The following is a 50,938-nucleotide window of genomic DNA, read 5'->3' as shown; positions in this document are numbered from 1 at the left end:
TTTTCACTAGTAAACAGATTTCCATTTTGCTTGCCAAAACACCTGCATATTTTATAAAGTTCACTTAAATGCATGACTGCAACATTTTTAGTACTAAGAATGGAATATTGGCTAAATAAGGGAAGACATCTGCAAGTTTATTAGAATCCTAGCTGTAGTTGAGTAAAGGACTCTTAAGACCCCAGTGCCTTCTTATGATTAAATTTCATGAAAAAGTGGCTAACAGTGGATCCCTGCTAAGAAACTTATATTCAGCATACTTAAGACTAGTTTTATTTATTGGCATTTCTCTAAACGAATGTCGGAGAGATCACAAAAGAAGTATAAATGTGGATTATGAGTCTAATGTGTGCCCTTTGTTTCTAGATTCATATTTGGTTGTAACAGTATTATAAACCTTACCTTCCCAAAATATTTAAATTTGCCTTATCTCTCTTCAGGTGTACTCATCTTTTGCTACAGGCCCCAGACAATACGATGGAACATTCTATGAATTTCGTACTTATTGCCTTAAGCCCTCAAAGATGAATGAGTTTCTGGAAAATGCTAAGAAATACATGCATCTTCGGACTGCATACTCTGAATTGGTTGGATTCTGGAGTGTAGAGTTTGGAGGTCAAATGAATAAAGTGTTTCATATTTGGAAATATGGTATGATTTTTCCAGCTTCAGGATTCAGTATAGATTTTCATTGTTAAATGTTATCTGGTGCTTAGCTCTCGGATCTAGATTAGTATAAATACCCACAGGTTAAAATAAACTTTTAAAAAGGGAAACAACAAAAAATGAATTCAGTGATTCCTCCTCCCAGTGGTATACCTTTAACAACCCTTTGCCCAAATCCTTATGTTACCATAAATGGGAAAGTATGGCATCTCGTATTCCAAATCATAAAATTGTGAACTAGACTTTATACAATGGTTTGTCATAAAGATGATTTATGAAAAAAATTAAAGCAAGATTGCAAGAGCCCAAGTAGGTTAAGATCATAAGGGAAGGGAGAGTTGTTTTTTCTTATTCTTGAAGCTATGCCTGGATATCAGGATTTTAGTAGAAACAATTCAGGTATGTAGGGACTTTAGAGTAGTAGAGGTTGCTGGGGATGATAGTTAACTTCTAGGCTTCACCCAACTCTGAGATTTAATAATTTGTTATGTTGAGAAAGTAATTTTTGTGTCATTTGTGCATTCCAGGGTTTCAGGAAATTCATTGTCATTGTGCTGTTCTAGGGAAGTAAAGGCAATCAAAGTTCTCCCCATATTAAAGTTGATTGACAGGTTGCACAAATCCCTAGGATGTTTGCTACTCCAGTGTCTAATCCTTGTGAAGTCTACATCAGGACTTGATGAAATCCAGAGAATTTCAATACCTTCATTTAGTGTTTGATCATTAGTGTCAAAGTTAATAGTCATGAAGTACTTTAATATGAAAAGTGTTCATTCCATTTTTAACATGGCCCTAGTTTAGGGGTTTCCCCTATTGCATAGAATAAACTCCATTAAAACACAATTTATGCTTTAATGTGCCACCAGCTGACTCAGATCCCATTAAAAAAATCACTAGTAAAGTCCTGGTATAACTCACTTAAGCTCTAAGTTCCCCAGTATAAACCATAGAAAGCTCCTTTACCATTAGTCTTAATGAGATCCTAGTAGTAAATATAGTACTAGGCCTAAATGTTTAGTAAAGTTTTAAATAACAAACAAGAGAAATAAATACTGGGTAAAAAGAATGGTGATAATAAGAAAGAGAAATAGCCCTCTTTCTTTGGATGCTGTTCAAAGAAGAGGCTTTAAAAGTGCATCTTCCTATCATGTACGTCACATTTAATTCGGAGTGTACTTTGACCTGAACACTCACCACCACCAAAGAAAAAGTCTTTCTCTAAACAGGCACTATAATTTAAATGCCTCAAATAATAAGAATAATTAATATATATTGAGTGCTATCTAGGGGCCAAACACTGCTCAAAACCCCTCTCATGTACTAATTCATTTAATCTTCACAACAACCCTACAGGGAGATACTATATCATTATCCCCATTTCACAGAGTAAGAAATGGGCACAGAAAGATTCAGTAACTTAACCGAAGCCACACAACTACCTACTAAATGAGTCGATAAACCCCACTACATGACATCAGCATTAGCTGTTTACATTTCTACTCCCCTTTTAGACCATAAGAAACTCGAGGACAGATGTCACATCTATTTATGTTGATGGCTCCAGTGATAGAACAGTGTCCTTATTGTGGACTCGAACATTTGCTGAATTGAATGAAATCCAAAAAAAGGTATAGGTGATTTTAATTGTTTTTATTTTTCTTACTCCTTTTTGTCCCCTAGATAATTTTGCTCATCAGACTGAAGTTCGGAAAGCTGTGGCCAAAGATAAGGAATGGCAACAAATCATCGTTCCAAATCTGGCTCTCATAGATGAACAAGAGAATGAGATTACTTACCTCGTGCCATGGTGCAAGTTAGAAAAGCCTGCAAGAGAAGGTAAGTCCTTCCCTCTTAGTTACTTTGAACTTTGATGGAGAAAATGCTAAAGATTTCAAGCTATAAAAACTTAACTTCCAGGGGTGCCTGGGTGGCTTAGTCAGTTGAGTATCCGACTCCCGATCTCAGCTCAGGTCTTGATCCCAGGGTTGTGAATTTGGCCCCCCCCCATTATACAGATGAATGAATTTTAGATCTTTGCATATTAAAACAATGAGCATTGTATGATGAAGGGTTTTTTTTCCAATTTGGAAAAGCTCTTAAAATTGAGGCATAAATATAAAAAGATGACATGGGGAGTAAAGGTTGAAATTAAAAATACCAAACTATGACATCACTGGCTCCATCGTTTGTTCCTATTAGAAATGGAATCCTGTAGGGGGAAATTATATAAACAAGAAGTATTTCCTCTCAAAATTGGAAAGAAGAAGAAATACAGGAGATCAGAAAATGCTTTTTTTTTTTTTAAAGATTTTATTTATTTATTTGACAGAGAGGGACTTCCAGCAAGAGAGGGAACACAAGCAGGGGGAGTGGGAGAGGAAGAAGCAGGCTCCCAGCAGAGGAGCCTGATGTGGGGCTCGATCCCAGGACTCCGGGATCACGCCCTGAGCCGAAGGTAGACGCCCAACGACTGAGCCACCCAGGCGCCCCGGAAAATGCTTTTCTTATTCATCTTACCTGAGAGTGCAGATTCAAGTAGCTCAAAAATCCTAGTCCTACTATAAATGCTCAATATTTGTTTTATTGACAAAATTTGTAGATTAAAAATATTTCACGGGCACCTGGGTGGCTCAGGTGGTTAAACGTCTGCCTTCAGCTCAGGTCATGATGTTCAAGTCCTGGGATTGAGCCCCACGTCAGCCTCCCAGCTCAGCGGAGAGTCTGCTTTTCCTGACCCTCTGCCTCTCCCCCTGCTTGTGTGCTCTCTCTCTTGAATAAATAAAATCTTTAAAAAAAAGTATTTCAGATAATAGCTTGATATATCTTCCCTTTTTTGTTGTTCTGTATAAGCTTCACAACTGATCCTTAACCTTGGACAAGGACTTTCTAAACATAAAAGCAAGGAAAACTAGTGCCGTAATTCATAAATATGTCTACATAAACATGTACGTGTCCACACCTGAGTATGTAGATCAGCCTTCCAGTGGTACCAGACTAACCTGATTAGAAATTTCTTGAATATCTTTTGTAAAATAATTATTTTTCTCCCTACTCTAGGAGTCTATGAACTGGCTATTTTTCAGATGAAGCCAGGTGGGCCAGCTCTGTGGGGTGATGCATTTAAAAGGGCAATTAATGCCCACGTGGATCTAGGCTACTCAAAACTAGTTGGAGTTTTCCACACAGAATATGGAGCACTCAACAGAGGTACAGTGGTCTATTTCCTCTATGCAACTGCAAAGTATACTGGTTAGCTATTAAGTTTCTTGGGCCCGTTTGTCTCTTTTTTCCATTATGGCATATAGTTAAATTTTTATTGCCAAATTTTTAGGGTTTTTTGTAATTATAAGGGTTGAAAAAAACCCGATTTATATCTTACTTGTTTGGAACGTTAACACCTCATGAAGCTTTTTTCAAATGTTAAAATGCCATGCTTTCCATGACACATCAAAGTGATAAAAAACTGCAAAGAGCCTCAAGAAAATATCTGTTCTTTCATCTTTTTTTCCTCTAAATATACTTTTATGACTTTTTAAAATAACATTACTTGGAGTAGAGAGATTGTCTTGAATGAAAAAGTAGTACATATTTTTACACATATTAAAGAGATGGACATGCCTTAAGAGGGGAAAATATTTGCCCCTACTTAGAGATAATACTGTTAACGTTTTGGTCTTTATATGTCATATATAGATATAGATATAGATATAGATATGTCATATGTCATTCATATATATGTGTATGAGTATAAATATATATAAATATATATTTGTGTGCACACATTCATATATATGAGTGACATAGGAATAAGAAAATCAAAATGTCATTTAATATCTATACATGTTAGAAATAATGCATTTGCATGATTAATAATGACCTCTTAACACTTCAGTGTGGGTAAACACAGCATACAGGTAAATATACATGCCTGAATTTATTTATTTACTTTTAAAGTTTATTTATTTAAGTAATCTCTGCACCCAACTTGGGGCTCGAATTCACAACCCTGAGATCAAGAGTCATATGCTCCACCGACTGAGCTAGGCATGTGCCCCCTGAATTTATTTATTTTATTTTTTTAAAGATTTTATTTATTTATTTGACAGAGAGAGAGAGACAGGCAGCAAGAGAGGGAACACAAGCAGGGGGAGTGGGAGAGGAAGAAGCAGGCCCACAGCGGGGAGCCTGATGTGGGGCTCGATCCCAGAACGCCGGGATCACGCCCTGAGCCGAAGGCAGACACTTAACAACTGAGCCACCCAGGCGCCCCATGAATTTATTTTTAAAACATCTATTTGGGGCATTTAACTTTTAAAATTGAAAGTTACTGCAGTTGGAATTTCAGAGAGTGTTTTATAGCAAACTCTTAAAAATGTATGTAAAGTTCATCTGGAAGGATAAATGACTAAGAATAGCTAATAAAATATTTGAAAGACTCATCATATTGATTTCCCTCCTTAACTTCCTATTTAATGTCCAGTAGACATCTCAAACTTGACACACTCAAAGCCGAGCTCCTGATCTCTACCCAGAAATTTAACTTCTAGCAATATATCCTAAGAAAATAATCAGAATATAACAGGAAAATGTATTTTTAAGTTGGGAAATATATCAAGAGGAGAAAAACTATGAAAATTAGATGTCTATCGCACACCATATACTAAACTGGAATCCAAATGGATTATAGATTTTAGTGTAGACAAAAAGAAGTCATAGAATTACTAAAATAAAAATAAATGTACAAAATAAAATATAAAAGTTTAATAATATGGATGAGAACTATATTTCTAAGCTAGAGAACAAATGAAGAAACAATGAAGGAAAAAAAAAATCACTTGATGATCTTGTTTTTAAAAGTCTCTATCTTTCTGCATGCCCCAAAACACCATAAATGAATTTCAAAAGCCATAAGAAAAATGAAGATTTCTGCAAAGGTAGGTATACACATGACTACTAAATATATATAAATTAAAGAAGATACAGATTAAGACAATAATGAGATATCATTTTTACCTAATGAAGACATACTTATATAGATACAGTATTTGATAGGTTGGAAAAAATAAGTACTCATATGATGTATAGGGTTCATACTGTGTTAATCTTTTCCCTACCCACAATTTGGCAATATAAATAAAAAGCTTTAATTTTTAAATTATTTTTGCCATTATACTAGGAAATATGCATAAGCGTATAATGTGTTGGGTTATATAGGAAAGAAGTTTGAAAGGATGTAAATGATATTAATGATGATATTAATGTTTAAGTCTTTTTTAAAATGGACATGTATAACTTTTATACGAAAAAAAACTACTGAAAACGTGTACACTTTTTAATCTTAAATTCATTCTCAGCATAGGAGAATAGTAACATGCTGAGTATAAACAGGACATAATTTCTGGAGGACAGTGTATATATAATCTGTACACTGTACATATGGAAGTATATACAAAATACTCTTTGGTTCTCTCAGTTTAAATTTCGGGAGTTCATATTGCGGAAATAATCAGATACAAACTGCCTGGCTTTACATCCCAGCTCCATCACTTACTATCTTTGTGACGTCACATGAGTGAACTTCACCTTAAGGTGCCTTATCTTGCTCATCGATAACATAATGATAATAATACCCTAAGATTATTGTGAAAATTAAATGAGTTAATACATGCACAACTCTTAGAACCAGGCCTGGCATATAGTAAGCACCCAAAAAATGTTAGTAGTAGTTGTCTTTGACATTGTTATTATTATAACTACACGTGCAGCTGCTGCTGCTCTAAGGAAGTTTATGTCAACATTGTTTACAATAAGGAAATGTTGGAAACAATGTGGTTATGACCCTATGTAATGTGTATATAATCTACTTGTAACACACAGATGTACATCATATAGGTCCTGTACCTTATTCAGCATATACACTGTGTGTATATAAATATGTAAACATACAAAAACACGTATGTACATACATATGGAGATACACTAAAACAGAAAAGTGGTTATTTTAGGGTGGTAGGATTAGAAATGATTCCTGCTTTCTGTTTATCTGCATTTTCCAAAATCTCTACAGCTAATGTATATTACCTTGAATTATTAAAAAAATCTCAGTATTTGTAGAACCCTGAAATATTTTGTATAATGTAAATAATCAACAATAAGGGGTTGGGATAAAAAAGTTGTCACAAGAAGGAATTCATACAGTCATTAAAAATTAAGATTACTGTCATGGAAAATACGCATTATTGATTTTTAAAAACCCTACTAAGCATAATATACAGTAAGACCCTAATCTGACTTTACTCATTTTTTAAAGGAAATACACTAAATATTTGAGGTTTTCTCTGGGTTGTTAAAAATTATGCTTTTGATTTTTTTCTTTGTATCATCAAAATTTTCAGTAGTAAACACTTTTTTTTATAATCTTGCTTTTTTAAAAAATAAAGTAAAACATAGTAGGAAGTCCTAAAACTTGGGTCTAGCCTTGATTGTGTCTTTAGTGGTGTTACTTACTTTTTCTTTCCAGCCTTCCTTTTCTTCATTTATAATGATGAATTAATTTATAATCCCAAATCTCTGACCCCCTCGGAAATCTTACTACTAGCTAATCTTACTACTACTAACATACTTAATTTTACCTTTTGGATATTCACCATTTTGATTTAAAGAACAAGACTTAATGTTTCTGATTAATTTTTCTGTATTTCTTACTTGTAGTAACGCATAGTCTTTAGAAGCTATTTTTGGTTTATTTCTGCAGTTCATGTTCTTTGGTGGAATGAGAGTGCAGACAGTCGTGCAGCTGGGAGACATCAGTCTCACGAGGATCCCAGGGTTGTGGCGGCTGGTAAGCTATTTCACTAGGCATGAAGTATTTATACAACAAATTTGATTCAGCCAATAACTTTATATGTCTTTTTATGAAATTTTTTTTTTCCAGTTCGGGAGAGTGTCAATTACCTCGTGTCTCAGCAGAATATGTTTCTGATTCCAACACCATTTTCACCTTTGAAATAGTTTTCCACTGAAATACAAAGCATTGCATTAACTGCTATAAGATGTGCCTTCTAATGGTGCTTAAATTCTCCTGAGAGATTCTCACTTGTCTTTAAAGAAGGTGGTAAGTTAATTTTCTGTGTCTCTGCACTTCTAAAGCCACCTCTATCCTTCCTTCCTCTGTTTCCTCTCCACCTCAGGAAACAGTTCTGTTCATTTTCCCCATGGCATTTCAGTGTCTGTTACACATTAGAAATAGTTGCTACTACTTGATGATCTTGATTTTTCATTGGTTTCAGAATATCTCTTGTATTCTGTTTTGACAACCCTCTGCTTTTATAGCATTTTCTTCTATTCAAATGATTTTACAATTTGTACCTGATATTTTAAAATTATATATAATGTCTATCTTTTCATGGCTCTTTTTTCTGAGATTTAAATTTTTCTTTCATTCAGTAAAGTTTTGTGATCAAATGGGATTCTAAGACCAAATGTATTTCTTTACCTCGGCAAAGTACAGTGTCACCTGTGTCATCTGTATTAATTATGGTTTTCATATTAATTATGAGTCAAACTTAGAAGATAATGTAATTAGGTCTCTGCTAAAAACTTCAGAAGACTTGTTTTATGTGCTGAAATGTGTTCATTTATAGTTAATTTTTGTTCGTTTTGGCTCACTAACAAAGATACTTGGGACAGCTATTTGTTTTAAAGAGATTTTTATGGTTACAAGAACTGTTTCCTGAATAAAAGCCTACATACCCATTCTGCAGGTTTTTTTATTTGTGGTTTTTTTTATACTGTCTTCTCTAGAGCCGTTACTGTGTTGCTATAGGGTAGTGACACAGTAATAATTTAACAACTTTATTGTAAATGTTAAGTTACATCAAGAAGATAACGTAATAATAATCCCAGAAAGTTTTCAGTACCACCACAGATCCTAGGGCTTTTCTTGAAACACCTGTAATTTCCATTTTAGTTGAGTGCATCTGCCTTCTAAAACTAGGTTTGGATGGGGCGCCTGGGTGGCACAGCGGTTAAGCGTCTGCCTTCGGCTCAGGGCGTGATCCTGGTGTTATGGGATCGAGCCCCACGTCAGTCTCCTCCGCTGTGAGTCTGCTTCTTCCTCTCCCACTCCCCCTGCCTGTGTTCCCTCTCTCGCTGGCTGTCTCTGTCAAATAAATAAATAAAATCTTTAAAAAATAAATAAATAAATAAATAAATAAATAAATAAAAAAAACTAGGTTTGGTACTTCTGAGCTCTCTTGATAGTCTATATTTAGAGCTGTATTATTTTGTGTTCTTAAACATATTGTGAGTATAAAAATAGTAAATCAAGAATTAGCTGTCTTAAGGGAAACTTGGAAAACAAAGTACAGTGTGAGAGTCCGGATAGAAGAAATATCTAAAGGATTAAAAAAAAAAACCACCCAAAAATTGAAAGGTGAGATAGGTGCAGCCTATGCTATAACAGACAAAAATCCAAACGAAGCCTTTGTGATCCAGCTATTGTCATGTTTTCTGCTCCACCGGAAAGCAGAGCTCTCGGGAGAGTTACGTATATTCCCCATCTTTACCTCTTACTCCTCCCTCAACCTGATACTTGTCAGTCTACTGAAATGACTCTTTTCAAGGTCACCAAGGACCTCTGTCTTACCAAATTCAATCGTTTTCTCTGCCTTTACCTTGCTTATCTTCTCAGCAGTGCTGGACACAACTGACCACGTCTGCCTTCCTAAAACCCCTGATTCTGAGCTCCAATATATGGCATCATACTCAAATTTTCCTCCTCCACTGGCCAGTCCCTCTCTTCCCTTTGCTGGCTTCTCCTCTAAATGTGGGTAGGATCTCAGGGCTCAGGAATGTTCTCTATCTTCATTCTCTCTAGGTTAGCCCATTTAGCCCGAAGGCTTAAATACCATCTATGTACTGATGACTCACACGTTTTTATCTTCTTTCGCATCATTGTTGCTGAGCACCAGACTGAAGTATCAATGGCCTTTTAACACAACCATTGATGTAGTTTGGGTCACTAACTAGAAGTCACCTTGATAGCTCTTTCCCTCAACCCCTACATGGAGCTTGTCGGCAGTTCCTGTTGGCTCTGTCTCTAAAATAGATCCTGAACATTATTATTCCTCTCTATGTCTGTTGCTACACCCTTGCCCAATCCACCAACATCTCTTACTCTCTCTACTGTCCCTTCTCCCCATACAGCCGGCATTCTTTCTGAAACAGTGATTACATCATCAAACCACTACCTTGTTTAAAACTCTCCAGTGGCTCCTCATGGCACTAACAATGAAATCCAGATACCTTACCATGGCCTGCGAAGCCCTACAGGTTCTGGTTTCTGCCCCTTACACCACTCCAGAGACACTGGAATTCTCTCCCTCCTTCCCCAACCTACCAAGCTGTTTCCCACTTGGGGCTTTTGCACCAGATGTTCTTTCTTCCAGGAACGTTCTCTCTGCCCACCTTCAAATATTGGCTCCTGCTTATTTGATCAGATCTGAGCTCAAATGTCACTCCTCAGATGGCCGACTCTGACTCGTCTCCATCATTATCTCATTACCACGGTTCATTTTCTTCTTAGCACTTACTGCGGTCTCAGTTTATTATGTGTTTGTCTGCACATCCATTGTGAATGCGAGTATGATTTCGCCACTGAAATTTAAGTTCATTAGAGCAGGACTTCGGTCTTCAACACTGCATCCCCAGAACCTAGAAAAGTATATGGCACACAACAGAGTTCAATAAATATTTAAATTATCGTACGAGGATGCCAGACAGATTGTACAAGGGCATTTGTAACTGATACTCAACTGCACCCGAAAGAACCCTCTGCCACTCTAGTAGCAGCTTAACTTTTAACAAGTTCTTCATCCGCTGGGCCACAGTTTACTCCCACCTCAAATGGTACTGCTAACCTCTCAGGGGAGATAGTTAATTGGGGATTAAATGAAATGCCTGACCCCACAGTAGAACACTTGAAAAAGGTAGCTAATTTTCCCTTCTACTTTTTCATATTTCATATATGCATTAACATTTCAAAGGTTCCAAGGTTTTTTTGAGCCTACAAATGTTTATATAGGCTCTTATCTAGATAGAAGAAGGTTTTCCTCCAGACTCATGGGTGACTTACATGATTATCTAAATTACTTGCCTTTTCATCTTTCAGTAGCTTTCTTCTCTCGATTGTCATTTTCACAAAGAAACAGTTTTCCATCATTTCATTGAAGTCGCTGTAATGTGAACTTTAAGAGGGAAAAACACAGCTGCGATGCTGACCCCTAGTGGTCAAGGAGGCTCACTCACAAACGGAGATCCTTCCTCCTCACACAGTGGGATGCGCGCCTTAGCAGAAGACCACTCGTACCTGTTGTCAGGGCCGTTAGAGGAGGCCCCACACAGGAGCCGCGACTCTGCTGTGCTGCGTACGAGGGGCTGTTTGATGGAGGTTCTTCGAGATAAGCAGACAGCCTTCCCGAGACGAGACTTTGCTAGTGAGCTATGAAACTCACGTCCACACGTCTCAGCACAGCCCCACATAACCCTGGCTTTGGACTGCACGGCACTTTTTACAGGAGAAAGGGAAGGCACCTCCGATGTTCCTCTACTTCTTCCATTTTTCCTGCATGCTCACCGAGGCCACCACGCCCAGCACACCTTGCCGATACACTTGCCACACTCTGTCCTTGTATTTTCAGTTGAACAAACAAAAGACATCTGAAGGCGGCCTTTGTAGCTTCAATACCAAATAAAACTGAGGTTTTTATCAACAGACTTAGCTAGAGTATTTTCAGAGATCTCTACAGCTTCAAAATCATAAGCTGAATACATTTTACCTAAAAACCTCTTTAACTTAATATTATTTACTGTCTTAACTGAATTATGAAAGTGTAAACACCCTTTATCTCCAAGTATTGCCCTCAGTTCTTTTTTGTAACAGGACACTTAGCCTTCTCTAAAATTTCTACTCTTGAGTCAAAGGGCTTCCCACTACAAGTGGATGCTTCTTACTTTCCTAATGGCTTTACAAGCTTTAACAGTAGGTGGTGCTATGAATGCACAGAAATAAATTTGCATAGAATGGCAGAACTGTCACAGCTTTATTTTGTGACCCATTACAACATAGAAATATGCCTTTTTTAATACTTCATATAAAGTTATTGACATACAAAATTTTTTTTCTTTTTTTTCCTTTTAATGAAAATGATTTAACTTAGAAATCTATTGTGAAACTTTTGTCTAGTTTTGCAATTCTCAGATATTCCAGTGCAAAAATAGATCCCATTAGAGACAGCATAAAGTGCTTGGAATGAAGAGCCAATGATAAAGAAAAAGCACAAAAACATAGCTTCATCTTAGGGTATAAGAAGAGAGAATACTTAACCCTTATGGAAATAGAAACATTCTACAAAAGGGATGCAACAATTTTGAAGAGAATTAGAGCTATATTACTATAGTACTCTATTATTACTAGTAAATAGTAACAAGGGTACAAATTAATTTCTCAGTATCAAAGTGGTTCTGTATTATATATGACACATGGCTCTTTGGGAAAAAAAATTTACCTGATATATACAACCACGAGAAGAAAACAGACAAATCCCTTTAGTCAATGATTACAGTGGATGAAAGATGTGCAACATTTAATTGCCACAATGCACACGCTTTCAGTACAGATATTAAAATACAGTAGTTTGAGGTTTGGCTGTTTTTTTAACAATGAGCTGTGCTGGATGTTTATGTATAAAGGGCTTTGTGATTGTTTTCTTTTGTATTTTTCATATTCACAGTTGTTAATTAAGTTTCCAAGGTGTTCAACAGAAGCAAAAGCAGCAACCTTTGAACACTTTTTTTTTTTGAAAATATTTGAAACTCACATACTTACATTTCCACAGGGAATATACAGAAATTTCACTTGAGAGTAGGTAAAAATTTCTACTATAATTAGGTTTACACAGAAAAATGTAAAAGATTACTATCTGGATAGTCTAAAAAGTAACAATGAAGTCAGTGTGTAGCTATAGATTGTTTCTAGCTTCAGAAGAGATCCTTGTAAATCTATATTGAAATTTTTTTCTTTTTCAAAACAGTTCACAGTGTCTTTTGATCTTTTTAAATATGGCCTTGAAGTCAGAGTAATTAAAGCCAGGAGCTGCTCACTGATTTAATAAAATAGAGAATTAGAACATGATTCTAAGTGAAATGGGAAAACTAACAAAAGTTGGATTTTGAAAAATATTAAATAAGCAGAAACTAAATTACTCTGTGAATTTTATATCATTAAAGATACCACAAAATCTAATGACCTCATCATGCCAACAGTTACTGGAAATGGGCCTTCATTACTCGTTTATTATTTTAGAAAATATTGGCATTAATTTCTAAGTCATTTTCTTTTTCCAAACAAGTTATGTGATAACATTCTGTAAATTTTTAAAAATATAGATTTGAAATAGATCTGAAATCTTACACCTTTAGAGTTACTATTTAAATTCTAGAAAAAGATATTAGTAATGACATTGAGAGATGGCTTGAATTTCAGCTAATAGTACTTCCCTCGTATTTTTGTTATCTCAAGACAGATCACATTAAGCATTAGTGAAATAATATTTTTGTAAGTGTTTATTGACTAAAAAAATAAGACTGGGTTAGAAGAGTCAAATATATTTCATGTGGGGGCATTGGCTCTTTTTATTTTTTTCATGAGAATTTCAGGACTGAAGATATGAAAAATTTGAGATTGTCAGAATGGGCTAAGATCTTCAAAGCCAAGTATTTGACAGTACCAAATATACCATAAGCACAAGTTGTGTTATTCAAAAAGTTTTGAAGTTAGTGATCTTTTTTGTGAAAGTATTCATCGTTTAATATTGTGACCCTTATGACAAACTTTTTTGGCTTTTGCACTGTTGCTATTTAAAAAAAAAAAAAAAAAAAAAAAAAAAAAAGGCTTCCCAGCATTCTTTCACTGGGATCCCACAACCACAACAACAAAACAACCTATATTTGTAAACCTGTTAGCTGAATAACATGGCACAGGATATCTACTGAGACTTAATTTCTCCCCACCCACATCCATACATATTCAATTCAGCTAAAATATACACTCAAAAAATACTTGATTAACCAACTGAGATTAAGAGTATTTTAAGTGATCTTAAACTCAAATAAAATGTTGTTATGAGATCTCGACCACCACATTGTTTTCCGGTCACCAGGCACTAGTCAGAGGATCCATCTGCAAGCTTCCGTGAGAAATAAAGCTGGTGAAGCAGTGCGGCCTTACTCCTCCACACCATGGGCTTCTACAAAGAGGCCATTCCAAGGATTCACAAGTCACTGACAGAACTTAAGATTTCAAACAACATTAAAAGTACAAAGATTTTTGTCAAAATACAACTCCATCCTTTCAATATTCTAGATTACTTTTAAAAAGCCAGAAATAACACTACACTCATGTCAAACAGGAAGATCTTGAGATGCAATGTACCGTGTTAGCAGACAACCAGGACACAGGCCTCCCTAGGTTTGATTAAGCCCTCTCTTGAATCCCATGACCTGGCCTCAGCAGCTGGCAGCCTCAACAGTTTGGCGGCTCTTTGTGCTTACCAGGATCCAAGTATATTTAAAGAGTCCCAGAAAAAAATGGCCCTGGAGACCCATGGCTCCAAGCAAGGGACAACCTAAAAATGGAACCAAGTCCACCTGTCTTGAGCCACCCACACTTTCACATTAGGGCCCCACCAGAGCAGCTCATCAAAGAGGGAAACAATGCAGGGCTTTCCCCGTCCAGGGCACCATTTTGTCAACTGATAACGATGCTGACGGACTCTGAAGCAGAACAGCTATTGCAAAAGTGTGCATGACACACCACGGTCCTTCAGGCTTTCTGAGCGACTTGGCACTAGTAATTCTAGCACACTCATTGCCAGCAATGGATGTGTCGCCGGGAAACCAGTCTCCTGGCATGGCACGGCTTAATGAATGAAGATGTACAAGCTTTTTGATTTTGATAAATAATCACTGGCCATGATTACTTGATTAATTATTGTTGCAACCCCAGTGAGAATACAAAGGAACAACAACAAAAAAAAAGCGTGATTTCAAACCCATTTGTCCACTGGGTTTCATACTAGAGTTTCACATAGGTCTAAGGTAATAAACTAAATTCAAGTCTTTTTCACTTGAGAGCCATACGAGACATAGGCTACAAAGGCACTGCCCCTGTAATGGAATTTTGTTTTCATTGCATTGAATTGCATTGCATTGAATAGTAGCAGTACAGTATCCAGTTTACTTCTTCCCACAAAAACGTCCAGCTCTTGCTTTTGGAACACTTCACATGGTGCAAAGGAAGGGCTCGTTCTCCTTTCTTTTAGTCACCTGTATGAACAGTCTTCTTCATACATAACTTTCTTTCACTTTCTCATCCTGGAGAAAAGATGTGAGAACTGCAACATCGACTACTGTCTGGTTTTTGTGTAATGACAAGTCCTTTAAGTGGTCATCATCACTTTGGTCCTTGGCGAAGTTTACAAATACCTGTCAGAAGAAAGATGGACCTTTATTAATACCTCTCTACTTGCTCTTTCTTTATTCTGGTTGCATTTTTCACCATGTGGAGATTAAGTCAAGGAGGAGAATACGAGCTTGCCTAAGTAGATCAAGAAACTGTTGTGTGAGGGAGAGGGGATACTTGGAAAAGCATCTGCCATTTAAAAACTGAGCTTCTCTACTGCCCCTCAAATTACCAACTGCTCAGTCATCTAGTTTGATTCATACAGGCCTGATTAAAAGGGAAGAGAGACAAAACTAACATTTACTGAATAACTACCAAGTGCCAGAATCCGGTTGGTACCTGATGTTATCCAATTTAAATGGGACAAGACACCTGGGGAAATGTCTGGCATGTGGTAGGTACTCAGAAAATGATAGTTACTGTGCTTATTATTATACCCTATTCTCACAATAACCCTCTAAAGTAGATAGACTCATTTCCCTTTACATGTCCACAGTGGTTTAGTAAAAAGCATAGCTTGTGGTAAATCAGAAATTCAAGCTCAGTCAGTCAAAAGTGCTCTAGCCTCAACAGTTTGGCGGCTCATAATGCGACCCATAATGGGAGTGGGGGAGAGGGATCAGGAATCTTCACCCTGAAAAGTCAATCTGGTTTTGACATTCAATGCTTACTTGGTCAAGTGTTGTCTGAGAAACAGAGTAGTCTTCTATGTGGAGTCTCTTCTTGCTCTGGGAAAGGATGCTGAATATCCTGGCCAGAGAGGACAGTGAGGATGGAAGCTGGTACTGTAGCATGTTCCGGTGCTTCTCCTTGAGGACACTGCCTGGAAAGGCAAGTCCAAAGAACTCCTGCACAGGCTTCAGGTCAGGGTTGGACCCTGCTATTCGTACCACGATTGTATAACCATCCCCAAATCTGAAAGCAGAAAAAACAAAAAACCAATGAAAGATCCCCAGGAAACTTTTCAAAATAATATGTAGCCCTACCCCACTGGTGCTGTGAAAAAGGAAGCTCCCCAACAGACCCAGACATGAGGGTCTGAGGGAAGGAACCGGTTACCATTTACTGAGCATCTGTTCTAGGTGACGGGCCATGCTGTGTGCCTCAGACGCATGATTCCACTGAATCCTCCCCTGGCCACATGAAGTCTGACAGATGTTACAGAGAAACTGAAGCCCAGGGAGTTAGCCACTTGCCCAAGATACAGAGCTCTTAAGTGGCAGGGCCACAATGTAGACTCATTTGTGTTTGACTCCAAAGCCTATACGCTCTAACCACACTGACGTGTGTCAAATTCCCCATTCCATTTGTTTAGCAAAGCCAGAGTGCAGATACTCCAGGATACAGACTCTCAGAAAAGTTAAGTTATTTGTCCAAGGGCACACACCAGGAAAAGGTAAAGAGAGAATTCAAATGAAGCTCTGTTCGACTTCAAAGCCCTCATTTTTTCCACTATACCATTTTGTTCAGTTTGTTTGCCTGTAATTTGGAGCCACCATTTATATGCTCACAAAAAGAATAAACACAAGTGTTCTCAGTAGATGTTATCCCAAAGAAATTATCTTGGTTACCTATTTTTCAGATGTTGGACACTGCCAAGACACCTGAACCTCCCATTGACCATAATTGCCATCCTAGTGCAAAGAGCTTCACATTCTTCCATACTGTGGGAAAACAGAGATTTTTGTTTTAGAAAGATGTTCCTCGAACCATCCGAACATCATATGACATCTGGAATTTCAAGGAAATAGGTTCCCAGCTTCCTAGGGCATAATTGCCTCCTATTAAAAAAACACGAAGTTGTAGGGATAACGCTGTTACTGCCGTGCTGTTTACACTTGTAAAAAAAAAAAAAAAGTTGGAAACAGTCCAGATATCTACAAAAAAGAGGAACAGTTAAATAAATTAGGGTATTTCCTATTGGAATACTGTGTACTCAGAGCTATAAGAAATGATGACACATCGAAATGTACTGACTTGAAATAATGTTCACAAAATATTAAGTGATGTAATGTTCCATGATTCATTACATCAATAACTAAGGATATACTGTATGGTGACTAACATAATAAAAATGATTATAAAAAATACTAAGTGAAAAAGAACAGTATATGTACAAAACTTGCATTTTTGCTTGTAAAAATAGATTTGCACAGAAAAACTGCAAAGATATACAGCCCAATGACAGCAATGGTTGTCTGCTAGCATTTCAGGTTGATTATCACTTTTTATCTTTGCCTTTCTATATTTTTTAATTTTTATACAATGATCACATTACTACTTGGAAAATCTTAAATATACACAACACAGATGCCAAGCCAAGTCTCCACTACTGACCTGTGAGATGTAAGCACTACTGATCTGCCTTCCTTGACAATACTTAGGGCACAATTCCACAAGAATCGCCGGGCTTTGGGGTCCATGCCTGTGGTAGGTTCATCCTGTAATTAGAATAAAATAAGTCCTATTATTTGTTGAAAACACATCAAATTTAGATTTGTTTTTAAATGCAGAAGCATCTTTGAAATAGCCTAAATTTCAACTTACCATTCTGGTTATTTCTTGACAGACCAAAGAACCAGACCTCAACTGAATACTTGTTTGTAACCAGTTCACTCTTACCAGTGTGTCACTGAAGTAGGAAACTCACATTTTTTATAAAATTAAATTTCTCCAAATGAATAGAAAGGGAAAGGAAAAAGCTATTTAGTTCCAATCATCTTTTCATGACTGACAAGTATACACTAAAAATGCTTTTTGTGTGAAATCTCTATTAAAGTCCATATAAGGTTTGGGTAAAATTACTTTTCTTCTTTTTTTATTCTAGCTCATTACAGCGTAGCCTGTTATATTGTACTTGCTCGTCTTAGAGAAACAAATTGCAAATCCAAAAGGTCAGATAACATTAAAGCCTTAACCCAAGGCTTCTTCCTGTAATAATTTCAAAGCAGAAGAAAAAGGGTCAAGGGGCTCCTGTCCAGTTTATTCTTCTGTTTTCCATCTATCTGTATGTAAGGAACTATGACCCAGGTGCAACCCTGGGGATCTTAAAGCTGTGTCCACAATCTCCATCTTCAGGAGATGAACACATAGATGGTCAGAAAGAATGTTCCAGAGAAAGGTCAAATCACATATCTAGGACTCAGCCAGGGTTCTCCAACATCAGACAAACCAACCCCTGGAGTGTCTCTCCTTTGGAGTCTCCTTTGGAGGACATTGCAAAGCCACCCCAACGTGTATCAAGAAGAACAAAGGAACTTCCCTATGGTTTTCTAAGGCTGTTCTGCTGTTCCTGGTCGGAGGAAGGTTGGTTTGCCGTTAACCATGCCAGTCCAGTAATATCCCTGGGCATACAGGACTTCAGAAAAGTGATGGTTTCCATTCAGGCCCAAACAGGAGTTCTCCATTCACGGTCCTACTCACCAGAAACACTACAGGGGGCCCGCCAATCAGAGCCATGGCCGTTGAGAGCTTGCGCTTGTTGCCTCCGCTATAGTTACCAGCATATTTTTCTCCATACTTTACGAGGCCCAGTTTCCGAATTGCCCATTCACCAACCTAGAGTAATAAAAAGCACCTTGACTTTTGTCTGGTTTATCATGCTTTCTTACACTTGTATATGATTCTTTAAAGAGTAGGACTAGGAAAATTCTTTTCACTGAGTAGATTCTATAATAGCAAGTGCCAAGGAACCAAAAAGCAGGGGGAAAGGACTCGTGGGGGTGGGCACAGCACTTCCTCTCTGCTCTCCAGTATGTGTCTGTCCACTCACACTTGCCCCCCCAACCACCACCAACACGGACTCCCACTCTGCAAAGTAGGTGCAAACAGCCAGCATTTCATATTGCTGCATCCATATGTAAAAAGAGCCTGAAGCCAATGGTCATTTGTGAAAGTCAAAGCCATAAAGTATACTGTTGGCCTGCCGAAGGGGGCAGGCTGGCTTCTGGTGCCCACCGTACCTTGCCAACTTCTTTTTCTGGGACTCCTCTCAAGAGGGCAAAGAACTCCACGTGCTCTCTTCCGGTCAGCAGCTCTGTGATGGCATCGAACTGAGGGCAATAGCCCATGTTCTGATGGACTTCGTGGATGTCTGACAAGATACTGCAAAGGAAAAACTGGTCAGGTTGTAAGAATTTAGAGAGACTCTGATCGGATAGTCTTGTCTTATGTTCCTATAAAGTGTGCTTGCACGTGACAAAAATAACTAGTGAGCACACTTGCTGTAGCTTGAAGGAACCATCTTTCTGCCCCCGGAGGCCAGCCCCTTCTGGCGGTCAGGGTTCCCGCCTCTGTCCTGCCTTCTGCTTGCACCTGGCTCTTCCAACCCCTTAGTCAGCAGGCTCAGTCCCATTTCAAGACTCCTAAGTCCATCCCAATTGCAGCACTAACTCTACTGACAATCTCACTCACACAATCCTGGGACATTAACACTAAGTCTCCATTCCAGACTTGACCCTGTGATCCAGTCATATGTACTAAGTACTCTGTTACTCCAAAGTCTCCCTAATGGCCATTCAGACCCAGAGGTGACCCAGCAAAACTGGGTGTGACCTCCCTCTCTCTGCTGTTTGCTGCCCATACATCAGCCACAACATGGTCCAGAACCTCTGGTCCCACTATTTACCCAACCTAGGCACCCTCCTGGTTTTTAAGGGCTTTATTTTGGGGATTTTTGTTTTGTTTTGTTTTGTTTTTGTTTTTGATCACAGGCTCTCTGAAAATCTGGTGACCAAAAAATATATCTACAGACACAGCTTTAATTATATCGGTGGAAGCAGATTTTGGGCTCTATGAAGCCAATCTCAGGTTAAGAACCCTTGATGTGGGAGATGCTCAGTGTCCCATCGAGTCCGATGGCTGCACATCAGCCACCTCTGGACAGCGTTTGACCTTTGCTTGGCCTTTTAGCAGTTTCATTCCCCTCTGCCTATCTGTTTCATACTCCCAGGTCCAGCCTTTTCCAGAGTTATGACTGAGATCCCCACAGACACTGTGCTGGCCCTCACAGCAACACTGCCCCAGGCAGCTCTTACAACTGGTCTCTGGGATAAACCTTAGTTTGAGCCAGTTATTGCTCCCATTGCTTTATATCCCAGGAGCCTGGTGGCAGGAACAAGCCTGGGGAAGCAGACGCACAATCTTAGGCCCGCTATTCCAGAATTTCTGTTTTCTTGAACTTTCTCTACCCGCTACTGAAAATACTGGTAAGAGACAAAAGAGGGGACCCATCACTCTTTTCAATTTTATTGGCTAGTAACCCCCTATTATTTCTAAGTTGTGAGTCATCACTCATTAGTGAGTTACAAAATTAATTTAGTGGGTCATGATCAGATTTTTTTTTAAAGATATGCCTGTTTATGTGATTTTGTGTATTTCCAAGGTTGAGAGGTAAATTTATTTGCTACTATGGGTCATGGTCAGAAAAGTTCAAAAGCTACTGTCTTACAACACCTCTCCATATAAAAAGCCCACAGAAGCCCCACATTTCATTTTTAGAGTACTCAAGGGTAACATTGCCTAATAGGTCTCTAAAGTGGAGGTATACCCCCTAGTGACCGTGCATTCTCAGATAATGGCCTCATGTGGCCTCCATAATTGATACACCCTTTAGGGAGGGCAATTTGGCAAGTACACACCCTTTTACCTTGTAGAAATTTTCCCTGAGGAAATAAAGACAAATACAAGGACATGTTTACATAGTCAAAAACAGAAACTAATGAATGTCTAGCAATAAGGAATGGATTAAATAAACTGCAGGTAAGTGTACACAGGGGGACTGTAGGCAGCCATGCGAAGTCTACATCTTAGAATATGCAACCCATTGAGAAATAGCCATACTAGACTCATTAGCAATGAACTAATTTCAAAAATCTAGATACAGTATGATCTCAATTTTATAATACATTTATATGTGTAAAATAGAGAGTCTGGGGTGGTGGGAATGTTCTAAAACTGGATTGTGGTGATGAGTGCACAGCCTTGTAAATCAACTACAAATCACAGAAACCACTGTACTCCTAAGACAAAGTAAACTGTATGCTATGTAAAACTATACCCGAATAAGGCTGTTAAAAAAGAGAGAGGGAGACTGGGAGAAAAAATGTAAATAGTAGTAATCTCTAGGTAGTGGGATTATGGGTGATTTTTATTTTTGTTTTTACACTTTATATATTTCAATATTTTTATAAACATTTTATATAGTACTGTTATAATCATAAAATTAAAAATATATTCATTTAAATAAAGTTAAAAAAAAAGTCTTTGTGGCAAAATACCCGTCTTTTCTCACCTATTTTTGTTAAGGAAAGCATCTCCTCTGGTAACAGTGGTATCTCCAGTTAACATCTTGAAAGTTGATGATTTCCCAGCCCCATTAACTCCCAGAAGCCCAAAGCACTGAAAAAGATTGGGTAAGCTGTTTAAGCAAACTACTGCAAATCTGAATATAAATGACCCTTATAAAATAGTCACCTCAGCTTAGTTTTTAGATAAGGTGATTCTAAAACATTCTTAAGTATCAATGAAGAGTTAAATTTTGGAGGGTTTTAAGAACTTCTATAGATATTTAAACATTTTATAATGAGACATACTGAGCATATTTGTAAATATTATTGGAGTTGTCAGGTTGAAGCCAAAGTTAATGTGTAAAAAACAGTAACGAAAGCCAACCAGTCACATTTCACCATCTAATTTGGCTAAAGGGCATAAAAGAACACAAATTTGAACAAGAAGAGAAAAAAACCTACTTAAAAAAATCTGTTTGAATTTCATCATTATTTTAGACGGATCACAAAGACACATTTTGGATGTACATTCTTTTTTTAAATTGCCTGAGATTATCCAAAATTGTTGCTTTTTGACATATGGGGTCCCCATCTTCTCAATGACTGATTGCTCCACATAGGCTTAAATAGAGAAGGCTTTAAAAACTACTTTCAACCTTTATAGATGTTGTCATTTGATTGGGTAGATAATCTGAATTAAGAGGGACAAGTACAGTGTAGACTGTGCCTTTACCTCGCCAGGAGGAATGCCCACGCAAATCCTGTCAACAGCAGGCTTCCTCTTTCTTCTATATATCTGCAACCAACAAAATGCAAAAATTCAAGAGCCATAGTGAATCACAACTATCCCAAGTGACCGTGGAAGAGGGAATTATAACCCAAACAGCCCATGAAGTAAGGCTCATCAATAAAACTAAGTCACATATCTGATAGAGCCGTGGTCTGTCTCTGTGTCAACCAGCTTCTCAATGACTCGAAAGCTTAAAATAAAAGTGAATTTCTTTTTATTTTTAATCTAATATCAACCTTTTTTATGGAGAAATTAATATTTATTGACACAAACAAGCCATATATTAATGAGTGCAAAAACTATGTATGATAGGGTCTTATATAAGAAAATTTGTTAAATATTACATAAATATATAAATAGACCTTTCTAAGAGACCTATTGGTCATTAATATCTACATAAATTTTCATTTACTTGATACTGTAGATATTTTATAAAAATTAAATTCTAGGGCTTTTTGGGGTGGCATAGTCGGATAAGTGTCCAACTCTCGATTTCAGCTCAGGTCTCGATCTCAGGGTTGTGAGTTCAAGCCCTGCGCGGGGCATGGAACTACATTAAAAAAAAAAAATTCTACAGGGTCAAAATATAGAATCAAAACATTGCAAATATTGTACATATTATAAAAAAGTGAACTGTTGGGATTCTGGCAGCTAGAGTGGACTTAAAACAAACCCTCCTCCTGAGCAACAGGGAGAGATTTTAAGACCATGATACTCAAAAATCAACCATTTATTCTTCCTACCTCAGCTTTGCCTGGATATACAATTTTAGTATGTTTTAACAAACACATAATTGTAAGTGTGGAAAAACAAATATACTTGAGAACCAGACTTCACATTAGGAGAGTATTCTCAGTAGGACTTCTTTAATTAAGAAGTCCCCTCGGTGTATTTTAAATAAAAATTAAATTGATAGAAGTTTGGTCTAGAGGCACATATTTAGGGAAGTATGCTCTTTTCATTAATCAAATCAGCAAAAATGCTCACGTCCAACATACAAAGATGAAAAAAACTGAAGACCAGTTGTTACAGCCTGTGCTCATTGTCTCACCTTCGTCAGCTCCTTGATTTCCAAGATGTCATTCTGTCCTCCACCATCAAGAATTCTCTGTCTTTCCCGCTTCACATCTTCATCCTCATCATTCAGAGGAGGAAGCTTTGCATTTACGGGTCTTGGGAAAAACATTTTAAGAAAATTCAGTATTTCCAAGTATTACTCAAGACAAAGATCCAACTTCTAAGAAAGTCCTTTAAATCTACTCTACACAGTTTTTAGGATCAGCAGCGTTGCGGGCTAGAGGATGCCCACGTTAGGAAAATCAGCTGGAGTGTCTTGAATTCAATGCAACGCAACCACCGTTGACCAGTGTTTCCCTGTGTTCCTCTGTGACCCTCAACCAGATGCTCCATGAGTTCTGAGAAAAAGCTCACCTGGGCCTGATGAAGAATCTGTACTGGATGAGAACAGTGATAAGGAAGAACACCACCCCTTCCACGGCCATGGCGAAGAGGTTTCGTCCCACTAAGTCCCAAGACAGTGGCGAAACGAAACGGTTCTCCCCTGGCAGACACAGTGCAGAGATGCAGTTAGAATGGAGGCACCAAAGACCATGGCCCTTCCTCAAATTCAGGCTCAAATTCACCTATGTTCCTAGAAACACCAGTGGTTATTGCCCATAACAAGGAAAAATTAAGGGAGTGACTCCTGTCCAAGTCTGATTTAGGGTAGGGTTTTAGAAAAACACACTGTGACCCACTATCAGTCAGAATTTCAGAACCAACATGTTTTAGATCTATAATTTCATATCTTATGTATCCTTTTTAAAATGAGACATGCCAAAAATCCAGGGTAACTTCTAGGGTATTTTAGCAAACCATAAGTTTCACCAAAGGAAGATTAGAGAGCACTTTAAAAAGATTCCCCTTTCAGTAGCATATAATATAACCTAGTGAACCAACGAAATCACCCAGCTTTATGGGAGTATTCCTCACATTCCTTATACATCTCCTTTGTACCTGCTAGATGGAAAAAAAAAAATCCCTCCTCTATGTCCATTAAATAACACGGCCCATCTAGCTATATGAGCCAGTGGATAAAAAATAGTAATGTGGCCACAGGAGAAATATTTTTAAAGACTCTAAAGACAGAAAGAGCTGCAGTAAATTACCTTTTTATAGACTATGTAAAAGGTAATAGATGGCCACATCTGCAGGCCCATGATTTTCCTCGTAGTCAGAGCCAAAGTTTGTACCCTTCCTTCTGATTCTCTGGCCTGTTTCCAATTCTCAAACTATGCTTTGACTTTTCCAATGACTAATGAATGCAACCAGTGGCATTATGCACCGGATTCAGGATAAAGCCAGTATTTTTTCCTTTCCTCTTACTTTTCTCAATGCTATCCAAGGCACAGATGAATGTTGTATCAAAAGATCCATGCCACACCCAGGTTCATTGTCATGAACCTTTTCTCAATGGTGGGAAGTCCTATGCCCAGTCACCAGCTTTTTTCCAAACCAAAGTCCAGAGTACTGAGGCTCATGAAAACTGCCATCTCCATGAAAGCACCCTCAAGCCACTGCTATCACTCACCAAACCTTTCCAAGGCATCAGCCATTGCTTGGTTTTTCACCATGTCAATGAGCCCCCGTCCCAGGCAAAAATGTGGGAAGATCAAGAATACAGATTTCAGGATATCATTGATGTTATTCAGCTTCTAAAAAAAATATATAATAAGACAGAAAGTGAATGTCATTTATGGCTTAGGCCAAAAACATATCAAGGTCTGAAATATGGAAGAGAAGAAAAATTTGATTCCCTGGGGTCAAGCTGAACCTTTGAATTCAGACACCTATAAAGAACAGCAGCCATAGTTGATGACCTATAACATAGTAAAATTTCCTCTTTAGAAGATTTGGAGTAATGTTATGAATATGGAGAAATATGAGCAAAGTTTAGAAACACGGTTATGTTTAATCAGAAGCAAATCCGTAATAAAATATTGGCTTAGCATTTCAAAAGCAAATTGCTCATGTCTGGGTCAATATTTCAGCTTCAGGATTTTGTTGGCATTTTAAAAATTCTTCTTGTATACATCAAGCCTGTGGCCAAATATCCAACGATTAAGTTGCTACGGGCTGGACGCTTTGTGCTAGGGCGCAGGGGAGGCAAAGGTTAATAAACAGTCTCAGATACTCTGAGGAAATGAGTACATCATCGGAAAGGTGTTGTACTTGGAGGCATGGCATGAGGGCTTTGGGAGCACCGGGGACAGAGAGAGCACCTCCCATAGGGCAGGAAAGGAAAGCTTCACAGTTAAGCGTGGTCTTTAGGGGTTAGTGAGATAAAGGAAGTCAGACCTAGGGGAGTATGGAGGGTTTAAGGAACAAGCAACTCAGGTGAAGTTACAGAGCCTTGGCAAAGGAGATGGTGGGATCTGGCCAGGAAGGGCTACACAGCTCTGAAGGCCTTGCATGCTAAGTTACGGTGTCTGGACAAAGACAACACCAACAGGAATGGGCAGAGACGTTAAAGAGATCTGTACTTGGAAGAACTGACAAGGTAAATAATTGAATGGGGGAAATAAGCAAAAGCAAACCATATATAAGGACCATACTCCTGCCAGCTCGGGTGACTGGGTAGATGGTAATGCCATCCAGTGTGACAGGAATGGCAAGAGAAATACTAAGTTCTGAGGGAGAAGATGATAAAGAAAGGTCAAGTCTGGCGTATCTGGAAATAACCTAAATGGAGCCACCCGCTAGGCAAGTGAAAACGTGAGACTAGAGGTTCAAGGGAACAGTCAGGGTCGAAGGCAAAGACACAGAGAGGGGAGTCAGTAAAAGCCTCGGGAACGAATGGCATCACATGGAGATAGCATCTAAAGTGGAAAGCCAAGGGGGCAGAGCACCAATATTGGGAAGAGCAGCACTGAAACAGAAAGGGGTACAAAAGAAACTGTCAAAGGAAACCAAAGGGTTTGATCCATCAGGGAAATATACGGAAAAGGAGGAGAAAGAGGTGCTATGCAAACCCAGAGAGGAGAGAATCTGAAGGAGGACAGATTGGTCCGTGGTATCAGCACCACAGACAAGTGGCGTAAGATCATGATTCAGCGCGGTCCTCTGGCTCGCAGAGAGGCTCGTCCCCACTGGAGGTGCTCTTTCTGCAGGACTCACGTTGTTGGTAAAGAGCTCCAGCACAAAAGTGGCCACACTGCCGTTGATCCCGATGAAGAGGTTCACGCTGGTGAGAACCACGTAGGCTGTGCTGGGGATCTTGAACACGAAAGAGGCTGGGTACATGAGCGGTGTGATCGACCACCTGGTGAGGCACGAAGACAAATGTCCACTGGGTGTCCCCTGCCTTCGCTCGGACTCTGGGCACCATATGCCTTCCACCCCTCCAGAGGTGCCTTACCCGTACAGCAGAAGTAGAAGGGCTAGCACAGGCAGGTTGGTAGAGGACACGTAGGACTTCTGCTGGAAGCAGATGAAGATGATAATGACCAGCGTGGCAGGGACCACGTAGTTGCACTAAGAGTGAAACAAGGAAATAAAGTTTACCCCTAAGGCAGAGACACAACACACCTCAAGTCATCACCATCATAGGACAAGAAAGGGCAGATAAACATAGCGGAGAATAACTTTGAATTAATGAAGCCACAAAAACTATTCATCAAAATACTGGACAATACATTTTGACAAGCATTTTACCCTTGGCTGATTTTATAAACTGAATGCCCTTTTTGTCTTTCCAACAGCTAAGCCAAGGTGTCACGCTCAGTAAACTTACTGAACGATGGATTCCCAGTCAGAGTAATTACAATTTCACAGGCAGCAAATAAGCTTCCATTATTCTTCCCGAAGATGATTGTGTGTTTCATCATTAATGCTATATTATAGTCTGCCCAAGTTCAATCTCACATGTAATCTATTTATAAGCACTTACCTCATAACATGAATGTCAGAATTGTTTCATCACACTGAGAATAATTTTAAAGTCTGTCCTGACAGTGTATCAAGCACTACAATGCAGATATAAAGACCTGACTACAGGACAATTATGAGAATTCATAGCTGGTAGAACAAAGCACAGGCAGGGAGGTGAGTGGTCTTGTCGGCTATTAAAAGAATTTGAGCTTCGGACTACAGGGCTCTCTGCCTCAGTCCCATCCTTCCCCACATGTTTATCAACAACCTAGATGAAGATCTGCTTTTAGCAAATTTCAGAGTCTTGAAAGCAGGAAGTGACGGGTAATACGCAGGTAGATAAGTGAGGCCTGAGTTCACAGACTGGATCTTTCATCTCTGAATCACCTGTGCCTGCCACAGTCAGATACATTGTGAGCACTCGGTAAGTGTTTACAGAATGAAGTAATTACTGGGGCAAGATAAAAACAAAACAAATGGATACGAAACAAGATGCAGTGTAATAGGGATAAATATAAAGTTTATATTAGGTTCAGAAAGTCAACCGCATTAGTGTAGAAGCAAAGAGCCCCATTCACCAATCATTTTGTGAAATGGAAATTTCAGTTTGCTACCAAGGTTGCTAACAAGACAGTGTCACTTCTGCATGCAAAACCCGTGGGCTGAGTAATGAAGTTATGGGATAAAGATCAACTCTCTCTAGACTTGGAACCCTTCAGACCACAGCCTGAACACAAGGTTAGTTCTGGGCTTGGTTTTTCAAAAGGAACATTAGCAATGTGGAGCACGGCCACAGAAAGGCAACGTATCACAAGGGTGACAAGTCTGAGAGGCTTGGTGTAATCAGCACAGACATCATCCTCGCCATCATCACTCGAGTTTGTACAGTGCTTTAGAGATTACAAAGTATGTCCTCATATATCATCTTATGTGGGGAAGACTTGGGTTAAATGAAAGTTGTCTTCAAATACCTGAGGGGCTATGCAGTAGGAGAAGGATTAAATTTGTTCTGTGTGGCTTACAATTAACGGAAGTCAAGGGAGATATATTTCAACTCCACTTTACAAAAATTAGAACTTCAGAATTCTTTGAAGTCCTCTGTAGTGGTCTGAACAGAAGCAATCTATTACAGCTGGCACAAAAACATGTGAAATGGACAGATAAGCTTCTGGGTAAAATGGATAGCATTTCCAAATGAAGATGGATTTCCTACTAAGGCAAAGAACACCCTGAATCTGGAGGTGAAAACCTACCAGACAAGGTAGAGGCATTGGAGTTTTGACTAAGAGTTTTCCAGCTCAATGTTACCTTGAAAAGTGGTCACTGAAGAAATTAGTGGTAGTGATGATAGTGGTATTCATTGCAGTGTAGACAGATTTTCTCTGTGGTGTGAGATCAGCTCTGTATTTGATGCTATATACAGTGTTATGAGAGTACACAACTGCCTCTGCCTTTCCTTTTCCATTCATTTCGACTACCTAAAGCACTTTCAGAAAAGCCAGGGGCGCTTCCATCCAATCCACAGCCCTGATGACTTATGAAACAGCATAGACCAGGGTTCTTACCATATCCCACACAAAATTGGAGAGCCAGTAGATGACAGGCTTCACTCCACTGATGAACTGCAGGTGCTTTGCTTTGCTGACCCGCTCTTGGATCAGGAACACAACAAAGCTGGCCGGGACGAAGGACATCGCGAAGATGACACAGATGGACACGAGGACATCCACTGATGTGGTCATCCTGAAAAAGAAAGGCAGTGAGGAGATGAGGGGCCACGGATGCAGCTGAGAACTCAATCAAGCAAGATACAAGCACGCACGCGCAAATGCGCACACGGATTTCTGAGATCCGAGGCATAGCCCAGAGGGGAAAAAACCCATTGACCAAATGTATTTTATTCAGGGTTCAAGATGATTATTTTCAATTAAAAAAATGCTGATAATTAAAATGCAAAACTGATTTCAATGAGGCAAAAAAGTATCCAATGCCATAATGAAATTATTAAAGGAAGTCTAAGAATGGCCAAATGGCATTCACTTTGGCCTTCTGTTCTTGACCCTTAAGAGCATTAAGTTGTAAATTTTCACACATATAGGACCAGTGTACCTTGAAAATGAAATAATGCAGAAGTATTAGTGTGAAAGTATTCAAATAAGTTAATTTCTGGCTGTAAATAAATTTGAAAACAATAGTGTGTAGCCTATCAATCTAACACATAAAAATTTTATCAGCTTCTACTAAAGGAGAAGAGTTATAAGCCCATTAAACAGGGCATAACATACTATTTATATATATATTAATTTTATAAAAACTTGGTATAAAGATCCTAGTGATATATATTGATATTCTATATGAGTTAAGCAGAAATAGCTGTGTCACGCTCTGTAACAGGAAAGATTCTAACCTGTGTTGAATATCAACAATGTGCTGAGTGCTGGCCTTGGCAATTTACATGAATTGACTCATTTAACACCATACATCTAGAAATTTAGAAACCAGACTCAAACACAGATCTCTCTGATTCCAAAGCTTACGCACTTTAAACTGTTATCATGCTGGCTTTAAACTTCACGTGCACACACACACACACACACACACACGCTTGATTTAGGAATTAAAAGGACAAGCTGATAAAAGCATGCTTCACCAAGTTTAGAAATAGTGGTTTCAAAAATAATGAAACTGGTTTTTTATTAACCACTGTGTTAACAGTGAGTTAAATTATTTTAGGATTTTTATTGACAATTTCACTTTATATAAATTCATCTAAATGTCATGGTTTTTATCCATCAGAATCCTTGATCTTCTGCAGTTTAATCCCTGCCAGCCAATTCATAAAGTGATCATTTTCTGCTCAGAACCTGAATTAACCCAGACCTGCCATAATACACCTATATCCTCTATATCCTCAGCAGGTACTCTACAACCAGCTTCCCACTTCCTTTCCCTACTCCATGGTTCCACCAACAGCCTCTCCTCTCCTCACCCCACCCATTAAGACACAGCCATGCTTACAGAGCCACTTCCGAGAGCTGCTGCTTGGTGAGATTCAGGGGGTGATTGAAGGCAGTAATCCCATACTGGCTGGGGTTCTCTCCCTTCTGCAGGTTGGCCCGGAGAATGGCGTTGTTGATGACATTCAAGAAAGAGCTAATGGCATGCCAGCCCTTGTTGTTGAACCACACCTAAAATAAAAGACACCAGGTACAAAGTAATGCTTCCAAATCCTGTTCCCAGAGGTAGGTGCGCATGCAAAACATTTTCAGAATTCCAGGCATACACCAAGATAAAACACTACAGTCAGAGAACATGGCAAAGCACTACCAGCAGCCAGGGTATGTGGAGTACTGACTGTACGGCCAGGCAGTGCTCCGACAACCTCTGATCTTGAACTCATTCAATCCTCACCACAGCTTTAAGATGTGACTCTTGTCTCCATTTCTTAGGTTAGGAAACTGAGGCTTAGATAGGCTAGGTAAGTTGGTCAAGGTCACGGCGGTTCACTTAGTACGTCTGGAGGTAAAGCCAATTCTCTTTATCACCATACTGTCTGGCCTCTGTGGTAAAATTAGGAGTCTGCTCTTTTCTGTCATGAATACACCTGTCAACATTATGAGCTGAAAGTACTTAAGTATTATTGTTCATCAAGAAGCTACTGGAACAGAGGGCCTCACCTTGACGTTATTTTTTGTGTCCAGTCCTGTCATGAACCTTCCCAAGCTGCTGAGAAATCGATCTGCAGAACTGTCCTGTGAACAAGAGAAACCTGCCTCAGGTGGGGTGGCTCACAGGGCAGGGCAAAAGGACAACCCGGTGAAGGGCAACATCGTTACTGCCTTGTTCACGCAAGGGAGATACGAAACGACTGAAGGACCGGCGCCCGAGAAACAAGTGACCAGAAATCTAAACCACTCATGTTGCCATAAACCACAGGTTTTGAAAGAATCACAGGGACACCCTGTGACTGAAAGTCCCAAGATGCAGAGGTCTCACTTAACAGGGTGGTAAGCACTCTTCAAAGTGTTACCTCGGTGTCCTCCTAAGACCCAGAACTACACTCAGGGGGCAGATGCGTCGGACACGTGGGGTCTGTGCCTCAGAAGCAGAGACACAGATTCTAGGACTATTGCGGATGCCCATGATCCTGAAATCCATGCCATCAGAGCCCTCACCTCATTTAAAAATCGGAAACCACCAATACTGAGAAATGAAGTGAGAGCTTACGAGGTCCTGCTGCCAGCGTAAAGGAAATGATTCATTTCCTTTTTAATCAGTGATTGTTTTAGGTAAGTAGGTCTGAAGCCCACTTTATTTACCTACTGGCTAAATTCATGAAGTGAAGTTATTTTGAGAGCTTTTAAACCTCTGAAATTTTTTTTGATCTACGTTTTCAGATATTAAATATACACACTGAGGGGCTCAGTCTTGGCTGGTGCAAGATCAGTAAATGCCAGTAATGGCTTTGTAGTCAAAGTCTTAAAAACAGCAAGTGGCAAGGTGATTAGATGTACCTGCCAACTACTCCCACAGAGTGGCAACTCTGGGCCCACTTTTCCGCCATGTCTGAAGATGGACACCGTACCTTGGCCAGCTTCAAGTGCTTCTTCACTTGCTTGATGGCATTATTAACTTCTTGACTTGAAGGAAGTGAATGAGAATTACTGGCACCCAGGGAAAACCCTCCATACCTAAAAGAACAGCCTGACATTAAAATACAGTGTGGTACACAGTATCATTCAGCAGCAGACATCACATGAATGTGTGCATGCTTTGTGGAGGTGAAATCACTTATTCAAAGCAGAACCAAAGATGGACTTGGAGAAACCTGTATCTTGGCCTCCTCTGATGACTTCTAGCAATCTCTTAACTCTTATGGTTACTGCCCAAGGGGGAAGGACCTGCACGTGATTACACACAGAGTGAGATGTCTGGACACTGAAGAAAGAATGGTCCTTCATCTCAAAGATGCTCCTCCTTCCACCTGGTGGCCCCGGTCTGTGCCTGCACATGGGTGTCTGGGTGTCAAGGCAGGCAGATGGGGAGTTAGAGGAGGGCAGTGACCAGAGTAGCCTAGGGAGGGCTTAGAGACAGGCCATGGCTCTTTCCTAGCATAAAGGCACTTTAGGGGTCCTAGTCTGCATCTGCTCTGTGCAGAGTTCTGTGGGTGCTGGCCCTTGGGAAAAAGGCAAAGAGGGAAGGTGGCAGCAGAGACAGAGCTAATTTTTGAGGCAGCCACATAAGGCATCTCATTTTCTAGGCTTCAAGGGTTGTTTGTTCCTTTCTTCCCTGGTGCCACCTGTTCCTTCAAAACCGATAGAGATAAAGGAGTTCAAATACTGTGAAAATAGATAGCTTTGATGCCTCTTATTTCATCCAAGACCTACTTGGTCTCATTCTAAAGGCCTGGAAAATTGTCCCGGAGTTCCCAGGACCCCTTGGGAATCTGATTTGGTGGGGGTGGGGGGAATACAAATAGAGTAAGGTGTTTCCCTCACAACACTGTGCTTCCCTGTTAAACCCCTAGAGACCTCCAAGAACCTGCTGAGGCTCCTCGAGGGGATCAGAATGCGACACACTTCAAAGGCCTCTGAAGTGGCAGCTGAGCACTGAGCAGAAACACCAGGGGCAAAACAATCCCCACACCCCAACTTCCTGGGATCCGAGATACCAGGATCAAAGTCATCCTTCTGAACTACAGGAGTCCAGACAAAATACAAGCAAGCACAGAAAGAGATGAACTTACCTAAACTCATTCACCCAGATCTTGTTCTTTAAACTGCAGAAGCCAAAGAAAAAGAAACCAAAAATCAGTTCAAAGAAATATTGATCCTATTTCTGATGATACAAAAGAAGTTACTCTCTACCCGAGGAGACAAGCCAGGACAGAAAGAAGAGTCCTATGATCAGGCCGGGGGGGTGGGGAGGGTGATACCCATAGAAGGACACCTCAGTGACTATGTCTTTCCTTCTCCCCATCTTAAAACCTTGTTATTTATATGAAAATCATGCTTTGGATTAAACCACGTCAAAAACCACCTTATAGACAAAGATGTGACTGAACTAAAACTTTTTTATTACTCTTTTTAAGTAGGCTCCATGCCCAACATGAGGCTCGAACTCATGACTATGAAATTAAGAGTCACATGCTCTACGAACTGAGCCAGCCAGGTGTCCCAAAACTTACTGAATTCAAGGTCATATGTCAACTACAGAGAACATGGAGTTTCTTCGAAACTCAACAGTAATTGCCATTCAAATATACCCTTGTCATTTAAAGTCACTGGGAACACCTAACAGAGAAGCCCAACGAACCAAAAGGAAGCCAGAACAAACATCTCCTGGGCATCAAGTAAGTATTCAACACTGTGCCTCGATAGCCCTGGAAACTTCGGGGCTGTTCCAAGGCTCCACAGCCACATCAGGCCACCAAGCTGACCCAGGGCTCACTACATAATGCCACATATCATCCATATTATCACACATTCCATAATGAGAGGCACTTTATATATATCAATGATATTCAATCTTCACAACAAAATACTAAGAGCAGCGGTACTAACCTATTCTACAAACGAAGGCTTTTTAAAGGATAACTGGTTGCTCCTGGTAAAGCAGATAGTAATTAGAATTCAAATTTGAATCCAGATTTATTTTTTTAGTGACATATAATTGACCCAGAACATGGTGTAAATTGAAGGTGTGTAACAGTTTGATTAGACGTATTTAGACAGTATAATATGATTACTATGGTACCTCCATCATGTCCTAAAATCATCATCTTTTGTGTGTGTGTGTGGTAAGCGTATTTAAGATTTAGTTTCTTCACAACTTTGAGTATATGATACAGTATTGTTAGCTATAATCACAATACTGTACATATGATCTCCAGGATTTTTCTAATGCACTGCCCTGTGATTATACCAGGCAGCCTTAACCTTGATGCCGACAATTGAAAGTTCATAATACTCATCTTTTCTAGATTGGGAGAATATCCTAAACTTCCAAAAGCCAACATCAGGCCACAATTTGATAGTTTTCCCCATTACTCAGTCTGCTATTTTTAGACCTTTAATTCCCCTAGTCAAGACTGAAAAAAAGCAAGGGCCAAGTTCAGTAAATAATGACCTTTTGGCTATGATCTGCACATAGGTCTTCACCAGATAATCTGAAATGTTTCTTCCGGTCAGGTTCTGAAGGATGTCTGCAGTGTTCTGTTTTCTCTGTCATCACAGAAAAAATAAGCGTTAAGTGTCTTTATGGACCACAATTGACACAGAAAAAAAAAAAAAACTACAGTGACACATGTCCCTCAAACATGGACCACAGTGTGACCAGACCCTGAACAAAGGACTCAGGCGCTGCCATCAGCCAAACACAGAGGCCTGACTTATGCCAACCAAGGATGTCCCCAAGGAAATTATTCTGAACTACTGAACAATAGACAGTGGGATATGAGTCTTCATAGTCACAAAGGTTTTTAGGGAGCAGTACCACTGACCATGCCCAGTGACTTCTTTTCTTCATTGGAGTTATACTGATGAATAGATTCACTGTTATTTTAAGGAGAAGTAACCAGGACTTCGTTAAGTTCTCGCACCCATTTACAGTTGCTGGTCCTCACCCTGCAACCAGATGCTGATGAAGCAACAGAGGGAGATCACAAGCAAGCCTCTTCCTGAAACTGTTCTCAGAAAAAAGGCTCAGAACTGCTCCCCAGACTCACAGTCTCACAAACTGTCAGAGTTTTAAGACCCACAGAGGTTTTATGGGCAATTCAGAGGTGAGGAAAGAGGCCCAAGAACTGAGTGGCCTGTCTGAGGTCACCAGCTCATCTGTGGCAGAAGCAGGGATGAAGCCGGGCCTGTCACAGTATGTTCTGTCACATTAACTCAGTGGGAGAAGCCAGACTGGGTCTTCCACAGCCCACGGATCCTCAGTGTTGTGATCTGGTTTTAACTCAAAAAGTAAGTAACGTAGGCTGACTTTTCAAAATAGAGGAACAAGCTTAAGATATAGAAACTTGTGGACCAGCGTCTTCCCTTCAAAATGCTTTTTTTCACATGCTTTTCCCTATGATGAGAATGAAGATCAAGACTGAAAGACAACCCCCTGACATGACAGGTCAGCCATTCCTTCTTCCCAAGCAGCAGCTCCCAGCCTACCCTGCACTGCCATCTGCTCAGTCACACGGAGAGTGACTCACTTGTGGAGGAGGCAGCCCCCCTGCCCCTAGGGGACACACGGGCAGCATCTTCTTGATTTTGTCACTGCTACACTGGCAGGTGGGTGAGGGGTTCTCCATTGTCCAGTTTCCTTTTTGGAAGAGGTCCGTGATGGTCTGGGGAACTGGGGCGGTGGTCCACTCCTCCTCCCCCACTGAGCAGGGCATGTCTCTGCAAAGGGAGGACATCAAAGGTAGCATCACCCGAGAGGACCTGGCCTTTCCTGGTGCCTCAGGAGCACACGCCAACCAATAACCACCGCAAACACACAACCACCCCCTCACCATTTGTTTGATCTCCCCAGACCACGTGAGTGAAACTCACTTTACAGTTAAGGATGAAAGAACACAAAGAGGCCCTAAATGCTCAGATACCAAACTCCAGTCAATCCAGTCTGCCGGCATTTGCTTTCTTGTTCCCGTGTTCACTCAGTGAATATTCACTGAGCATCTACTAGGTGCCAGACACTGTTCTGCATATTTGAGAGTCTGGGGTGAACAAGACAAAGTCCCTGCCTTCACGGAGCTTGCGTTCTTGTAGAGGAATGCGGCAGTAAGCAAACGTCACTCAGCCAAAAATAGAGCAAAATAAGAGGACAGTGAATCGGGAGAAGAGGGACTACTGCCTTCTCCCAAGGCATAAGAGCCTAGAAAGGAGTCAGGAAAAGATTTGGGGAGAAACAACACTACAAGCAAAGGTGATAGAAAGTGCAGGTACAAAGCCCCCCCCAAAAAAGGCTCTCCATGTTTGAGTAACAGCAGGAAGGCAGCGTGGCTGGAACGGGATGAGGTAGGTGGGAGATTGATGGGAGATGAGTGGTGGAGGGAGGGAGGTGCCCGATGACACGGGCCTGGGAAGGAGTCTCTGTGTGATGCTCAGTGTGCCCAGAGTCTGGTGCAGAATGGCAAGATTCCCTTTATGTTCTAAAATGAGCTCGGAATTGGGGTTTGGAGGGGATGGGGTGAGAGTGCTCAGTACATGAAGAGCTTGGTTGTCTGCAAGCATCACGAGGCCTTGATGTCTGACCTGAGCGCTGAATCACTGTGGACCATCAACACGACGCTCACCCTCTTGGGTCTTATCTTCTCCACCAGTAAAATAAAAGTTCAAAATGACATGTGGAAATAGTCATTTCTAGCAACCCTTCCAGTTTCAAGATTCTACAAAGCAGAGCCACACTCTTTATGTTGTTCTTGCACGTACTAAAAATATCAAAGGATCACATTTGTGGACTGCTCTCTCGTTCTCTCTAAAGCACCATGACTTGATGGAAAAGTCAAAGTAAGACATGGGGTTCACACTCTAAAACCTTCACAAGATGACTGGCTGAGACAAAGCTCAATGCCACAGTCAACATCCCAGTCAAACCTCCCTCAGTGCTACTCCTTTTGGTAAAACCTAGAATGTGAATTCAGGAACAGTTGCCAGAGTGCGGCCCCTCCGTCACCCCGCCCCTCACACGCACACGCAGCAGTGCTCTGCCCCAGCGCTGTGAATCCTCGCACAGCAGGGGCCGGACCTCTTTTGTCTCTGGAGGCTAACCCAGAGCCCAGACCAGCTCCTTCCGTGCTGGCACTTATCTGAGTCCACACTGCTCAGCGGGCGTATAACGAACCCACCTCATCTAATTCTTCTACCTCACCTACGAAACATGCAGATTTGTCAAAAGTCTTGTGACTCCAGAGAGGATGTCTCTGTGTCCTTTTCCATCACGGTCATCTTGTTCTTTAGGAACGAACACTGGCTGCTAGGGCTTACCACCCATGAAGCAGTAAGTACCAGCAAATGTTCAGTAAATATCCAATAGTAAGAGCTGGCAAGGACATGGTAGCATTCCGTCTAGAAATCTGCTCTGAAACCTTGCACACCCAGGTACCAGGCACACTGGTCTGTCACTTGCAAACTCAGTAACTTCCCTTTAAAACCTGGAATTCAAGTTAGTCCTTCTCCAATCCTCCTATACCTTCCCACACTCTCCATAATTCCTCCATGTCTGTGCTATAACTGAGCCAGAACCTCATTCTGCCTGAGCCTGGAACCTTTGACCTGCCTGGGCCATGGTTCGGGTAGCTTGGAAACTCACCTCTCTTCACGGTCTTTATGCACAAAGACCTCCGCACACACCTCCCCCCATACCCACTTAGAGACACATGGGTACTTCACTGCGTTTATCCATACACTGCCTACTTCCTTAAAAAGGATTTGGAAGAAAAATACAAAAATATGCAACTCCAAAAGAAGAAAATGTCCATTTTTACACACAATAATACAGAACATCTTTCAGGTTGGTAAAGTGAAGAAGCTGATAAGCCAAACTGCAAATGATATATAATGGCAGCCTATCTCTGCGTCTAGGTACAGGAGCTGGTAGAAAGGAAGAAAGGGAAAGCAACTGATCCGTGCAAAGTGCTATTTGAATTAAATATTAACCTCTAAAGCAGTAAATAAACGTCTGTAGTGATTTTACACTGCAGGATGTTAGAATACTCTCCTGGTCGGCTCAGTTTGTTTCTAGATGGTCTGGTTAGATTACTGTATCAGCTTTTAAAGATAAAAATGTTTCGAAGGACAAATGATACTAGTCACAATGTGGCATCTATCACAGCTGATAAAGGTAATATAGCAGACATCACGCCAGGTGACAAGCATAAGACAACCCAGCTGTCGAGGGTCTCATAGCTCAAGGGACACTTACGGGATTGGATTTCCTTCCATACATCGGGTCCCGAAGCCAGGGTGTCTGGTGAGGGCATTCAAGAGTTCCTGGGTGCCCAAGTCCTCAGGAGCATCATTACTGTGGGTACACGAGAGGCAGCCAGCTCAGCAATTCATTTAAACCAGGAACTGGGAGGTGGAATTGTTCCTCGAAACTTTGGTAGGCACTTCCTGTGTGCCAAGTGCTCGTAACAGAAAAGAATGAAACACAAAACCTACCCAAAAGATGCTGATGCTGACTGCTTACTTGGGATCAAGGTAAGGGACAGCCCTCTGAGCTTGTGTAAGTTGTAATGAATGGAAAGTTGTGCATATGGGTGTGTGCACACGTATAAATGCACATGCACACTGATACATGTATTTTTAATGTGAAGAATTTCATTAAGGATCAGTTTTTCAAAAATACTTTCACAGTTATCCATGAACCTGAACCAAACAGGAAAAAAACATGGGGCTAAGAGAAGGAAGAACAAATTTGCATATTTATGTATATTTTGTTTTCGTTGTTTGTTTTAAGGCTTCCCTTTTACATTAGTCAGATGCTTCCCCATCTAACGGTGTAGAAAAAGCCCAAGATGAAGAAAACTCTGTGGAAGGAAGTAGGGAAATTCCTTTGTCCTTTTGTTTGAAGCACTGGATTGTTAGAGTAGCTGGCATTCGTGTCTGAAGAACAAACACTCGTTAATATCTGCAACGCAATGATACCATGAAATGTACTGTGCAGACAAGAAGCTGGAGGTGTAAAGCTGGGACCGTGTGCAGAAGCCCTGGGATGAACCGGCAGAATTAAAACATAGCTGTGAGAAGCCCAAATCCTACAGCTTCCTCACAGGTGTTTTGCAAGGGCAGATTATTTACATAAAACACAGATGACGGCAGGGTAAAAAGAAAGGAGTTCAAGAGCGGGAACAGAGGACGGGTCTATTATTGGAGGTTCAATTTCTTGCTGTTCTTTGCATACGATATGAGTTTGTGTTGCGGCTTTAGAATAGCTGATAAAATCCATTCCACTGTGTGATTCTTGAGTCCACCTCCCCTTGGCCCTCAGCAGCGTCAACACCCTCCATCTGCGTGAGCTCTCTTCTCTCCCGGGGCACGGAAAGCAAACACGTACCTGACAAACGTGTACTGTTCATTGTACATCCAGGGCTGAAGTTCCAGGCTGGGGTACTTGCCAAAGGGGGGCACGATCAAGCTGAACACCAGGGCAATGCAAACAAACACAGCTGGCAGGATGATCTATAACCAGGGGACAAAGGGGGAAAGGAAATGGCAAAACAAGGGCAAATGTCACAACAAGGAGACTGGGACAAGCCCCTAAGAGTCCAGTCAGCCTCCCAGACCGGCCAGCATGCAAGTGAGCACCGCAGGACCCACAGCAAATCTCCACCAAGGCATTCACGGCAGGTGGGAAGCAGCAGATCCTGCCACCGAAACCTCTTCCCTGCAGGCCATTTCTGGAGCCTGGCAGCACAAGGCCAGGGCTGTGGCCACCTCGCAGAGGCACGAAGCTCAAAACTTTACAGAGTAAATGGTGGTCACATGTGAGAGTGACTCACAACACTGGGTCCTGGCCTCTTCCCTCTGAAGACCTGAGAAAGACCACGATGGGCCATGAGCCCAGCTCAGCTCAAAGAAAGGCCGAGAGAACGAGCCATGCACCAGGGTCCAGAAGACCCGAAGCCTGGTTTAGTCTCTACTACAAGTGTATCCATGTGAAGTCACTCCCGCTGCAGCCTCAGTATTCTCACTTGTAATCTACAGGCCAAGACTAAATGACCCAGTCAGATCCCACGCTCTGAAAGGGAACAGCAGCTGCTGTCACCATGGATTGACCTCAAAAAGCATCATTACCTAAATCCTTCTTTATGAGAAAATACTATATGACCATTATCTCATTGCATTATCGTTACAACCCTATCACCAATCAACAAACAAGGTAACTGAGCTCAGAGAGACTAAGTAACTTGCCCAAGGTCACAGAGCCAGTAAGTGGCAGAACCGGAAGTCAGACCCAGGTCTGCATGCTCCAAACTCATACTCTCTGCATTACCCACATAGTCTTCAGGGAAGAATCTCTGCAGACGCTTTCTCTATGCTTCTCGATTTTAAACAGTGGGATAATTTTATTCCTTCTGACCAAGCGACTTAGCATGTAAACACTGACTGACATGCAGGCAACAGTGTGATGAGTCCTCTCTGTTTGTCCATTTTTTTTTTCTGACCCCTCTGGCTACCTTTCCATCAACTTGCAGTTAAACATCAATTTAGAGAAAAGTCATGTTTCCAAGAAGGTTACATATCAAGTGCATCTCAGGTTATGAAAACTAAATTTGCCCAGCCAATTTTTCTAAACTCTGTCCTTTTTGTGCACACACACACACGCACACACACACAAACACACACAGCACTACTTAATGCCAGGCCCCATTCTAAGCACTTACTCGCTTTAATCCTCATAACAACCCTACGTCATAGGCACATTATCTTCATTCTAAAGATGACGACATGGAGGCACAGAGAAGTAACTTGCTCGCAGATGCGTGAGCGACAAGAAGCAGGACTGGGATTGAAATACAGGAAGTCCGGCTCCAGCATCCACCTCATAACCATGACCCTCTCCTGCTTTCACTGGTCAGGGAGCCTGCAGCCCACCCATGAAGCCAGAGTCACTGCCTGGAGCAGCACTGTCACCTGAGCAAAGAATCCCTTCCGACTCCGTCTGGCAATCAGCAGCCTCTTCCACAGAAGGGCCACAAACTGCTGCTGTGTGAGCTTCCAGCCCTTCACCTGGTAGGAGCCTTTGCCGTCCATCCCGCTGAGCAGGTCTGTTTCTCTGGATTCTGCAAGAAGCCGACACTGAAGGTCACCTACTATCTAGGCAGTTTTGACATCACCACGTTCCTCCCTCCAGCATCCTCAGCAATCATCTTGGAGGTTTGTGTTTGAGAGTCAAATCTCTTAGAAGTCAAGGGCTTTCATGACAAATCGATGTCCCAGGAAAAGTTAGGGCCCCAGACTTCCAACAGTAGAGCTTTCTGCCTTCCGGTTCTTGTGTGAGGAGTGCAGAAAATGAAGGTGCCTTGAGACTACTGAAGAGAAGTGTTCACACACAACGGCTGTACATCAAGTCATTTCGATGGACCAAGTCATCCTCAATTTCTTATAGAACATTCTATGAGACAGGCCATGCATTTAGGCTGACAGAGTTGAGAACAGATGATGTTGATTTGTCTACCATCTACTATTTTGGTAAAAGGTGGACACATTCTAATGATCTAAGTACTGACAAGGTCTGAAACCAGGGAAAATATGAGGGCCACACACTCATAGGAGCAGGACTAGAAGAGCCAGAAAGGTTTCTGTACCTCACAATTGGATAAAAATCCTTGTCTTAAACTAATGATTCCTAACTGAGGCGCTTTCAAATCTTACCAATATTTGCTTGACTCCTGGCCTCCCCTTCTCCATCCCAGTCAAACACACAGGGACACACTCATCCAGAATATCTAAGTCGAAGGAACAATTAGCTCTAAAAGCTGACTTAATTCAAAATCATTCATCCATTCAAAAAATATTTATTTAACAATTAAACCCCTTATCTAGGCAAGAAACTGGGTCTCCACAGAAAAAATAAATGGATTTAGAGGACTGAGGAGCCAACCTTTTATATGTGTCTCAAGTGAAAGATCTCAACTAAATGAAGAAAGTGACGAGGATGGGCTCCTTCAGGTTTGATGGTTTGCCCAGTGCTGGAAAAGGGAATGTGGTTTTCATCTTCCCACTTCCCTTTGGACCCTGTAGGCATCTATCATTCCATGCTCAAGGACGTTAAAGGGAAACATGGGAGTACACAAGACAAGAAATTCACTTTCAGACAATGGAACACAGATCTTTCCCAAACAGACCTGGGTCTACATCAGAATCATTAGGATCAATGACATCATCTTCAGTGAATGGGCGAAGACAGCTCTGCTTGTCCCCGAAGGCCCGTCTGTTTCGTCTTGCTGGCAAGGTGCCATCTGAAGGCAAAAGGAAGGAATTCTGCATTTTATTTGTAACAAAACAAGCCTTCCTCATCTGTCACAACTGTATACACTAAAAGTAAGAATGGGATAAACCGAATCAAAGGGAAAGGGACAACAGTGGTGAGCTAAGATGGCCTAGAGAAGGCACTTCCCAAGAACGTACAGCTCCCCCAGAGGCTTACCTGAGGTCTCAGCATCCACCCCACTCTCTTCAGCCACTTTGAGAAATATCTGAAAAACAGGAGTGAGAACAGTGTAAGCCCCATGTGATAAGAGCAACCATCACCGCCATGATTATTACATTATTGAGTGGCTTGTTAGCCCCTAAAGACAAAAAGTAAAAGCTTTATTTATTAATAATACTTTGCCAGTCATTTGGGAGTGAAGGCACTTTTAACCAGAGAACATTTCCTCAGTAGTGAGAACTATCAATCCAGACAATCATTTTCAAATTAAAGGTATGACATAGGAACACTACAAAAGAAATGGGTTCTGGGGGCACCTGGGTGGCTCAGCCGTTAAGCGTCTGCCTTGTGCCCAGGTCATGATCCCAGGGTCCTGGGATTGAGTCCCATATCGGGCTCACTGCTCAGTGGGGAGCCTGCTTCTCCCTCTGCCTGCCGCTCTGTCTACTTGTGATCTCTCTCTCTTTCTCTCTCTCAAAAATAAATAAATATTTTTTAAAAAGGAAGAAAAAAAGAAAGAAATGTGTTCTGAAACTACAGGGAACATGTTAGGTGTCTGTCTTCTTCCAGGTCGATGGCCCCCAAATCTTTAGGTAGGCTAGCACCATGATAAGGTATCCAAGACAGAATGATCAAAAGATGATGGGTTCCCCACTACTAGAAATATTATGTCGCGGATTCAAACATGGTAAGAGAATGTGAACTTGCCAATGATTTCTTTTTTTCTTTAAGATTTTATTTATTTGACAGAGAGAGAGACAGCCAGTGAGTGAGTGAACACAAGAAGGGGGAGTGGGAGAGGAAGAGGCAGGCTCCCAGCAGAGCAGGGAGCCCGATGCGGGACTCCATCCCAGGACCCTGGGATCATGACCTGAGCTGAAGGCAGACGCTTAACGACTGAACCACCCAGGCACCCCTCGCCAAGATTTCTAAACTCTGAACTACAGACCACGGCCTGGAAAACATTTAATAAAAGCACAGACATTAAGGTCTTACCTCCAGAAATTCTGATGCAAAGACCCTGGTGCTGAGGATTGCAATTTTTATTGTCAATAACATCCCCAGATGACTTCTCTGCCTGGTAGAGCTTGGGGACCACTGGGCCAGACAACTTCTGCATCCTTCCCAGCCCTCCAGGTCTATGATGCTGTGCTCTCTAAAGGCAGGTGCTGCTACATAGTAAAGAGAGCATGGGCCTTGTAGCCCAAACCGTCGATGCTGGATCCTAGCTTAGCATCCCTGAGTGCCCACCTTCTCATCTTATTATGGAGACTATATCAAGTTACAAAGTTGTTTTTTTTTTTTTAAAGATTGTATTTGTTTAAAGAGAGTGTGCATGAGTAGGGGACAGGGGAGGGAGAGAGAGAATTCCAAGCAGACTCTGCACTGAGCATGAAGCCTGTCACAGGCCTCAATCTCATGACCCTGAGATCATGACCTGAGCCAAAATCAAGAGTTGGACGCTTAACCAACTGCGCCACCCAGGAGCCCCTACAATAATCAAAACAAACAAATAAAAAAGAGCAAAAAACCCCACACACCCAGTTTAGCACCAGGCACATGCAGATTTTCCGTAAACGTTGGCTATTTCCTATGTGTGGCCATGACACAGCCAGGTCAGGGAACAAGCCTAATAGAGCTCTCTTGCTATCTCCCACCACAACTTTAAAGGGTTAACTGTGGCCAATAATACCCCAATATCAATGACCTAAGGACTCAGATGACCAGCTCCATGGTAATCCTATTGCCCTGGGGGAAAAGCAGCTGTCGGGCTTTGGGACTGTGGGACCTACTATACCCTGACAGTCAGTCACTGAACTTACTTCTTCCAGGGTCGTCTCTGAGATGCCGTAACTAGAGATGCCCAGGTCTGAGAGCCGGTCATCAATCTCATGGAAGAGTTCCACAAAGGCCCCCTCTTTGGCAGCTTCGTAGGGCAGCACGTATGTCAGTTCATGCCCAATGTCTTCCACTAGCCTGGCCTCAGCCACGTGCTTCCTGATGAGGTTGGAGATGGCAGAGACATCTGTAGGGACCAAAGCACAAAGACAGCTCAGCCGGCTCAGAGGCCCCCCATCAAGGGCCAGCCATGCCTTGGCTTCTCCCTTTGCCTACTCCTCAGAAGCCAGCTGCCCACACCTGATACCTGCCCCCAATACTGAAGTCATTCCACATGTTCATCTCTGGCCTGAGAGTTCCTGGGGGCAAGGATTAGGTCTTATTCACCTGTTTATCACCAAAGCCAGGAACACTGTAGGTTCTCAGTACATTGTGGGTGGGGTGGGTGAGAGGAAGGAAGGAGAGAAGGGCAGATGCGTGGGTGAAAGGAAGGCAGACTTTCAGAGGTTGAAAGCCTTGTCTATTGCCTTAACTCTATGATTCTTCAATGGAAAACCTGAGTAAAGGAAAATTAAATGATTCCTCACCCTTCCCTAACTTTCTAAAGGAGGCTCCTTCTATTTACGCCAATAAAGGGCTAATCGAACAGTTTGTGGAAGGAGACATCTCTCTGGAAAAAGCCAGTTGTTAGGACTAGGCGCAGATGAACACAGTAAAGGCTTCTGCTCCATAGGTGTTACTGGTGACACTTGTGTGCTATATATAGCTCCCAAGGAGGACCCAGCAGGCTGCTCTCCATCTCCTGGGCTCTCACTCTCCTTAGCTCCTGAGACCCAATCCCTCCCCCAAGGCTTGGCCCTCAGCTCCTCATCCCTGGTCTCCAGTGTCTGGCCAGATCCATTCCCCAGGAGATCCCCACCCCCATCACGTCAGCCTCTCAGGGGCACTGCCCTGCCAGCTCCCACACCGAGCCGCAGGCTCCCCAGCAAGCGTTAAGCCAATCTGCCACCAAGCTGCACCCTCTCCCAGCCCCCCAGCCCCAGCCCAGCAGCAAACCTTGAGTCAGCGCCACCAGCCTCTGCACCTCTCCTCCTCTGCCTCCACTCTGCCCAGCTGGGGGAAGCTCAGGCACCACCTGAATAAGAAACCCCAGAGTCCTTACCGATGGTCAGCGTGTCACTTTCATGGTCGCTGCCCAGGCCAGCATCAGAACTGCTCTGAGAAACACTGTCCTCCTGATGGCAAAGAAGGAGGTGAGAATGGGTCAGGGACCAAGCAAGTACAGCCACCAGCACCTTCGCCAGGGAGGGCTTCCATGAGGCTCTATCATGTGGCTCCTCCTGGGAGGCAACCAACTGGGCGGCTGGGGCTTCTGAAGCCACTGACACGGGTGTGCCGTGTGGACGGGAGGTCAGGAAGCACAGCCATGAACGGAACCGGGGCCCATCGATGAATGCTGTCACCAGGCATTTGCTGACCCTCCTAGGCATGGGATTTGCCTGCCTAGTTGTCTGGCTCAGTGCTTCTCGAGCCTTGATTTATGCTGAGCCACCAGGGGACCTTGTTAAAATGCAGATTCTCATTTAGTGAGTCTGAGCTGGGCCCCCGTTTCTGCATTTCTAACAAGCTCCCAAGTAATCCCAGTGCTGCTGGTCCTCAGACCACACTCTGAGTAACCAGGCACTGGTTAAAAGGTAAATAAGCAGATAGCAGTTGAAGGCTGGGATGTAAATGTTTTAGGTGCCACTGGTTTCAGCACACAGATGAATCTCAGGCACGTACTGTGAACAGAGGAAAAATTACCTGGTTATCAGGCTCTGGTCCCACCTCTGTTATTCACCTGCTCGGTGACCTACAAGCCTCATTTCCCTGATCTGGGATAATAATCACAATATCTCCCTCCCACTGTTGCTGGGCGCTTTGAGGTGATAGGAGTTAAGGGGGGAAAAAGTTTATAAATGATAACAATGTTACAAAAATTTAACTATTACCGTCATTTTCTTTTACGCCCAGAATCTGCTAGAGTTGAGTTTCCGGCGTGAAATTAGTGTTCAGTAAACATTTGCTGTTTTGTAGTTTAAAAGCTGAAGTCAATGAAATTTACAGAGAATGAGCAGGAATGGCAGAGCATTCTGCAGCGAGGGCTCTTCACCCCGGCAAGTCTGTTTTCTTCTCTATAATAAAGTCCTCCAAGGACCTTCTCTATCACTCTCGGTGCCTCCATAGGAAGAAGGAAGTGGGATTCCACCACACTCTCACAACAGGAGCAGATGTGTCCTGAGCCTTCCACATGGGAAGTATGATGTGACTCCAAAGGGACCGCAGTGCAGGGAGATGGTGACCCCCATGTGGCAGAGTGGGGTGGACGTGGACAGGCCACTCCCAGCCAACAAGTCCTGACTCCCTGGGCCCAGCACCAGCCCAGCACCGAAAATACAACTCACCTTTTTCAGGTACGACACAGTGCTACTGCTATTTCTACAGGAACTGAGGGAGGATTCCACATCCTTCTTGACCAGGGTCAGGTAGTAGCCTGTTCCCAGCTGGTTCTTCAGAAACAGGGAGGAGCCCACACAGCACAGCTTCCCATGGGAAATGATGGCAATCCTGTCCCCCAGGATGTCCGCTTCATCCATGTGGTGCGTGGACAGAATAATGGTGCGGCCTGCCAGGTACAAACACAAGGACATGGGACAAGTGAGCCCTATTGGTTCTCATTGATTGAAGCAGCTGCAACTACAGATATATCAGCAGGGGTCACCGAGGCAGAAGAATCTGGAAGCCTGTGTGGCAAAGCCATCCTCACAGATATCGGAACAGGAACGTTCATTTGGAAATTTGCTACATGCCAGGCAGGGTGCTACGTGGTCTGCGTGCATTCTCATTTAACTTATCTTCTATGAGGCAGGCACTACTGTTATTATAGGTAAACAAATGCAGACAAGTTAAATGACTTTTCCAAGGTCTCAGGGCCAGCTGGAACTGGCTCCAAAGTCCATGCTCCTCATTTGCTCATCCACTCTTTCAACAAGCATATATAGTGTACTATGATGGGGACAGAGATGACCAGACACAGCCTCTGTTCTCAGCCATTGGTCTAGAGGGGAACACAGTTGTAAGAGACATGTCCAAGATCTATGCTGGAGGTAGCTCTGGGGACCATGCCCTTTATCCCCATTTCTCTTCTGGCCAGCCCCCAGATAATGAAGGGCATACACGCTAAGTGTCTTGTAAACCAGGTCTTCCTTCCACATCCGTACTATGGGGGAACACAGAGCTTTAAGAAAAGAAGTCCCACATTGTCCTTGAGAAGCAATTCTGTTGCTCTGTCACCAACAGCCATGAGCCACGGCCACAGCCGTACTTCTCAAGAGCCTCTCCATTCCTGCCTCCCTCAGAATAAATGCACATCAGCTACCTTGTCGATATTTCAGCAGGAGCTCCCATATTCCCCTGCGGGAGTAAGGGTCCACACCGGCAGTAGGCTCGTCCAGAATGACAACCTTGGATCCCCCAACAAAGGCCAAAGCCACAGACAGCTTTCTCTTCATTCCACCTATGAGAGAGAGAGACACACACACATTTCAGGACCAGCCCCAGACAGCAAAGGCGGAGGTGTTGAGAGACGAATGGAGGCACCCACCTGGGGACAAGCCAGGGACACACTTCTGACCTACCCACCCACCCCCACAGTGGGACACTGGGGCAGCTATTGCTTCACCCGTGTGTGTGTGTGTGTGTGTGTGTGTGTGTGTTGGTGGGGGGGGGGTGGTGCTGGAGGAGGAGGGGGCACTCACCTGACAGCTGACTTGTTTTGCTTTTCAGTTTGCTGGGTGGCAAACCCACATCCAAGGCCATCTGCTCCATCTCTGCTTTCACGTGCTTCTCCGAGAGCCCCTTCAGACGTGCATAGAACCAGATGTGTTCTTCCACAGTCAGCCTGGGGACAGAAGGGCAGGTCAGCTCTGCACCACACGGGCTGCATCAGAACACAGTGCTTCCTGATCCACAACAGAAGAAAATAGGCACATTTCCACTGCCTCCCTCCCTGACCTTTTCTAACTTTATCAACTTCTGAAAAATAATAGGAAGAATCAAGACAGAAGCACCGTAAGCAACCACCAGAGCTGCTGAAGAAGCCAAGGCTGAAATGTGCCCAGTCCCTTCCAGCCTGTTCCCAGCGGGCCTGGCCACCATACATCAGGCAGTTGCAACTTTCAGCCTCCGGTCTTCAACGGGCCCACCCCACAGCCCCATCGACCAAGAAGCTGGCTGGGCATTCACCTGCAGCAGCCCCCTCCAGGAACTCAGACTGTGCGAGAAGGGAGGTCCCTGTGGAGGACATGAGCCTGAGCTGCTCGCTTTAGGTAAGAGGAAATGGAGGTACAGAAGGGGAGAAGTCCTTGCCCAAGGTCACAGAGCCCAGGTCTTTCTCTGCTCCACCACGAGGGCTCCCTGGGGGGCCTGAACTGTTGATAGGCCAACCTGAATGGAAGCAATGTCTCGAGCAGGAAATGCTGGGCCATCATGACAAGGGCCCCAAGGCATTGCCAGATCTGGGCAGTGGAGCTACAGCTGAATCAGGGAGGAGTGTCGTGGGAGAGGGAACGGGCTAACTGGCTCTCTAAAGAGTCGGTAACGGAGAGCACCATTTCCCAAGCGCTCATCCACCAGCTGGACTGATGGGACACTGCCTACTTTCCCCAAAATGGAAGGACAACAGGGACTCACTGTGCAGGGAGGGGAGACCAACCGCCCCCACAGAAGGTAAAATGCTTAAGTCCCCCTCTGCCCATGACTCATGACACACACATCCAGAGATGGTCTGCTTCTCCAAGCGCGCTGGTACTCACATGTCAAACAGCACGTTATGCTGGGGGCAGACCCCCAGGTTCTGCCGGATGGTGCTCATCTCAAAGCGAATGTCTTTCCCCAGGATGTAGGCAGTGCCTGAGGTGGGAGGGAACAACCCAGTCAGGATTGACCTGAGGACAAAAATGTAAGAGTGCAAGAGTCAGTGTTATCCCCATTCCCCTGGAAACGCTCCACGCCAGGCCGCAGAGCCCGGGCACCTAGAGCAGAGGCATCAACCCTCCCACAACCCCATTCCTTCCTGACAGACCCGAACTGACCCCTACAAAGCAAACAAGTCTTTGCTTTAGTGGATAACCAGGAGTGGGCCTATGTGTTGGAAAGGGCATTATCAGAACAAGCATTTTTAAAGGATTCCAATTTGCAATGGAAAGTACAATTTGAAACATACATTTTGTAAGTCTAAAATCATGTCCATGAAAAATGGACAAACCACAAAAAGTTATTCAGAGATTAAAATGTTTTTTTGTGTTGGGCAGTAGGATTTTTGTGTGCCTTTTAAAAATTATCTGCGATGTTCATATATTGATTTTGCATTAACAAAAAAAAAAAAAAAAGAAAAGAAAAAAAGAAAAACAGGAAAAGGTCATCATCCCGAAAGTTATACCCTTAGCAATAGCTGAGGGACCACACTGAAAGTCACTGAGGCTAACTCTGCTGTTTATGGCCCGAGCTCCCTCGTGAAGCTGCCCATTATAAGGTCTTTTTATAGGTCCCCGTAGGTCCCAGAAAGGGCAGTCACATGGCCAGCTGTTTCTCACACCTCCTTAGCGACAGAGATCCTGGAAATCACTACTTCCAACATATCAGATCTTCCCACATTCTTGCTCATAGTTCTAACCAAACCAGCTCAAAAGGAAACCCCTTCTCGGAGCTGTCACAGCCTTAAGGTTCCAGGAACAGTGCAGAATTCTGAGAACCAAACGGGAAAGGTCATCAAGAGGTCTCCCAGGCTGTTTCAGGCCGAGGAAATATCTAGCCAAAACCGGCAGTGGGGAAAGCACTCTTGTGATGAGACAGTATCTTACATTCATCAACTCCTCCCGGGCGCTGCCCTTGCCCCAGTGACCAATGCAATGTCCTTGAGTCCTGCTTTCTAACTGCACTACAGAACATTCCTGAAGCTGATTCTGACAGCCACACCCTCTTCTTACATGGTGGTGGTCTTTCCAGCTCCATTGTGGCCCAAGAAGGAGGTGATCTGGCCCTCATAGAAATTCAAGGCCAGGCCATCAACAGCCACCTTCATGCCATCCCGGTAAACCTTCATCAGGTTCTGAATGGACACGCCCAGCTTCAGGTGTGTGGGTTCCTCCTCCATGCAGACTGTCAGAAGACAGAAGACAGAGGATGGGAATGAACCCACGGCAAATACCAACGAGTGGGGCACAAAGACACGGGGGCTGGGGTCGTACTTCCACGACTGTCCTCTCTCCACGGATACTTCTGGTTTCTCAGGCAAACATTTATTTAGGGCCTGTTTGTGCAGGAGTGTTGGTGATGGGAATTCACTGATAAAGGAACATTCACAGTCTATTGGGAGAAAAAGACTTCACAAGCAATTAAAATACAGGAGGCTAAAAGTAGTTTAAAAAACACATGTAAAATTGCCGTAGAGCTGTGGAATACCCAGACCGTGGAACACAACTCAGCAATGAAAAGGACTGAACTGTTGTTACACATCACAGCTTGGGTGGATCTCAAGGGAATGATGCTGAGCGACAAAAAGCCAACTTCAAAATGTCCCATACTACATGGTTCCATTTGTATCACATTCTGGAAATACCATGCGGAGAACAGAGTGGTGGCTGACAGGTGTCAGGGATTGGGGAGGAAGGGGGGTGGCTGTGGCTTTCAGGGGGCAGAATGAGGGAGTCTGTG

At 42.2% G+C, this 50,938-nt stretch overlaps 2 protein-coding genes across 5 annotated transcripts in view; one reads left to right on the top strand and one right to left on the bottom strand.

Moving 5' to 3' along the window:
* The window catches only part of LOC130543286 (protein NipSnap homolog 3A-like), an 11,280-nt gene extending 2,856 nt beyond the window's left edge, over nt 1-8,424 (top strand). The window contains exons 2-7 of one of the 3 annotated variants that reach the window (XM_057309942.1): nt 441-651; nt 2,347-2,502; nt 3,724-3,873; nt 5,572-5,600; nt 7,421-7,507; nt 7,601-8,424. In XM_057309942.1, the coding sequence (XP_057165925.1) occupies nt 441-651; nt 2,347-2,502; nt 3,724-3,873; nt 5,572-5,600; nt 7,421-7,507; nt 7,601-7,648 (681 nt within the window). In that variant the 3' untranslated portion in view covers nt 7,649-8,424. The remainder of the gene's footprint in view (nt 1-440; nt 652-2,346; nt 2,503-3,723; nt 3,874-5,571; nt 5,601-7,420; nt 7,508-7,600) is intronic. The other 2 variants (XM_057309941.1, XM_057309943.1) reach the window with 2 other exon arrangements.
* Nucleotides 8,425-11,749: 3,325 nt separating this feature from the next.
* On the bottom strand, nt 11,750-50,880 carry LOC130543285 (phospholipid-transporting ATPase ABCA1-like). 2 transcript variants are annotated; one of them, XM_057309939.1, is made up of 32 exons: nt 50,212-50,880; nt 49,039-49,170; nt 47,983-48,125; nt 47,604-47,741; nt 46,630-46,850; nt 45,242-45,320; nt 44,170-44,372; nt 42,344-42,392; nt 42,042-42,155; nt 40,828-40,976; nt 39,248-39,372; nt 38,114-38,212; nt 35,400-35,589; nt 34,322-34,416; nt 32,940-32,972; nt 31,779-31,884; nt 30,871-30,945; nt 30,212-30,381; nt 28,759-28,936; nt 26,682-26,797; nt 26,441-26,585; nt 24,855-24,978; nt 23,696-23,825; nt 23,316-23,436; nt 22,208-22,270; nt 21,480-21,586; nt 19,150-19,291; nt 18,611-18,745; nt 17,525-17,628; nt 16,759-16,851; nt 15,859-16,102; nt 11,750-15,210 (listed from the first exon to the last, which is right to left on the bottom strand). In XM_057309939.1, the coding sequence occupies exons 1-32, from the start codon at nt 50,376-50,378 to the stop codon at nt 15,070-15,072; spliced, it is 4,131 nt and encodes a 1,376-aa protein (XP_057165922.1). In that variant the 5' UTR covers nt 50,379-50,880; the 3' UTR covers nt 11,750-15,069. The 2 variants fall into 2 exon arrangements, with proteins under 2 accessions (XP_057165922.1, XP_057165923.1); XM_057309940.1 differs by lacking the exon at nt 45,242-45,320 and adding an exon at nt 45,348-45,420 and having other exon boundaries at nt 50,212-50,878.
* Nucleotides 50,881-50,938: the final 58 nt, after the last annotated feature.

The sequence above is a fragment of the Ursus arctos genome, unplaced genomic scaffold, assembly GCF_023065955.2.
Source record: "Ursus arctos isolate Adak ecotype North America unplaced genomic scaffold, UrsArc2.0 scaffold_99, whole genome shotgun sequence".
In the NCBI taxonomy this organism is placed as follows: Eukaryota; Metazoa; Chordata; class Mammalia; order Carnivora; family Ursidae; genus Ursus; species Ursus arctos.
This window is presented reverse-complemented; position numbering and strand designations above follow the sequence as displayed.

What these genes read in the sequence shown, in the direction of transcription:
- LOC130543285 (XM_057309939.1), bottom strand. Translation starts at nt 50,378, where the DNA reads ATGGAGGAGGAACCCACACACCTGAAGCTGGGCGTGTCCATTCAGAAC. An exon ending in CCAATTTTGTGTGGGATATG is followed by an intron (nt 26,798 to 28,758) that starts GTAAGAACCCTG and finishes TTTCACTCTTAG; the next exon opens with TGCAACTACGTGGTCCCTGC. An exon ending in CTTCTACTTCTGCTGTACGG is followed by an intron (nt 26,586 to 26,681) that starts GTAAGGCACCTC and finishes GTGCCTCACCAG; the next exon opens with GTGGTCGATCACACCGCTCA.